Here is a 72,089-nt window from a genome sequence, read left to right as displayed (position 1 = left end):
AGACATATTTTCACCCCAGGGATGCCTTTGAGTGTGTTGTGCGTTTTATCATATTTCGAAATGATCGAGGATGGGAAACAAGACATATTTGGAAACGAAACTGCAACTTTTTATTGGAAAGACAAATGCTTAACAGACTCGAAGGAAAGATTCCTAGGACACACCCTAGGTCATCGCGGGACAAACGACTCAACTTCAAGAAAAGAAAGTCCTAGACTCGACTCGACTAAGAAAAGAAAACAAATCCCGACTCATAATTTTTCAAATCTGGTCTTGAGCCTTCCCTTTTTCAGCTGTCAGCTTAGATGCTCGGTTCTAGTCCTTGATCCCTTTGATGGTCTGCCTCCATCCTGAGGTAGTCCTCTGAGGATCTACGCGATGATGAAAGTTGGTGAATCGAATTGTCTTTTATTAACCGTTAACGAGAGGAGCACATTCTAGAGCAAGACTCGACTTGAATTTCATTCTTCGGGTTTGGCAAGAATTTGAGCAATCCAAAAATATTTTCGATAAACACCCCTTTCAAGTGACATGGGTGGATAAGATGGGAATAATCGACATTGTCTTCGACAAAAACAAAGTTGGCGTGATCGGCAAATGGATTGGTGATGTTATTGGGTTTAACAGTTGGGATCGGGAGTGTTCCACTCTCAATCATGTCTTGAATTTCGTGCTTCAGTCGATAACACCTTTCAGTATCATGGCCTTTCCCTTGATGAAAGGCATAGTAGGCATTTGGTTTATACCATTTACCTTGTTGATCAGCGGGAGGGTCCGGAGTTGGACCAATAGGCTTCAGCTTTCCTTGGGCTATGAGCCTTTGGAGAGCGTATGTATAAGTGCATCCGATATCGGTGAATGCCCTAGGTGTTTGGCGTTGCGACTTCTGCGATTGCCCTTCTAAGAGATTGATGTCTTCACCAATATGGGTCGCTACTAGGGCCTTGCCCTTAGACGATGAGGCCCCTTGGTACCCTTTAGGCTTTTCAGCCTCTGCCCTTATGACATCATCTTCTACCTTTATCCCGATTCTTATCAATTCTTTGAAAGAGCCAAAATTCTGGTATTTCAGAGCATTGCGGTAAATAGGTCGTAGATTCTTTACGAACTTATCTACCATTTCAACTTCGTCAGGCTTCTTGGCTAATTTCACGCTTTCAGTAGCGCCATCTTGCAAGGAATTGATAAAGCCTTCTTTGTCTTTCTGTGTCATCACCTCCAATGTTCTTATGTTGGTTTGAATCTCGACATTATCAAAGCATAGTGCTTAGAACTCCACCGTAATATCTTGAAAATGGGGAAGTTCTTAAGGTCAAGATTATAGAACCACGCCTTCGGGTGTTCATCCAGAGACTGGGCAAAAATTTGGAGAGCATGTCGCGGTACTCCTTTAGTGCTAAGTACCCTTTATAGGCCTTAACATGGTGGATGGATCTTTGTGCCCTTGAACTTTGGGATGTCGGTGAGTACCATGTTCGTGGGCAACTTATCCTGAATTGGGGCATAGGCCCTAGCATTTTCATAGTGGATGTTCTTCCCCAGGGAGAGTTTCAAACGGTCTTCGATGAACTTGAACCGTTTCTCGGATCGTCGAGAGGTGGGGTAGATGGAGGGGAATCTTCACTCGGCTTAGATTCGATTGCATCCATTCGGGTCATCATGAGGTTCACGACCTCGGTGAGCTTGTTAACAACATCTTCCATTGCTTGACGTCGGGTTTTTGGCGGCCTTTCTACAAGAAAACCCCCGTCTTGAGTCAATATTTAAAGTAAGAGCCCCCTGCACACTTAAGGACACGACCCCAACTTGACTCAAACAAAGACTCGACTTGAGATCGACTAACCAAAGGTTCGACTCACGGTTGGATTTAGACCTTGGTTCATTTTAGACTCGACAAAACGACATGACTCAAACTGTCGTAGCACGATTCTAAACTGGACTCGGTGTGACTAAACCCGTGATTGGACTAACATAGCCCATAGGTTCGGGTGAAACGCCCTAAATGGCTTAGCTTGGGCGTTTTTGTGGACTATCCTAGACCAAATGGTCGACCAACATGACTCAAGGCCCAAGAGGTGAGCTTGGGTGACCCAACAAGGTCGTGTTCTAGACTCATAGAACGAAACAGACCCGGCCTAACACGGCCATGACCCGGACATGACTTGACGCATTTCATGCTTGGTTGACGTTCGAGAGGCATTTTGGATTGATTTTTGAAAAACGAAAGATTGATTCGAAAATGAGATTTGAAATGGGCAGCATGCCGGCTATAAAAGCTCATTTTGGGCCGAAAATTCTAGTCCTATTTGGGCAGCATTCCGCGTTTTTAAAACCATGCTATTTTGAAACTAAGTTGTTCAAAAGTTCGGTTTCGAAAAGGACATGGAAAATTTCGAAAAGACTCGGGAAAACAATTTGCACATTGTCATTCTCATGTTATAAGGATGTATGCTCCTAGACATCTCTAAGTCTCGGCAAGTCTTCTACAAGAAGGTATATGCCCTCCATCCTTTTGCGGTCTTATAGAGCAAGGTGTCTTAAGGTAGAGTACCTAGAAGATCGTCCCCACCATCAAGAACCACGCGAGGTGAAGTGGAAGCGAGCAATGTGCAGCTTCCTAGCATAGTGGGACGTCGCCCCTCACGCATCACGAAGAAACGCTGGGACGGCCCGGGCAAGTCCTTAAGGGTTTATGCATGAATCGTAGCACTATGAGTAATGTTTTACTTTCCGACACTTTCTTTTCAAGTTTCACCTCGAAGGAAAAGACCCTAGAAACAAAGTGTAACTAGTCCTCTTTTCCTCAGCGGAGTCGCCAAACTGTGGACAAGGCCCTCGGGAACTGTGTCCGCGGGATCCACACTAGGCATAATCGACTCGAGGTTCTTTTGAATCGAATTAAGACAAATTAGAGTCGCCACCAAGTTTTTGGGAACTTGGAACCGTTCAAGTCCACTTTACACCTTTCATCGAAAAGCATAAAGCCAATCGACTACGAGTGATTAAAGATAAAGACTTGTACCCTATATCACTCGATTTGAATGACTCTCGTAATCCAATGGTATTTAGACGGATCCACAAACCATAGATCTTGAGTAAGGGGTGAGGGTACGTGTTGGGAAGCCCATAAGGACACCCAACCCCGCCCGTCAATAACGGCCTCTACTAAGTCAAGTATGGATTTCAAACAAGGTCATAGCTACTATGATATATGATATGCAAACATCGTTTTAAACCCTAACATGTGACAACAATTTCTATGTCGTTTTAGATGCAACTAAACTAACTTTGTCAAAGTTGTAATTTAGCATGTGGGTTGATTGATCTAACAACATACAAAACAAAGCAAACAAGGCTTAAGGGGGAATGGGGGAGCCGTTGGGATCTACCTATTACAAACCAGGCATTTCATGCCGACACAACAATAAATTAAAGATACAACTCGATCTAAATACAATTGCTACATACAACACTATACACGACAACACACACGGCCAATCGGCCTAGAAAAGCGTGCACAAGAGGGGTGACCCACGGCTTACATGACTCACGGCCTTGGGTCAGTCCTCGTGATGTGTGCTTTCGCTCAATCTCATCGAATTAGACATAGGGCCGCACACCAAAGCATGCATTAGCATAAATCGGGCCATGTTGCTTTAAACAACATGCGATTTACTACGCTCTTACAAGCATTGGGGCACAACCATCTAACCAAACAAGACTAAGGTTTTTTTAAAGAGGTTTTGACTCGATAAAAGAAAACTAACTTGAAAATTACAACCAAACTAACAAACACGACTCGATAAACAAATTAATTACAAGATACGAAATAACGAGATAAAGATGAGAAAAAACGAGAAAAGGTACTACAAGGACACGGCCAAACACAGCCCACACGATCTAGCATACCCTAATTCTTAGGTCAGATTCATTAGGTTAGATCGATGATTGCGAAACGGGTTAGGAACGAATTAGAAAACAAGTTAGAAATGACGTTGATCGATTGAAAAGAGGTCTTGCAATTGTGTATTCTACACGGCTCAAAAGGGGTCAAATTAGGTCAAGTTCACTAATTAATTTAACTCATCGAGTGTTAATAAGAAGGTGCTAATCACGCACTCTTATACTAGCAAGAAATTAGGTGAAAGAGAGAGATGCATTCATTAAGTTACAGAATTGTTAGATGATTTTGAAAGCTATGTCGATGTACCCTAAAGTGTCTAATTAGGTTATTAAATTGATCTAATGTCATCTAAATGAGTTATATGTTAACAATCAGAGGTCATACTAACATGCAACGGGTCCTAAGGTGGGTCGAATTGGCCGAGACAAACAAAGGGTCAAAAGCGAGGACCGGAAGTTAGAAATTCGTTTTATTTATGCCCTACCTTGAACTCGAGGATATGTAAATGAGACGGGGGTGTACGACCGACTGATGTAGCGGTTTCTTTTCCCATCTCAAGTCAACGCGGGTGTTCATGGTGGTACTTTAACTCATACTCGGACTAAACTAGTTTCATAGTTAATTTAAACGATAAATAAAAAGCGATAAACAACAAAACAAACTATAAGAAAAACAAACATAAAAACGAAATAAAAAAGGAGAAAGAGGAGGATTTGAGGAACCCTCAACCTACATTTATCGTTGACACCGTCTTGGGTCGTAATCGATGGTATATTTTATCTCGAGAGGCCGTCGTCGACGAAGAAACAAAGCCAACACGCGTTTTTATCGAATCTGGACAGCAACTTTCAAACAGCGATTTCTCCCTCGTTTCACGATGAAAATTCGATTTAAAAGATTTTGTGAAAACTAGAAAGAGAGGAGAACAGAGATCTTAAAGCAACCCCTGCTCGTTTTGAGTTATTGGGCACGAAAACGGGCACAAACAGAACTGGACAGACAGGAACAAACCGCGAAAACAGAGTGTTATACACTCTGTTTTTTGAGGGATTTCGTGTACTCTCAAGGGAAATTTGTCTCGTAAATCTTTGTCTAATGTGTAGATGGATGTTATATATTTAATTATGAACAAGAAACTCGAGTTTTGATGGAGATTTGAAGGAGGAACGAATTGTTTTTCGAAGAGGACACACAAACTGTTTCAGTTTGGATGTCGGTTTTGTGGAGGGTTTTTGAGAGGCAATTAGGGTTTGTTTCTGAGGTTTAAAGCTTGTGAGTGAAGGTAGGATGTATCAAGAACTTAGAGGAATGAATGTATGGTGAAGGGTGGGTATTTATAAGGAGTTAAAGTAGGGTAAAAGGGAGGAGAGGCAGACGGGCTCGGCTGAACATAGCTGCTGTCCAGCAGCTTTTGGGGGGTTTTCTAGGGTTCGTTTGGGGGTTTTTCTTGGTGATTAAGGTAAGGTAATATGGGTAGGATATTAGGGTATGGGTTAGGGTTAATGGGCACGGGTTTTGGTGGTATTTGGAGCGGGTTTTGGGCTCGGGATTCATCACGCAAAACAGGGGGTAGGCTGTTTGTATGCGGGCTGTTGGGGGTGATTTGGGATGGGATTTGGGCCGTGGTTAAGGGGGTTCGAACTGGGTTGGATGGGTAGAGGCTTAGGTTGGTTAGTGTACTCGAGATTCGTGCCAACTCGTAAAGAAAACGGGCTCAAAAACCGAGCTAAAATCGAGCTCAAAAACACATGTTCAAAACGAGTTCTTTTCGATTTTCAAATCGATTTTTCAAATCAATTAACACATTAAAATAAATGATTTTTCAAACCAAATATACTCATAAAATGATTTTTCAAATCAAATATTTATTTTATTTTCAATAAAATAAACTTGGGAAAATAAATTCAAAATAAAATAAAATAAATTGAATTTACCTTAAAAAAGCTTTAATTTAAATATTATTTAAATTAATAAAATGAACTCACTTAGAAAAACATTAATTTAAATATCATTTAAATTAATAAAATACTTCAACGACGACGCCCATTGTACATCGTAAAACGAGCTCCAAATAATGACAATGACAACTAAAGAATACATGTGTCCTATCATCATCGGGTGTTTGTCGGGTTCTCTATAAATCCCAATATCGACGGATACGGGTATCTCTGAGCCCCCACTTTGGCGAGGCTTGGGCAAGGCGAAAGTCAAAGTATACCCCAGTCCCTTTCGACACGAGGATTCTTGGTCGTTTATAGTCCATTAGACTTGCGTATATAAGCTCTTGACCATAAGAAGAGATCATACCGAAACTTCGTTGGGATTGACTCTTGCTTACATTTGTATCATAAATTGCATATATGGTGGATTGAGCCTTATCCTTAGGCGCCTACGTATCCGTTTCCGACGGAATCAAACCCGCGTCGTAGTTAAACAGCTGTGCGACACATGCCCAAAGTTTATCATCGGCTGGCGTATGTCCAAAACTCATCATCTGCTGACATTTGCCCAAAGCTTATCATCTGCTGGCAGGTGTCCAAATGGGACGGGACTTTCCGAGGAGGTTGCCGCCGCTTTCATCATTTGCTTTCAGCTACGGAATTCTTTCATTTCATACTCTTGTATTGAATTGAATTCTGAGTGGATGTCATCCTTTACATCTTGATAATGGTCTCGAAGCCAAGCGGCTTGAGCCCCCGATTTGCAATGGCTCTAAAGTCGAAGACTTTAGAGCTCCCAGTTGAAGCATATCCTGCTATATTTGAAACACAAAAACGTACAAGCAATAATCATCACATATGCAAATTTGGATCATCGATCATAAAATTGGATCATTTGAAAGATTGGGTCATCGACCCGAAAATTGAATTTGAAAATTTTGAATAATTAGGTCATCGACCCGAATTTTGAATTTGACATCACTTGGAATGTTGGGTCATCGACCCGAATTTTGAATTTGACATCACTTGGAATGTTGGGTCATCGACCCGAAATTTGAGTTTGAAAGACTGGGTCATCGACCCGAAATTTGAACATGTTGAAAATTTTGAATAATTGGGCTATCGACCCAAATTTTGAATTTGAAATGAATCACTTGGATGTTGGGTCGTCGACCCAAAATTTGATTTTGAACTTTGAGATTTGAACCTTGACTTGAAATGTACCACTACTTGGATCATCTATCCCATAATTCGCAAAAAGTTTTTGAAATTTCGGAATTCTGAAATCTTTGGCATTTTGAAATTGAACCTTGACGGGTGAGCAGGAAATACGACTCAGACACTCTGTATGACTCGTAAACCACGTGGGCGTAGCCCGCTACCGTAAAACAAAAAAGGAAAATAAAACCATAAGTGTGCACGGGTTTTAATTCAATTATTGACTTGTTGGGGGTAGAAAGGTAAATTGGCCGTTCTGGCGCCAAAAGATGGCAAATGGGAATCACAAGGTCGTCGACTTGGGATGTAGATATCGTATGTCATGGGCGTGCTCCCGAGGGCACACGGGAATCAAGATCACTTGGCATTGACAAGGTGGATTAAACTCACGGAGCAACAACGTTGGCTTCGCCCAGACACTAAACACGGACTCATTTTATGAGAACAGTTGGACATCACACATCACTCTTGTTTGGAACATTCTGTCACTCTTTTCCTCGCCTCCTTTCTTTTCAGCGAGTTTTCATCATTTCTTGCCACCGCCTTCTTTCTTTTCAGCGGGCTTTTACTATTTTTCTTCCACGCCTTCTTTCTTTTTTCGGGTTTTCATATTTTCTGTTCCCAACACAAACCCATATCTATGTGACTCAACATCTTTGCCTAAACCGTTAGATAAAGCTCATTCCGAGACTTGACACTACTCATCTGAACCTATATCCTTATCCTAGCTTACATCGAGTGCTAAGACCGACTCAAACAAAGGTGGCTTCATTTGGACTTGGTTAAGACCCGTAATAAACCGACAAGATGACAACTTGGTTGATGAGTGGATTGAATCCCTTATTCTGAAGGACTGCCTACGTATTCGCGTGGAGCGAAATCAAATCCGACGTAGTTCGATCAAGGTGCATAAACTTGGCATTTTAATTGTGTGTACACACTCGAAGGTTTCACCTACGGTATCATGTCGTATCCCATTCTAGCCTGTAAGGTACTGTTAAATCCCGCGTCTAGGGTTGGTACAAAAGGTTGTGGTTCTTTGGGATGTGGAGCTTGGTAATAACAAGTTTGAATGGTTAACCATCATTCTGAAGGTTTGTTTTGTGGTGCTAAGGCCAAGGGCTATGGCTGCTGATGTGGTTGGAATGGGTGTCTCGGGTTTGATGAACCACGAGTGCAAATGGGTTGAAAAATGATGCGGGTTCAAATTTCCATGTCTGGACCCTAAAGGCTGGGTGTAACAACACAAGCGGAATAATTCTCAAAATCCCTAACTATTCCCTCATAAATGCGTCGGGAAGGACTTAGGGGTATGGATGACTGCTGATGGCACTACCTGACCATTTTGGCTTCGCCTTTGAAATTCGATCAACATTCAGACATTTCTTTTTCTTTTCTTCTTCTTTTTTCCTTTTTTTTTTATCGTTTTTCTTCTTTTTCATCTCTTCTCCTTTTTCATTTTTCATTCTTTTTCATCTTTTTTCTCGCTTTGAAAATGATCTTCTATTCATTCTCTTAGTCACAAATGGATACACCTTGAAAACTGGGCTTCGCCAACTAATTTGGGTAGGAACTAACAATTCCTTGTTAGAACGGGTTGATATCTTCTCTCTTCGAGATGGGATGATTTTGTGGGGATGGGCTTACCTTCCATCATTGATAGGGAAACCAGAAGCTAGTCCGGGTTCATCATAGAATCATCTAAAGGCCTGTGTTAAGCATTAGTTTTGATGGAGGTTTTCTACCGCCAGACATGGAATAGGTAAAGGAATCAAACACAGGATCCTAGTGTACCTTTCATTTTGAAACGAGACATATTTTCACCCCAGGGATGCCTTTGAGTGTGTTGTGCGTTTTATCATATTTCGAAATGATCGAGGATGGGAAACAAGACATATTTGGAAACGAAACTGCAACTTTTTATTGGAAAGACAAATGCTTAACAGACTCGAAGGAAAGATTCCTAGGACACACCCTAGGTCATCGCGGGACAAACGACTCAACTTCAAGAAAAGAAAGTCCTAGACTCGACTCGACTAAGAAAAGAAAACAAATCCCGACTCATAATTTTTCAAATCTGGTCTTGAGCCTTCCCTTTTTCAGCTGTCAGCTTAGATGCTCGGTTCTAGTCCTTGATCCCTTTGATGGTCTGCCTCCATCCTGAGGTAGTCCTCTGAGGATCTACGCCAGTGATGAAAGTTGGTGAATCGAATTGTCTTTTATTAACTTCGTTAACGAGAGGAGCACATTCTAGAGCAAGACTCCCGACTTGAATTTCATTCTTCGGGTTTGGCAAGAATTCAGAGCAATCCAAAAATATTTTCCCGATAAACACCCCTTTCAAGTGACATGGGTGGATAAGATGGGAATAATCGACATTGTCTTCGACAAAAACAAAGTTGGCGTGATCGGCAAATGGATTGGTGATGTTATTGGGTTTAACAGTTGGGATCGGGAGTGTTCCACTCTCAATCATGTCTTAAATTTCGTGCTTCAGTCGATAACACCTTTCAGTATCATGGCCTTTCCCTTGATGAAAGGCATAGTAGGCATTTGGTTTATACCATTTACCTTGTTGATCAGCGGGAGGGTCCGGAGTTGGACCAATAGGCTTCAGCTTTCCTTGGGCTATGAGCCTTTGGAGAGCGTATGTATAAGTGCATCCGATATCGGTGAATGCCCTAGGTGTTTGGCGTTGCGACTTCTTCGATTGCCCTTCTAAGAGATTGATGTCTTCACCAATATGGGTCGCTACTAGGGCCTTGCCCTTAGACGATGAGGCCCCTTGGTTCCCTTTAGGCTTTTCAGCCTCTGCCCTTATGACATCATCTTCTACCTTTATCCCGATTCTTATCAATTCTTTGAAAGAGCCAAAATTCTGGTATTTCAGAGCATTGCGGTAAATAGGTCGTAGATTCTTTACGAACTTATCTACCATTTCAACTTCGTCAGGCTTCTTGGCTAATTTCACGCTTTCAGCGCGCCATCTTGCAAGGAATTCAGTAAAGCCTTCTTTGTCTTTCTGTGTCATCACCTCCAATGTTCTTATGTTGGTTTGAATCTCGACATTATCAGCATAGTGCTTACAGAACTCCACCGTAATATCTTCGAAAATGGGGAAGTTCTTAAGGTCAAGATTATAGAACCACGCCTTCGGGTGTTCATCCAGAGACTGGGCAAAAATTTCAGAGAGCATGTCAGCAGGTACTCCCTTTAGTGCTAAGTACCCTTTATAGGCCTTAACATGGTGGACTGGATCTTCGGTGCCCTTGAACTTTGGGATGTCAGTGAGTACCATGTTCGTGGGCAACTTATCCTGAATTGGGGCATAGGCCCTAGAATTTTTATAGTGGATGTTCTTCCCCTGGGAGAGTTTCAAACGGTCTTCGATGAACTTGAACCGTTTCTCCAGATCAGTCAGAGGTGGGGTAGATGGAGGGGAATCTTCACTCAGCTTAGATTCGATTGCATCCATTCGGGTCATCATGAGGTTCACGACCTCAGTGAGCTTGTTAACAGCATCTTCCATTGCTTGACGTCGGGTTTTTGGCGGCCTTTCTACAAGAAAACCCCGTACTGAGTCAATATTTAAAGTAAGAGCCCCTGCACACTTAAGGACACGACCCCAACTTGACTCAAACAAAGACTCGACTTGAGACTGACTAACCAAAGGTTCGACTCACGGTTGGATTTAGACCTTGGTTCATTTTAGACTCGGCAAAACGACATGACTCAAACTGTCGTAGCACGATTCTAAACTGAACTCGGTGTGACTAAACCCGTGATTGGACTAACATAGCCCATAGGTTCGGGTGAAACGCCCTAAATGGCTTAGCTTGGGCGTTTTTGTGGACTATCCTAGACCAAATGGTCGACCAACATGACTCAAGGCCCAAGAGGTGAGCTTGGGTGACCCAACAAGGTCGTGTTCTAGACTCTTAGAACGAAACACACCCGGCCTAACACGGCCATGACCCGGACATGACTTGACGCATTTCATGCTTGGTTGACGTTCGAGAGGCATTTTGGATTGATTTTTGAAAAACGAAAGATTGATTCGAAAATGAGATTTGAAATGGGCACATGCGGCTATAAAAGCTCATTTTGGGCCGAAAATTCTAGTCCTATTTGGGCAGCATTCCGCGTTTTTAAAACCATGCTATTTTGAAACTAAGTTGTTCAAAAGTTCGGTTTCGAAAAGGACATGGAAAATTTCGAAAAGACTCGGGAAAACAATTTGCACATTGTCATTCTCATGTTATAAGGATGTATGCTCCTAGACATCTCTAAGTCTCGGCAAGTCTTCTACAAGAAGGTCTATGCCCTCCATCCTTTTGCGGTCTTATAGAGCAAGGTGTCTTAAGGTAGAGTACCTAGAAGATCGTCCCCACCATCAAGAACCACGCGAGGTGAAGTGGAAGCGAGCAATGTGCAGCTTCCTAGCATAGTGGGACGTCGCCCCTCACGCATCACGAAGAAACGCTGGGACGGCCCGGGCAAGTCCTTAAGGGTTTATGCATGAATCGTAGCACTATGAGTAATGTTTTACTTTCCGATACTTTCTTTTCAAGTTTCACCTCGAAGGAAAAGACCCTAGAAACAAAGTGTAACTAGTCCTCTTTTCCTCGGTGAGTCGCCAAAGCGTGGACAAGGCCCTCGGGAACTGTGTCCGCGGGATCCACACTAGGCATAATCGACTCGAGGTTCTTTTGAATCGAATTAAGACAAATTAGAGTCGCCACCAAGTTTTTGGGAACTTGGAACCGTTCAAGTCCACTTTACACCTTTCATCGAAAAGCATAAAGCCAATCGACTACGAGTGATTAAAGATAAAGACTTGTACCCTATATCACTCGATTTGAATGACTCTCGTAATCCAATGGTATTTAGACGGATCCACAAACCATAGATTTTGAGTAAGGGGTGAGGGTACGTGTTGGGAAGCCCATAAGGACACCCAACCCCGCCCGTCAATAACGGCCTCTACTAAGTCAAGTATGGATTTCAAACAAGGTCATAGCTACTACGATATATGATATGCAAACATCGTTTTAAACCCTAACATGTGACAACAATTTCTATGTCGTTTTAGATGCAACTAAACTAACTTTGTCAAAGTTGTAATTTAGCATGTGGGTTGATTGATCTAACAACATACAAAACAAAGCAAACAAGGCTTAAGGGGGAATGGGGAGCCGTTGGGATCTACCTATTACAAACCAGGCATTTCATGCCGACACAACAATAAATTAAAGATACAACTCGATCTAAATACAATTGCTACATACAACACTATACACGACAACACACACGGCCAATCGGCCTAGAAAAGCGTGCACAAGAGGGGTGACCCACGGCTTACATGACTCACGGCCTTGGGTCACTCCTCGTGATGTGTGCTTTCGCTCAATCTCATCGAATTAGACATAGGGCCACACACCAAAGCATGCATTAGCATAAATCGGGCCATGTTGCTTTAAACAACATGCGATTTACTACGCTCTTACAAGCATTGGGGCACAACCATCTAACCAAACAAGACTAAGGTTTTTTTAAAGAGGTTTTGACTCGATAAAAGAAAACTAACTTGAAAATTACAACCAAACTAACAAACACGACTCGATAAACAAATTAATTACAAGATACGAAATAACGAGATAAAGATGAGAAAAAACGAGAAAAGGTACTACAAGGACACGGCCAAACACAGCCCACACGATCTAGCATACCCTAATTCTTAGGTCAGATTCATTAGGTTAGATCGATGATTGCGAAACGGGTTAGGAACGAATTAGAAAACAAGTTAGAAATGACGTTGATCGATTGAAAAGAGGTCTTGCAATTGTGTATTCTACACGGCTCAAAAGGGGTCAAATTAGGTCAAGTTCACTAATTAATTTAACTCATCGAGTGTTAATAAGAAGGTGCTAATCACGCACTCTTATACTAGCAAGAAATTAGGTGAAAGAGAGAGATGCATTCATTAAGTTACAGAATTGTTAGATGATTTTGAAAGCTATGTCGATGTACCCTAAAGTGTCTAATTAGGTTATTAAATTGATCTAATGTCATCTAAATGAGTTATATGTTAACAATCAGAGGTCATACTAACATGCAACGGGTCCTAAGGTGGGTCGAATTGGCCGAGACAAACAAAGGGTCAAAAGCGAGGACCGGAAGTTAGAAATTCGTTTTATTTATGCCCTACCTTGAACTCGAGGATATGTAAATGAGACGGGGGTGTACGACCGACTGATGTAGCGGTTTCTTTTCCCATCTCAAGTCAACGCGGGTGTTCATGGTGGTACTTTAACTCATACTCGGACTAAACTAGTTTCATAGTTAATTTAAACGATAAATAAAAAGCGATAAACAACAAAACAAACTATAATAAAAACAAACATAAAAACGAAATAAAAAAGGAGAAAGAGGAGGATTTGAGGCACCCTCAACCTACATTTATCGTTGACACCGTCTTGGGTCGTAATCGATGGTAGATTTTATATCGAGAGGCCGTCGTCGACGAAGAAACAAAGCCAACACGCGTTTTTATCGAATCTGGACAGCAACTTTCAAACAGCGATTTCTCCCTCGTTTCACGATGAAAATTCGATTTAAAAGATTTTGTGAAAACTAGAAAGAGAGGAGAACAGAGATCTTAAAGCAACCCCTGCTCGTTTTGAGTTATTGGGCACGAAAACGAGCACAAGCAAGCTGAATGACAGACAGGAACAAACCGCTGAAAAAACAGAGTGTATAACACTCTGTTTTTCGAGGGATTTCGTGTACTCTCAAGGGCAATTTGGCTCGTAAATCTTTGTCTAATGTGTAGATGGATGTTATATGGTTAATTATGAACAAGAAACTCGAGTTTTGATGGAGATTTGAAGGAGGAACGAATTGTTTTTCGAAGAGGACACACAAACTATTTCAGTTTGGATGTCGGTTTTGTGGAGGGTTTTTGAGAGGCAATTAGGGTTTGTTTCTGAGGTTTAAAGCTTGTGAGTGAAGGTAGGATGTATCAAGAACTTAGAGGAATGAATGTATGGTGAAGGGTGGGTATTTATAAGGAGTTAAAGTAGGGTAAAAGGGAGGAGAGGCAGACGGGCTCGGCTGAGCATAGCTGCTGTCCAGCAGCTTTTGGGGGGTTTTCTAGGGTTCGTTTGGGGGTTTTTCTTGGTGATTAAGGTAAGGTAATATGGGTAGGATATTAGGGTATGGGTTAGGGTTAATGGGCACGGGTTTTGGTGGTATTTGGAGCGGGTTTTGGGCTCGGGATTCATCACGCAAAACAGGGGGTAGGCTGTTTGTATGCGGGCTGTTGGGGGTGATTTGGGATGGGATTTGGGCCGTGGTTAAGGGGGTTCGAACTGGGTTGGATGGGTAGAGGCTTAGGTTGGTTAGTGTACTCGAGATTCGTGCCAACTCGTAAAGAAAACGGGCTCAAAAACCGAGCTAAAATCGAGCTCAAAAACACATGTTCAAAACGAGTTCTTTTCGATTTTCAAATCGATTTTTCAAATCAATTAACACATTAAAATAAATGATTTTTCAAACCAAATATACTCATAAAATGATTTTTCAAATCAAATATTTATTTTATTTTCAATAAAATAAACTTGGGAAAATAAATTCAAAATAAAATAAAATAAATTGAATTTACCTTAAAAAAGCTTTAATTTAAATATCATTTAAATTAATAAAATGAACTCACTTAGAAAAACATTAATTTAAATATCATTTAAATTAATAAAATACTTCAACGACGACGCCCATTGTACATCGTAAAACGAGCTCCAAATAATGACAATGACAACTAAAGAATACATGTGTCCTATCATCATCGGGTGTTTGTCGGGTTCTCTATAAATCCCAATATCGACGGATACGGGTATCTCTGAGCCCCCACTTTGACCGAGGCTTGGACAAGGCGAAAGTCAAAGTATACCCCAGGTCCCTTTCGACCGAGGATTCTTGGTCGTTTATAGTCCATTAGACTTGCGTATATAAGCTACTTGACCATAAGAAGATATCATACCGAAACTTCGTTGGGGATTGACTCTTGCTTTGTTGTATCATAAATTGCATATATGGTGGATTGAGCCTTATCCTTAGGCGCCTACGTATCCGTTTCTGACGGAATCAAACCCGCGTCGTAGTTCGGCAAATCGCGACACATGCCCAAAGTTTATCATCGGTGGCGTATGTCCAAAACTCATCATCTCTTGACATTTGCCCAAAGCTTATCATCTGGCGGTGTCCAAATGGGACGGGACTTTCCGAGGAGGTTGCCGCCGCTTTCATCATTTGCTTTCAGCTACGGAATTCTTTCATTTCATACTCTTGTATTGAATTGAATTCTGAGTGGATGTCATCCTTTACATCTTGATAATGGTCTCTGAAGCCAACGGCTTCAGAGCCCCCAGTTTGCAATGGCTCTAAAGTCGAAGACTTTAGAGCTCCCAGTTGAAGCATATCCTGCTATATTTGAAACACAAAAACGTACAAGCAATAATCATCACATATGCACATTTGGATCATTGATCATAAAATTGGATCATTTGAAAGATTGGGTCATCGACCCGAAAATTGAATTTGAAAATTTTGAATAATTGGGTCATCGACCCGAATTTTGAATTTGACATCACTTGGAATGTTGGGTCATCGACCCGAATTTTGAGTTTGAAAGACTGGGTCATCGACCCAAAATTTGAACATGTTGAAAATTTTGAATAATTGGGCTATCGACCCAAATTTTGAATTTGAAATGAATCACTTGGATGTTGGGTCGTCGACCCAAAATTTGATTTTGAACTTTGAGATTTGAACCTTGACTTGAAATGTACCACTACTTGGATCATCTATCCCATAATTCGCAAAAAGTTTTTGAAATTTCGGAATTCTGAAATCTTTGGCATTTTGAAATCGAACCTTGACGGGTGAGCAGGAAATACGACTCAGATACTCTGTATGACTCGTAAACCACGTGGGCGTAGCCCGCTACCGTAAAACAAAAAAGGAAAATAAAACCGTAAGTGTGCACGGGTTTTAATTCAATTATTGACTTGTTGGGGGTAGAAAGGTAAATTGGCCGTTCTGGCGCCAAAAGATGGCAAATGGGAATCACAAGGTCGTCGACTTGGGATGTAGATATCGTATGTCATGGGCGTGCTCCCGAGGGCACACGGGAATCAAGATCACTTGGCATTGACAAGGTGGATTAAACTCACGGAGCAACAACGTTGGCTTCGCCCAGACACTAAACACGGACTCATTTTATGAGAACAGTTGGACATCACACATCACTCTTGTTTGGAACATTCTGTCACTCTTCTCCTCGCCTCCTTTCTTGTCAGCGAGTTTTCATCATTTCTTGCCACCGCCTTCTTTCTTTTCAGCGGGCTTTTACTATTTTTCTTCCACGCCTTCTTTCTTTTCAGCGGGTTTTTCATATTTTCTGTTCCCAACACAAACCCATATCTATGTGACTCAACATCTTTGCCTAAACCGTTAGATAAAGCTCATTCCGAGACTTGACACTACTCATCTGAACCTATATCCTTATCCTAGCTTACATCGAGTGCTAAGACCGACTCAAACAAAGGTGGCTTCATTTGGACTTGGTTAAGACCCGTAATAAACCGACAAGATGACAACTTGGTTGATGAGTGGATTGAATCCCTTATTCTGAAGGACTGCCTACGTATTCGCGTGGAGCGAAATCAAATCCGACGTAGTTCGATCAAGGTGCATAAACTTGGCATTTTAATTGTGTGTACACACTCGAAGGTTTCACCTACGGTATCATGTCGTATCCCATTCTAGTCTGTAAGGTACTGTTAAATCCCGCGTCTAGGGTTGGTACAAAAGGTTGTGGTTCTTTGGGATGTGGAGCTTGGTAATAACAAGTTTGAATGGTTAACCATCATTCTGAAGGTTTGTTTTGTGGTGCTAAAGCCAAGGGCTATGGCTGCTGATGTGGTTGGAATGGGTGTCTTGGGTTTGATGAACCACGAGTGCAAATGGGTTGAAAAATGATGCGGGTTCAAATTTCCATGTCTGGACCCTAAAGGCTGGGTGTAACAACACAAGCGGAATAATTCTCAAAATCCCTAACTATTCCCTCATAAATGCCCCGGGAAGGACTTAGGGGTATGGATGACTGCTGATGGCACTACCTGACCATTTTGGCTTCGCCTTTGAAATTCGATCAACATTCAGACATTTCTTTTTCTTTTCTTCTTCTTTTTTCCTTTTTTTTTGTCGTTTTTCTTCTTCTTTTTCATCTCTTCTCTTTTTTCATTTTTCATTCTTTTTCATCTTTTTTCTCGCTTTGAAAATGATCTTCTATTCATTCTCTTAGTCACAAATGGATACACCTTGAAAACTGGGCTTCGCCAAGTAATTTGGGTAGGAACTAACAATTCCTTGTTAGAACGGGTTGATATCTTCTCTCTTCGAGATGGGATGATTTTGTGGGGATGGGCTTGCCTTCCATCATCGATAGGGAAACCAGGAGCTAGTCTGGGTTCATCATAGAATCATCTAAAGGCCTGTGTTAAGCATTAGTTTTGATGGAGGTTTTCTACCGCCAGACATGGAATAGGTAAAGGAATCAAACACAGGATCCTAGTGTACCTTTCATTTTGAAACGAGACATATTTTCACCCCAGGGATGCCTTTGAGTGTGTTGTGCGTTTTATCATATTTCGAAATGATCGAGGATGGGAAACAAGACATATTTGGAAACGAAACTGCAACTTTTTATTGGAAAGACAAATGCTTAACAGACTCGAAGGAAAGATTCCTAGGACATACCCTAGGTCATCGCGGGACAAACGACTCAACTTCAAGAAAAGAAAGTCCTAGACTCGACTCGACTAAGAAAAGAAAACAGATCCCGACTCATAATTTTTCAAATCTGGTCTTGAGCCTTCCCTTTTTCAGCTGTCAGCTTAGATGCTCGGTTCTAGTCCTTGATCCCTTTGATGGTCTGCCTCCATCCTGAGGTAGTCCTCTGAGGATCTACGCCAGTGATGAAAGTTGGTGAATCGAATTGTCTTTTATTAACTTCGTTAACGAGAGGAGCACATTCTAGAGCAAGACTCCCGACTTGAATTTCATTCTTCGGGTTTGGCAAGAATTCAGAGCAATCCAAAAATATTTTCCCGATAAACACCCCTTTCAAGTGACATGGGCGGATAAGATGGGAATAATCGACATTGTCTTCGACAAAAACAAAGTTGGCGTGATCGGCAAATGGATTGGTGATGTTATTGGGTTTAACAGTTGGGATCGGGAGTGTTCCACTCTCAATCATGTCTTGAATTTCGTGCTTCAGTCGATAACACCTTTCAGTATCATGGCCTTTCCCTTGATGAAAGGCATAGTAGGCATTTGGTTTATACCATTTACCTTGTTGATCAGCGGGAGGGTCCGGAGTTGGACCAATAGGCTTCAGCTTTCCTTGGGCTATGAGCCTTTGGAGAGCGTATGTATAAGTGCATCCGATATCGGTGAATGCCCAAGGTGTTTGGCGTTGCGACTTCTTCGATTGCCCTTCTAAGAGATTGATGTCTTCACCAATATGGGTCGCTACTAGGGCCTTGCCCTTAGACGATGAGGCCCCTTGGTACCCTTTCGGCTTTTCAGCCTCTGCCCTTATGACATCATCTTCTACCTTTATCCCGATTCTTATGAATTCTTTGAAAGAGCCAAAATTCTGGTATTTCAGAGCATTGCGGTAAATAGGTCGTAGATTCTTTACGAACTTATCTACTATTTCAATTTCGTCAGGCTGCTTGGCTAATTTCACGCTTTCAGCGCGCCATCTTGCAAGGAATTCAGTAAAGCCTTCTTTGTCTTTCTGTGTCATCACCTCCAATGTTCTTATGTTGGTTTGAATCTCAACATTATCAGCATAGTGCTTACAGAACTCCACCGTAATATCTTCAAAAATGGGGAAGTTCTTAAGGTCAAGATTATAGAACCACGCCTTCGGGTGTTCATCCAGACTCGGGCAAAAATTTGAGAGAGCATGTCAGCAGGTACTCCCTTTAGTGCTAAGTACCCTTTATAGGCCTTAACATGGTGGACTGGATCTTCGGTGCCCTTGAACTTTGGGATGTCAGTGAGTACCATGTTCGTGGGCAACTTATCCTGAATTGGGGCATAGGCCCTAGCATTTTCATAGTGGATGTTCTTCCCCTGGGAGAGTTTCAAACGGTCTTCGATGAACTTGAACCGTTTCTCCAGATCAGTCAGAGGTGGGGTAGATGGAGAAGAATCTTCACTCAGATTAGATTCGATTGCATCCATTCGGGTCATCATGAGGTTCACGGCCTCAGTGAGCTTGTTAACAGCATCTTCCATTGCTTGACGTCGGGTTTTTGGCGGCCTTTCTACAAGAAAACCCCGTCTTCGAGTCAATATTTAAAGTAAGAGCCCCTGCACACTTAAGGACACGACCCCAACTTGACTCAAACAAAGACTCGACTTGAGACTGACTAACCAAAGGTTCGACTCACGGTTGGATTTAGACCTTGGTTCATTTTAGACTCGGCAAAACGACATGACTCAAACTGTCATAGCACGATTCTAAACTGGACTCGGTGTGACTAAACCCGTGATTGGACTAACATAGCCCATAGGTTCGGGTGAAACGCCCTAAATGGCTTAGCTTGAGCGTTTTTGTGGACTATCCTAGACCAAATGGTCGACCAACATGACTCAAGGCCCAAGAGGTGAGCTTGGGTGACCCAACAAGGTCGTGTTCTAGACTCTTAGAACGAAACACACCCGGCCTAACACGGCCATGACCCGGACACGACTTGACGAATTTCATGCTTGGTTGAGGTTCGAGAGGCATTTTGGATTGATTTTTGAAAAACGAAAGATTGATTCGAAAATGAGATTTGAAATGGACAGCATGCCGGCTATAAAAGCTCATTTTGGGCCGAAAATTCTAGTCCTATTTGGGCAGCATTCCGCGTTTTTAAAACCATGCTATTTTGAAAGTAAGTTGTTCAAAAGTTCGGTTTCAAAAAGGACATGGAAAATTTCGAAAAGACTCGGGAAAACAATTTGCACATTGTCATTCTCATGTTATAAGGATGTATGCTCCTAGACATCTCTAAGTATCGGCAAGTCTTCTACAAGAAGGTCTATGCCCTCCATCCTTTTGAGGTCTTATAGAGCAAGGTGTCTTTAGGTAAAGTACCTAGAAGATCGTCCCCACCATCAAGAACCACGCGAGGTGAAGTGGAAGCGAGCAATGTGCAGCTTCCTAGCATAGTGGGACGTCGCCCCTCACGCATCACGAAGAAACGCTGGGACGGCCTGGGCAAGTCCTTAAGGGTTTATGCATGAATCGTAGCACTATGAGTAATGTTTTACTTTCCGACACTTTCTTTTCAAGTTTCACCTCGAAGGAAAAGACCCTAGAAACAAAGTGTAACTAGTTCTCTTTTCCCAGTGAGTCGCCAAAGCGTGGACAAGGCCCTCGGGAGGCTGCGTCCGCGGGATCCACACTAGGCATAATCGACTCGAGGTTCTTTCGAATCGAATTAAGACAAATTAGAGTCGCCACCAAGTTTTTTGGGAACTTGGAACCGTTCAAGTCAACTTTACACCTTTCATCGAAAAGCATAAAGCCAATCGACTACGAGTGATTAAAGATAAAGACTTGTACCCTATATCACTCGATTTGAATGACTCTCGTAATCCAATGGTATTTAGACGGATCCACAAACCATAGATCTTGAGTAAGGGGTGAGGGTACGTGTTGGGAAGCCCATAAGGACACCCAACCCCGCCCGTCAATAACGGCCTCAACTAAGTCAAGTATGGATTTCAAACAAGGTCATAGCTACTACGATATATGATATGCAAACATCGTTTTAAACCCTAACATGTGACAACAATTTCTATGTCGTTTTAGATGCAACTAAACTAACTTTGTCAAAGTTGTAATTCAGCATGTGGGTTGATTGATCTAACAACATACAAAACAAAGTAAACAAGGCTTAAGGGGGAATGGGGGAGCCGTTGGGATCTACCTATTACAAACTAGGCATTTCATGCCGACACAACAATAAATTAAAGATACAACTCGATCTAAATACAATTGCTACATACAACACTATACACGACAACACACACGGCCAATCGGCCTAGAAAAGCGTGCACAAGAGGGGTGACCCACGGCTTACATGACTCACGGCCTTGGGTCACTCCTCGTGATGTGTGCTTTCGCTCAATCTCATCGAATTAGACATAGGGCCGCACACCAAAGCAAGCATTAGCATAAATCGGGCCATGTTGCTTTAAACAACATGCGATTTACCACGCTCTTACAAGCATTGGGGCACAACCATCTAACCAAACAAGACTAAGGTTTTTTGAAAGAGGTTTTGAATCGATAAATGAAAACTAACTTGAAAATTACAACCAAACTAACAAACACGACTCGATAAACAAATTAATTACAAGATACGAAATAACGAGATAAAGATGAGAAAAAACGAGAAAAGGGACTACAAGGACACGGCCAAACACGGCCCACACGATCTAGCATACCCTAATTCTTACGTCATATTCATTAGGTTAGATCGATGATTGCGAAACGGGTTAGGAACAAATTAGAAAACAAGTTAGAAACGACGTTGATCGATTGAAAAGAGGTCTTGAAATTGTGTATTCTACACGGCTCAAAAGGGGTCAAATTAGGTCAAGTTCGCTAATTAATTTAACTCATCGAGTGTTAATAAGAAGGTGCTAATCACGCACTCTTATACTAGCGAGAAATTAGGTGAAAGAGAGAGATGCATTCATTAAGTTACAGAATTGTTAGTTGATTTTGAAAGCTATGTCGATGTACCCTTAAGTGTCTAATTAGGTTATTAAATTGATCTAATGTCATCTAAATGAGTTATATGTTAACAATCAGAGGTCATACTAACATGCAACGGGTCCTAAGGTGGGTCGAATTGGCCGAGACAAACAAAGGGTCAAAAGCGAGGAACGGAAGTTAGAAATTTGTTTTATTTATGCCCTACCTTGAACACGAGGATATGTAAATGAGACGGGGGTGTACGACCGACTGATGTAGCGGTTTCTTTTCCCATCTCAAGTCAACGCGGGTGTTCATGGTGGTACTTTAACTCATACTCGGACTAAACTAGTTTCATAGTTAATTTAAACGATAAATAAAAAGCGATAAACAACAAAACAAACTATAAGTAAAACAAACATAAAAACGAAATAAAAAAGGAGAAAGAGGAGGATTTGATGCACCCTCAACCTACATGTATCGTTGACACCGTCTTGGGTCGTAATAGATGGTAGATTTTATCTCGAGAGGCCGTCGTCGACGAAGAAACAAAGCAAACACGCGTTTTTATCGAATCTGGACAGCAACTTTCAAACAGCGATTTCTCCCTCGTTTCACGATGAAAATTCGATTTAAAAGATGTTTTGAAAACTAGAAAGAGAGGAGAACAGAGATCTTAAAGCAACCCCTGCTCGTTTTGAGTTATTGGGCACGAAAAACGAGCACAAACAGAACTGGACAGACAGGAACAAATCACAAAACAGAGTGTATAACACTCTGTTTTTCGAGGGATTTCGTGTACTCTCAAAGGCAATTTGGCTCGTAAATCTTTGTCTAATGTGTAGATGGATGTTATATGGTTAATTAGGAACAAGAAACTCGAGTTTTGATAGAGATTTGAAGGAGGAACGAATTGTTTTTCGAAGAGGACACACAAACTGTTTCAGTTTGGATGTCGGTTTTGTGGAGGGTTTTTGAGAGGCAATTAGGGTTTGTTTCTGAGGTTTAAAGCTTGTGAGTGAAGGTAGGATGTATCAAGAACTTAGAGGAATGAATGTATGGTGAAGGGTGGGTATTTATAAGGAGTTAAAGTAGGATAAAAGGGAGGAGAGGCAGACGGGCTCGGCTGAACATAGCTGCTGTCCAGCAGCTTTTGGGGGGTTTTCTAGGGTTCGTTTGGGGGTTTTTCTTGGTGATTAAGGTAAGGTAATATAGGTAGGATATTAGGGTATGGGTTAGGGTTAATGGGTACGGGTTTTGGTGGTATTTGGAGCGGGTTTTGGGCTCGGGATTCATCACGCAAAACAGGGGGTAGGTTGTTTGTATGCGGGCTGTTGGGGGTGATTTGGGATGGGATTTGGGCCGTGGTTAAGGGGGTTCGAACTGGGTTGGATGGGTAGAGGCTTAGGTTGGTTAGTGTACTCGAGATTCGTGCCAACTCGTAAAGAAAACGGACTCAAAAACCGAGCTAAAATCTAGCTCAAAAACACATGTTCAAAACGAGTTCTTTTCGATTTTCAAATCGATTTTTCAAATCAATTAACACATTAAAATAAATGATTTTTCAAACCAAATATACTCATAAAATGATTTTTCAAATCAAATATTTATTTTATTTTCAATAAAATAAACTTGGGAAAATAAATTCAAAATAAAATAAAATAAATTGAATTTACCTTAAAAAAGCTTTAATTTAAATATCATTTAAATTAATAAAATGAACTCACTTAGAAAAACATTAATTTAAATACCATTTAAATTAATAAAATACTTCAACGACGACGCCCATTCTACATCGTAAAACGAGCTCCAAATAATGACAATGACAACTAAAGAATACATGTGTCCTATCATCATCGGGTGTTTGTCGGGTTCTCTATAAATCCCAATATCGACGGATACGGGTATCTACACAATGTTTGGATGATTATGCCGAAAACTGAGCCCTTAGTCCCTTTGACTGAATCGATGTCAGTCAATTGTGTGATTGGTCAGCCGCGATTGAACCCGTACCTGTCGCAGGGCTGGGGTTGCGGGTAAAAATTCGGTTGGATGAAATTTTTGTGTGAAATGGATAATTGGCCTTATTCTTGTTTTAGGCCATTTATTATGTTTTTATTTCACATGTGTTGTTGGTTGAGTTGAATGGTTTCTTATATTGTAGAAACGGCCCTAGATTCCCTGAAACCTTTAATATTGTTAATAATGCTTGAAATGGAATTGGTATTGAATACTTCTTGCAGGTTGTTGTGTTTGTCATAGATAGGCCTTTATAGTCTTTGACGAGTGTATGTTCACTGCTCAATAGCCTTTGTGTTCCTGACTTGGTGGGTTTATATCCAAGTTGGGGCATGACCTCGTTACTTATTTTGAGGGTAAGTGGTCAGCTTAAGTACTAGCCAACCCTTTGGTGGACTCCTTAGGGTACTCACATGGTTTTATAAAAATTGTGGGTCTTGGGTGCGGTGGTGTGTATCCGCATGTCTAGGTCTGCGCAGATTTAGTACTAGGGTTGTGTTGTGTCTTGGCCATGTTTTGATAGAACCTCTGAGCCAAGATACCGGTTCGATTACCTTCCCTACCTCGTGGTATAGACTCGAGTTACAGAGTGACTATTGACCGTGCTAAGAACTTATGCCTGTCTTTGATATATTGTCCTTTCTTGTTTGATGATTCTATGAATCATAGAAGGTGAGATGCAAGCCGGCTATGGTTGATAGAGTTTGGATTCCTGGATGTTATGTGATTCACATGATAGTGTAGTATGAGTCGGTCTAGTATTCACATGCTAGGACTCTGTGTTGTTATATTGTTGTTCACATGATAAGCACGATTGTCTAGCATCTATATGCTAAGGCTATGTGTGATTCGTATTCATATTCTTATGTTTACATGTTATATTAATTATGACATTTCGTGGCTGGGAGAACTCGAAGTTACTCCCCACTGAATTGTGGCTTTCGTGTTTGTATAAAATGCGATTGACAGGTTGATGATGTTTAGATGGGGTACATGGACGAGCTAGCGAGGAAAAGAACCTTGGACCTAGTTTGGTTATATTTTGTAGTAAACTTTTAAACATGTGGTTGTGTTTATATTTTGGAGGGACATATGTCTCCCTCTTTTACTTTGGTTTGTATCACTTTATTCACGCGACTTTAGTAATGTTATGTAAATTAGTTTGTTGTTATACTTTATAATTTAGTGAATTCTAAGACGGTTATAGAGAGAGAAAGCGAGTAGAGAGAGAAAGCTTACATTTTCGCAGATTCTTCAGCAATGGCGAGAAATCGTCGAAATGTAAATAATACTAATACTCCACAAAAACACAAAAATACTAGTACATCAACTAATAAACACAAAAATAGTAGTAATACGATACATATTACAGAGTTACGAGAGATTGTTGCTACTGCGAGTGCAGCTGAAAGTTCTAAGACTGCGGAACTTCGTTCGTTCAATCTGAGCAAGGAGGTGAGCGCGGTTCCTGAAATCACTGTTACGCCTGAAACGGAGTGGGAAACAGTTGGCGCGAAAACAGGAGCACCATTGGAACAACCTCGCGTTATAATTGAAACAGGGGACGTCCAAGGTGAGCTTGAGTTTTGGTCTTCGTCTGTATTCTGCTTTGTTTTGGGTGCTAATCCTCCTAATCATGTTATGGATGGCTATGTGAGAAGAGTATGGAAGGATTTATCGATTGATAAAGTCGCTTTTCAATACAATGGTGTATGTATTGTTCGGTTTTCTAAACAAGAAGATAAGGATACGGTACTTCAATCTGAACAGTTGTTTTTTTGATAATAAACCTTTTATTATTAGAGATTGGCAACCGGATGTGAAGTGTGTGAAGGATAAGCCTGATTTGGTGCGAATTTGGGTGAGATTGTATAATTTGGATCTTAAATTTTGGGGGAAAGCTTTACCTAAGATTGTTAGCATGATAGGTACTCCTATCAATCCTGATCGTGCTACTGAGAAGAAGGAATACTTGGAATATGCTAGATTCATGGTGGAAGTGAAAATGGGACATAATTTACCTGGTATGATAGAATTCATTGATGATAAAGATGTGATACAGAAGCAGGCGGTTTCTTATGAATGGAAGCCCCTTGTGTGCTCTCAATGTACTAGCATTGGACATGATGCAGCTATGTGTAGGAAGCGTGCAGATGAGGTTCGTAAGAAGCCTGCTCAGAAAGTTTGGAGGCCTAAAGTTCAGGTTCCTGTGAAACCAGCTGTGAAACCAGTTGTGCAACCAGTTGTTGTTCCTGTGCAGGTTGTTGAGTCTGTGCAGGAGACAGTGGTTATGCCAAAGGTTACTCCTCCTGAGATGATTACCCCCATCCCTTTCAAAAGCAAGAAAATGGCCTCACCAGCTAGTTTGGTCCATCGTCTGTCTAGATTTGGGAGGGGGAACAGTCAGGGGGGGGCCTACAGTGTTAGAAGTTGTACAACAATCCCTGAGGCAAAGTTTACTAAATAGTATGGGGAAGGGGAGAACACCAATTATTCAAAATGGTTAATATAGGATTTTGGAATGTTCGAGGTATTAATAAATGGAATAAGCAAGGTGATATTAGGAGATTCTTGCATATTAATAAAATTGGCCTGTTTGGTCTGGTTGAAACCAGGGTCAAAATAAAGAATAAAGCTAGAATTCAGGATGGGTTTGGTAGGCCCTGGCAAATAATTGATAATAGTGAGATTAAGGATAGTGGGAGAATTTGGTTGTTGTGGGACTCTTCTCAAATTTTGGTTCAGTGCATTAAGAAGGAATTGCAGGTCATACATGCTCAGGTTACTAATTTGGTGACTGGGTTTGTATGGACCTGCTCGTTGGTGTATGGGTGTAATGCAGACTCTGATAGAGCTACTCTTTGGGAATCTCTGATAAATATGAAAAGTAATACTATTGGACCTTGGCTGGTAATGGGAGACTTCAATAATGTTTTGTTTATGGATGAAAGAATTGGGTCTCAGGTGACTGATGCTGAGGTCAAGGGCTTTCAGAATTGTGTGGATGTGTGTGGTTTGTATGATTTAGTCTCTACTGGTGCCTACTTCACCTGGAACAATAAGCAAAAGGGTGATGCTAGGGTATTCAGTAGGATTGATAGGGTTTTGGCCAATGATGAGTGAATCCTAATTGGTCCTACTGGGTCTGTTACTTTTTTGCCTGAGGGCCTTTATGATCATAGTCCTTGCTTGATTGAGCTAGGAGCTGATATTGAAAGAAGGAAGGGTAACTTCAAGTATTTTAATATGTGGGGGAAGCATGCTGAGTTTGAGAGTGTAGTCAATGATGTTTGGAGACAATCTATTTCTGGTTGTTGTATGTTTCAGGTGGTCAAAAAACCTAAGTATCTGAAGCATCCTTTGAAAAAATTGAATAATGGTAGGTATAGGGACATTGAGAACTCTGCCTTGGTTGCTAAAATGTTGCTGGAAAGTATTCAAAAGCAGTTGCATAATGATCCTAGGAATGTGCAACTTCAAAATGAGGAGAGAATAGCAGCTGACTCTTATAAAGAGCTTGATGATGCCAGGCTTCTTTTCTTAGCTCAAAAAGCCAAAACTCAGTGGGTCAATTATGCTGATGATAACACTAGGTACTTTCATAGTACTATTAAAGCTAGACGTGCCCAAAATAAGGTCCTTAGGATTAATGATATGAATGGGGTGCACTGTACTGAGGTTAATGCCATTGAACATGCTTTTGTTGAATACTATCAGGCTTTGCTAGGTAGTTCTACAAAGGTTACTCCTGTTTGTAGAGCTGTTGTTAAAACTGGCAAGGTTGTGAGTTCTGAGCATGCCAGAGGGATGGTTAAGCAGGTCACTGCTGATGAGATTAGGGAAGCTCTCTTCTCTATTCCAGTGGAGAAAGCTCCTGGTCCAGATGGGTATTCTGCTGGGTTTTTCAGAGATGCTTATGACATTATTGGAGGTGATGTGATTAATGCTGTTAAGGAATTTTTTACCACTGGTAGATTTATTCTGACAAGTTAATGCCACTTTGTGCTCACTCTTATTCCAAAAATGGATTGTCCTTCCTCAGTCCATGACTTTCGTCCCATTGCTTGTTGTAATGTCATGTACAAATGCATTTCCAAAATCATTTGTAGCAGGCTTTCTGGAGTTCTGATGGATATTGTTAGCATGAATCAAAGTGCCTTTATTAAAGATAGAGAGATTGTTGGCAATATTCTTATTTGTCAAGATTTAGTGAGGCTTTATGGGAGGAAAACTTGCACTCCTAGGGCAATGCTTAAAATTGATCTCAAAAAAGCCTATGACTCTATTGAATGGGCTTTTCTTAGAGATATGTTGGTTGCCTTAGAGTTTCCTGAGCAGATGATCCAATGGATTATGGTGTGTGTATCCACACCTTCATTCACCATTTCTTTGAATGGGTCCCAGTTTGGGTATTTTAAGGGTAAACGGGGGCTGAGGCAAGGGGATCCTATGTCTCCCTTGCTCTTCACTCTTTGCCTGGAGTATTTTTCTAGGATTCTCAGAGTTGTCACTGAGAAGCCTGAGTTCAGATATCATTCTCTTTGTAGGGGGTTGAAGCTTAGTCACCTAGCCTTTGCAGATGATCTCTTATTATTCTGCAGAGCTGATATTCCATCTGTCACTATTTTGCTGAGAGCTTTTAGGACCTTCTCTGAAGCTTCTGGTTTATGCATGAATAAGAACAAGTCTGATGTTTATTTGAATGGTGTTAATGACATTCTAGCTACCAATCTTGTCAGGCTTGCAGGGTTTAAGTTGGGGCAATTCCCTTTTCGATATTTGGGTGTGCCAATTTCTTATAAAAGACTGAGTATAGCAGACTGTAGTAGGGTGGTGGATAAGATTGTAGCAAGGATTCGAGGATGGGGAGCTAAACATCTAAGCTATGCTGGGAGGCTAGTGTTGGTTAAAGCTGTCCTTACTCAGATGCATGTGTATTGGGCTAGGATCTTCCTGTTACCAAAAGGAGTGCTTCATAAGGTGGAGAGTATCTGCAGAAATTATTTATGGGCAGGGACTGCAGAGTATAAGCATTCTCCTCCTGTGGCTTGGGAGACCTGCTGCTTACCCAAGGAGCATGGTGGATTGGGTATAGTTAATTGTCATCTGTGGAATGCTGCTCTTATTGGCAAATATGCGTGGTGGATTCATAGTAAAAAGGAGAGTCTCTGGGTTCAGTGGGTTCATCACATCTATATAAAGCAATGTGATTGGTGGTTATATGAGCCTTCTCAGAATTCCAGCTGGGCGTGGAGACAAATCTGTAAGATTAAGGAGTTACTTAAGCCTGGTTTTTTGAATGGTGCGTGGGATGGCAACTACACTATTCAGAAGGGTTATACCTGGCTTCTTGGTCCATATCAGAAGAAGGATTGGGCTCCTATAGTTTGGAATAGAGTTTGTGTGCCCAAGCATAATTTCAGTACTTAGATTTTTGTTCAGCAGAGGTTCTTAACTCAAGATAGGATGAATAAGTTTGGTATTTGTACTGCTGGACTGTGCTACTTATGTGGGATGCAAATGGAAACTCACAGGCACCTGTTTTTTGAATGCCCATTTAGCTTGCAGTGCATGCTGCTACTGCAGGCATGGTTACAGATCCAGTGGCAGGGAGATGTGGTGGCTTGGCTTATTCGGTGGAGATGCTGTTCTTTGCTGAAAAAGCAGGTGGTTATGGCAGCAATATCAGGTCTCATTTACCACATTTGGGAATGTAGGAACAAGTGTAGAGTGGAGCTGTACATTTTGCAACCAACTTGTGTTGTTAAGAATGTTCAGAAGCTGGTCACTTGTAGAGTGACAAGAGGAGATTTTGGTAAGGGGAAGTTGAAATGTATGGCTTGGTTACAAAAAATCAATGTAATAGATTAAGAAGCTTAGCTTGATTGTAGGTTGGAATGATGTATGGTGGATTATGATTGATTTTAATGATATTCACATTTTCACCAAAAAAAAAAAAAAAATTAGTTTGTTAGTATTTGCAGGTTTTGGCACTCTTCATTTGGAAATGTTTGTGAATGGTTTAGAAAAGTTTTTAAAATTACAGGTATTATCTAGTTGAACCAATTACAAACATATCCTGTCAGTTTTTCTGTAGAATTTACGTGTTTATTTAACGCTAAAAATGAGGGTGTCACAGTTGGTATCAGAGCATATTTGCTCCCGACGCACGTTTGTGCACCCCAATATAAATAACTTGACCTTAAAATAACAAACTTGAGAGATGGGTAGGATGGGTAGACTTAGGACCTTATGTTGTAGTCTCTTTGTGATTGCTCTTTGTTAAGTACTAACATGTTTGTTGATTGTCATTTTATAATTGTTGTGCCCTTGGATCAATAACTGTGAACTTATTAACGTGAAGATCAAGACATGGTGCCTATTGCCAGAAATTAAAGAGTTGTTCAACTTAGAAGAATGCTTCTACTTCCTCGAAGATGTTTCTCATTCTTTGTGTACCTTGCCCTGTTCTTTATTTCTTAAAGCTTATCCCTTCTTCTAAATCCTCTTTTCTTTCTCCTTGTGAGACACTCTTGTATTTCCTAACTTGTCCTTTGTTCCTTGCTTATCCTTACTTAACGCCTTTTCATAGCACTATTTCTTTTGAGAAATGTTGACCTTGGTTGGAAATTATGACCTTTGAGGAGATAGTTTGTGTTTGACCCTTAATCCTGGTTTTGAGAGGATGTGATGTTAGAAAGACTTAGGTAAGGTGATGAGACATACTTAGTGATTCTTATACCTAGTTCCTTGACAAAGTGAGTATAATTGATTGGTGGATTCTTTGTGTTAGGAATGAGTTGCCTATGTGATTAAAGTTATAGAACTTGGCTTTGTTTTTTATGTTTGGGATTTGAAAGCTTAGTGGGTTGAGCGTCGTCGCCTTAGGAGTAAACATGAGTTAAGTTTAGGATATGAATTTGGAAGAAAACCCATTTTTAGATGTTAACAATCCCGTATAGATTGGTGATGTGATTTGATGTTAGTTGTTCCTTGAGAACTTTGTTGAGAAATCATTGTCAATTCATTCTTTGGTGTTTAAAACATTGAGGTTGTGTCGAGTGCTTGAGATAAAGAGATGCTTTTATACTTGAGTGGTAGATTTGCTTTAGGGAAATCCAAATATGTGATAAGATAGGTGGAAGAAGTATCTAACCGATTTATCACCCCTTAAGCGAGCGTTTATTTTACCTTGACCCTTGTTTTGGGATTTTGTCGCTTTGTTATGAAGGTACAATACCCTAATAGACGTGACCTTGTTAGAGAGAACCTTAAGTTTTAGGAAGCGTATGGATTAAGCCTTAAAATCCTCTTTCATACCATTAATCGTTTTCCTCCCTTTCGTTCATACCTTGGTTGGATTTGATTCTAAGTATAAAAGTTTACTCGTTATTTCCTTGTCTTGAATACCTCCCTAATTCTAATATCTCTTACTGGTTGTTAACTAGTTATCTTTATTATTCGACTCTTTTAGTCTCACACCCTGACATGTTGCTTAAGTTTCCTCGTTGTCTAAATTCCCTTTTTCCTCGATCATAAGCGTTACCGTTCATACCTCCTTTCCTCGCTTCATCTTGCTCCTCCCTTAAGTTTGATGCTAGTGACCTATAAAAACTCTATCTTTGACATCCTTGCTGACCTTACTTCAATTCTTAACCTATGAAATTCATCGTGGCTCTTTTGATTAGTTAAGTTTGAATCCTTTTAGCATACTTGTATCTATGATGTCTAATAAGTCACTTTTCTATTCGTACAATTTCTAAACAATTTAAACTATCATTTTTGTTTCTGTGTTAAAAGTTTATGTTACTTTTGTAAAACCTTATCTATTATAAGAATTTGGAAAATGAAAATTTGATTTAATTCTATAATTGTTCCTTTAGTATAAACTCATTTATCATGATTTTAATTGCTAAACCCGATATTTCTTTAAATTTTATCCAATTTCTATTAACCTTGAACTATTTATGATTTCTTTGTCAAAGTTTAAGATTACATTTTCAGAAATTTGATTCCCTTTCGAGTTTACAAGTGGAACCTTTATTTCTATTTTGACTTTCTGCAAAAGAAAAATTTGAGTAGATTACCTTTCTCTTATTTTGATTTTAACGTTGATCGGATGTTAGAACTAGTTATTAGAGACGTTTGATAACTTGTTCTATGCTTGTCGGCGAATAGTTTTTGTTTTAAATTTGTCTCTGACTTGGAAAGTTAGCATTCTTGTGTGCACGACAAGAGCAATTCCGTTCCATGAATGAGACTTCTATTTCCATGTATTTTGTGATGGCTTTACCCAGGACTTCCACTGGGAAGAATGCTGTTTAGGTGGTTGTGGACCGATTGACTAAGTGTGCTCGGTTTATTCCCATAAAAGAGACCTGAAGATTAGAAGTTCTAGCTCGTGTCTATGTGGATGAGGTAGTGCGCTATCATGGGGTTCCTAAAGATATAGTTTCAGATCGGGACCCTCGATTTTGTTCTCGTTTCTGGATTGCATTACAGGAGGCCTTGGGTAGTAAACTATTGATGAGCACTGCTTTTCACGCCGCCACTGATGGTCAAACTGAGAGAACAATTCAAACTTTAGAGGATCTTCTTCGTGCATGTGCCTTAGATTTCCAAACTTCCTAGGAGAAATGTTTACCACTGGTTGAGTTCTCTTACAACAACAGCTATCAAGCCTCCATTAAAATGGCACCATATGAAGCTCTGTACGGTAGAAAATGCCGTACTCCAGTCTGTTGGGATCAAACCCAAAATGTTCCAATGTTAGGACCTGATTTGGTGACCGAGTCCATTGAACAAGTTAAAATCATTCGGGAGCGGATGAAAGCCGCTCAGGACCGTCAAAAATCATATGGTGATGTCCGTCGTCGACCACTTTCTTTTGAGGTTGATGATCAAGTATTCCTTAAGGTGTCACCTATGAAAGGGGTGAAACGGTTTGGCGTAAAAGGGAAGCTGAGCCCTAAATATATTGGACCTTTCGGGTGATTGAAAAGATTGGTCCCTCGCTTACCGTTTAGAATTGCCCTCAAATCTGAGCAAGGTTCACAATGTCTTCCATGTTTCTCAGTTGAGGAAGTACATTAGTGACCCTAGCCATATCATCCAAGAAGAGATTCCTGAATTGGAGCCTAACTTGGCGGTTGAAGAAAGGCCAATCCGGATTCTCGAAAAAGCCACCAAGCAACTTAGGAGCAAAGTTGTACCTCTAGTCCGTGTTCTTTGGCGTTGTGGAAATGTCGAAGAAGAGACTTGGGAGACTGAAGCTCTATGTTAGCTAAATATCCTGAATTATTCTCGTAAGGCATTCCTTTTTCTTGCTCTTTTTCCGCGCTACTAGGCCGTATTTAATCATAATTAGTAAAGATATTATTCTTATTATAGAACTTTGAACTAAAATTTTGAAAAATGCTTTTATGATTTTTAATGATTTTAACATTAATGAGTGTTAAATCTCGTTATTGGAGACGTCTCGATAATGGGTTTTCTCATTTATTGGTGTAGAAATATTTTTATATTTTGATATGAAATGTGGATGTTCTTGTCTGATCAACAAGAGTATCACCGTTTCATTGAAAAGATACCTATATTTTTCTTATGATTATATTATTAAGATGTTGTTTACTATAATTTCTCCTTCTAAGTTTCGAGGACGAAACTTTTTAAAAGGAGGGGTGATTGTAACACCCCGTAATTTCGGACCGTTATTATATTGCGGAAGTAATTTATTAATCAAGTTGAATTTAATATTAATGTATTTGAAGTAATAATAATTCAATGAAGTATAATTCTATTATATTTTGAAGTAAAGTATTTATTTTGATAGTTTCGAAATGTTTAGAAATAGTTTAAACCACGTAAAAACCTTTTATTTCGAAATAAGGGTATATCGGGGAAAATGGCAATTCTTGTGAAAATTGGGCAAACGATTTTGGAAATGGGTCATATGAGTACTCAATCTTCTTGTAAGCTCGTGTTTAAGCACTTTGGCATTGTCGGAATTTGCATTTGACAAACGGTTCTAATTATCGTCGAAACGAGCCAAAACCGACTAATGAAATTCCGCCAAATACCCGTCTCCTCTTCTTCTTGGGTGGCACACCTTTTTCCCCCTCCTTCCCATTTCTTCCAAGGGTTTCCTTTGTTCTTGTTTTGTTCCTCTTGACCACCGAAAATCCACAAAAAAATCAAATAAACTTACAATCGTAATTTCATCATAACTTCTTCGTTTCTAGTCCGATTTTCGCAAAATTTATATTTTCGGAATCCTCTCTTCAAGATCTACATCCTAGTATGTTTTAATTTCAGTTTTCATTATGTCGATTTAAGATGATTTTGGGCATAATTTCGGTTTTAATAGTTATTATTGTGTTTTTGTTGTTTTTAATAGGTGAAGATTATGAGGATGATATAGGGGACTCCTATATAGTAGAGGATGATGGGTAGCTACTGTTTTTAGGGTTTTCTCAAGGGTTATTTTGCCTTTTTCTAGCTTCAGGTAACATATTTCGAGTTACTCGACGAATAAATGTCACATTCTTTGTTTTCTTGTATGATTTTGTGAATGTTATTTGAGTGGTTTATTTCACATGAATATATGAGTTAAGTTCATGTCTTTTGTAAGTATAAGTTCACATATTAGTATGGAAATGATTTGGGAATGATTAATTGATGCTTAAAACGATGTTAAAATGAACAAAAATGGAGAAACGGAGGGTTTGGGGTGGCGGCCCATTGGCCGGCAGAGCCCGTGCGCAGCCCACGGCAGCCACTGGGTTGGCCCGGGTCGGCCCGTTGCTTGTTTTCGCGATTTTTCATGCGTTGTTCGTCGTTTCGGGTTCATTAATGTTATATTTAGTATAAGTAACATATGGGTAATCTTTTGAAATGAATAATGTCAGTAGTAAATATAATGTTGATGGTAAAATTATGCTTATATTGGTACTTTGCACATGTTAGGATAGGTTATGATATGAAATTGTAATGAATATGCTTGAAATGAATTTTATAGCGATAATTGCAATGTTTGGATGATTATGCCGAAAACTGAGCCCTTAGTCCCTTTGGATCGAATCGATGTCATCAATTGTGTGATTGGTCACCGTGATTGAACCCGCACTGCCGCAGGTCGGGGTTGCGGGTAAAAATTCGGTTGGATGAAATTTTTGTGTGAAATGGATAATTGGCCTTATTCTTGTTTTAGGCCATTTATTATGTTTTTATTTCACATGTGTTGTTGGTTGATTTGAATGGTTTCTTATATTGTAGAAACGGCCCTAGATTCCCTGAAACCTTTAATATTGTTAATATTGCTTGAAATGGAATTGGTATTGAATACTTCTTGCAGGTTGCTGTGTTTGTCATAGATAGGCCTTTATAGTCTTTGACGAGTGTATGTTCACTGCTCAATAGCCTTTGTGTTCCTGACTTGGTGGGTTTATATCCCCCCTCGTTACTTATTTTGAGGGTAAGTGGTCAGCTTAAGTACTAGCCAACCCTTTGGTGGACTCCTTAGGGTACTCACATGGTTTTATAAAAATTGTGGGTCTTGGGTGCGGTGGTGTGTATCCGCATGTCTAGGTCTGCGCAGATTTAGTACTAGGGTTGTGTTGTGTCTTGGCCATGTTTTGATAGAACCTCTGAGCCAGGATACCGGTTCGATTACCTTCCCTACCTCGTGGCATAGACTCGAGTTACAGAGTGACTATTGACCGTGCTAAGAACTTATGCCTGTCTTTGATATATTGTCCTTTCTTGTTTGATGATTCTATGAATCATAGAAGGTGAGATGCAAGCCGGCTATGGTTGATAGAGTTTGGATTCCTGGATGTTATGTGATTCACATGATAGTGTAGTATGAGTCGGTCTAGTATTCGCATGCTAGGACTATGTGTTGTTATATTGTTGTTCACATGATAAGCACGATTGTCTAGCATCTATATGCTAAGGCTATGTGTGATTCGTATTCATATTCTTATGTTTACATGTTATATTAATTATGACATTTCGTGGCTGGGAGAACTCGAAGTTACTCCCCACTGAATTGTGGCTTTCGTGTTTGTATAAAATGTGATTGACAGGTTGATGATGTTTAGATGGGGTACATGGACGAGCTAGCGAGCAAAAGAACCTTGGACCTAGTTTGGTTATATTTTGTAGTAAACTTTTAAACATGTGGTTGTGTTTATATTTTGGAGGGACATATGTCTCCCTCTTTTACTTTGGTTTGTATCACTTTATTCACGCGACTTTAGTAATGTTATGTAAATTAGTTTGTTAGTATTTGCAGGTTTTGGCACTCTTCATTTGGAAATGTTTGTGAATGGTTTAGAAAAGTTTTTAAAATTACAGGTATTATCTAGTTGAACCAATTACAAACATATCCTGTCAGTTTTTCTGTAGAATTTACGTGTTTATTTAACGCTAAAAATGAGGGTGTCACAAAAAATCTGAACCACTCAGTAAACGAACAAAATCCTGCACACTCAAAGACTCTACTTAAAAAAAAACTGGCTCAACGAGGTCTTGGACTTTATCTGACCGAAGGTTAAACTCGTGGTTTGATTCAAACATCGATTCGACTCAGACTCGGGATTCTAACGGGACTGACAACGTTACGACTCGATTCCAAACCGGACTGGGTATCACTAATCCCTTGATTGGACCGTGCTTGGCCCATGAGTTTTCTGAACACGCCTAATGTGGCCAAGCTAAGACCTTTCTCATGATTTGAATTGGACAAACATGATTCGAAACCAAAACGTGAGCTTTGGTTACCCGAATGGATCGTGTCCAGGACTCTTGTGGTGTGACAACGGTTGACCTTACGTAGCCAAGATACTACTCAAGACTAGATACATCTCATGCTCGGTTATGGTCCGCGAATAGAATTGGATTGATTTGAAAATGGATATTTGAAAAGCATGTCACATTAAAAGTACATCATTTTGGGCCAAAATTCTAAACTTATTTTGACAGAGCTTCGCTTCGGAAATGTTCTTTTTTTCAAAAGATAGCAAGTTCAAAAGTTCGGGATTGGAGATGGAGTTGTGAATTTTTGAAAATATCGGCTAAAATCGGACAAAAAATTCGAAATAGACGGGTTTGAAAACGACTTTAATTTTTTCAAAAAAAAACAACCGTTTTGACTAAAATTTTTCGAAATGGTTTAAAGCAAAAACCGACTCAGAAAACACAATTAGTCATTCGCATACTATGGATGCTATGCATGAGCCTAGACTCTTCTAAGTCGAGGTCGGTCTTCTAAAATGGGTCATTGCCAATGATCCCACTCCGTTAGGGAACGGCAAACCCACCATACACACTGTGTAATATGGCAAGTAAGCATTTGCTAACCTCTTCAGAACCACCTTGAACTTTAAGTCGGGCATAGTGGGCGTCAATTTTCTACCTTAAGATCGACCCAAGAGAGAAAATAGTCCTCCTAAAGTCTCGTTGGTTTATGCATGCCAAACGAAAAAAAACATGTGCTAGATAATCCTAATAGCCATAATTTTCCTTTTCGAGTTTCACAGTTCCCAGCGGAGTCGCCAAATTATGGACAAGGAAAATTAATCCACGCAATTTTTCTTTTAAACAAAAACATTTTTACATTTTGAAAGAGTCGGCACTGAATTTTTAGATGGAATTTAAAAACCAATTTTAGAGATTCCGTATTCATGTGAGATTACGTGTTAGGAAGTTTTAATAATTTTATTAGAAAAACACCCAACCCCGCCCGTTGCAATAATGGCCTCTACTAATGGAAAATGATGGCTATTTTGGTTATGAGCACATGTGAGAAAATGCAACCGTTGTGTTAATTCATAACATGTAAATTGAGTTTCTAGGTCGTTTTAATGCATATAACTCGTCGAGTGATTTAGTATGTGAGTTCATTCAAAAATAGAGAACGCAAACAAAGAGAGGGATAGAAAGACTTACGCTTAGCATAAGATAGATGACCAAATGTTAGTGATTAACGCTTAAAAACAAGTAGAAAATAACCTACGACACAAGACGTGGTACACGGCCTTAGGCCACGGAAAACGTGCATTTTGGAGGACGGCTCACAGCCTAACTCGACCCTAGGTCGTTCCTCGTATTACTTGCACAACGCTCAATTTTATAGAATTAGACGTTATCCAAGTCTAACTAAATAAAATCAAGGTTTTATTAAAAACATCTGACTCGAGAAATAAATAAGTTAAAACTAACTAAATCTAAGTTAGCCAAATTGACTTATAAAATGAGTTAGACAAAACAGCAAATTAAATACAATCTATTAATTAAATCGAATTCAAAATGTTAACAAATTAATGATGACCGCTATTTACGAAAATAGGATCGTCAAAATTTGAGGTTTAAAGGAGAAAAAAACAAAAAAAAACAAAAAAAAAAGACTAGAAGACTCGTGTTGCTCAACATGGTTTTCGAGGCCCACTCGGGTCAAAAATTATCAATTTCTTGTCATCGAGTGTAAACGGAAGAATGATAAGTATGCACTTCTTTACTAACGAGATATTAGTGGAAGAATTATAGAAGTTGTAAATTTCATTTACATGTTACTTAGTTCATTTTATGTCTTAAAATGTCTAATGGATTGGAGATTTAACAAATTGAAATCAATCGTTGATTTAAACATATTATTTAGCAAGTATTGCCTCGAAAATCGTGTCATGACTGTTGTTAAAAGAAAACGAAAAAAAGAGGAAAATGGCCAAGCAAAAAAAATGTGACACACAGATAGTATAAAAGACCGTTTCACAAATCGAAATAAACTCATTTTAATTAATTGCCCTCTTCCAATACGAGGATATGTAAACGAGCGAGGCATATCGACCACTTCAGATGAATTAAGCCTTTTAAACTCGATTCAACACCGTTGTTTGAACGGTACTTTAACTCATACCCATACTACACTAAATTTCATTTAGTTAAGTTAGACGATAAAATACAAGCGAAAAACAGCATAAAAAAATGCAAACAATCGAAATAAAATAGAGAAAAGAGGGATTATTATGCATCCTCAACCTACATGTATCATTTACAAAGTCTTGTGTCGTAATAGATAGTAGATATTGTCTCGAGGGGCCGTCGTCGACGAATACAAACTGCTTTGCAATCAGGTTTTTCTTCGAAATAAAGGTTGTTTTTCAAACTTGATTTGTGAATTCGTTTCTCAACGAAAATTTGATTTGAAAGATGTTTTGGAATTGTGAAAGAGTGTATATTTAATATATGAAAAAAAATAGTGGTCGTTTTGGGTGTAAGGGCACGAAAAATGAGGTAGACAGGGGGCTGATCACGCTAAAAAAACTACGAAAACAGAGTGCTCAAACACTCTGTTTTTCAAGGGGATTCGAGCAAGGTTTGAGATAGTGTTTTTGAGTGTGGTTCAATTATGGGTGTGACGGTGTTCTTGGTGAGGGCTTAGGTTGTCATTAGGGTTGTCTAAGGGTTTTTAAATAAGGTAGAATGAGAGGTATATATAGGGAGAGGGGTAAGGTTTAGTCCAGTGACTTGGAGAAGGAGTTAGGGTTTCTTGGCTGAAATGTGAGGTGTTTGGAAGGCTCTAGAAGGTTGATTGGGGAAGGAGTCATGGATGAATTTATATGGGTCTTGGCTTGAGAGAAGAGAGTTTGAGACGGATTTGGTGCAAGAAATGGGACGGTTCATGGCTTAGGGAAGGGGTTGCTGAAACGGTTTTGGGGAAGGGTTTTTGTGAGATATTTTGAGTGGTTTCTTAGTGGGAAAGCTAGGGGGCTAGGTTGGAGTTTTGGCCATGGGTGGGAGTTTGAATGGGCACGGGTTTCGAGGCATAGGGACCTTGATTGAGCTTGGGAGGAGCACGGGTTGAGGCTCGGTGTTGGGCTATTTATGGGAGTTATTTAGGGCTGGAAAAATAGAGGGCTTGGAATATGGGTTATGGAGTTCGGACCTAGGATTGGGTGGTGATGGTATTGGGTGAAAGTTTCCCTCGAAATTTGAGCCAAAACAGAGTTTAAATCGAGCTAAAAACCATCGTAAAAACCGAATTTTTCAAATACGATTTATAAAGTGCTTAAAATTCAAAATGATTTATCAAATCAAAGGAAATAAATCCACATTAAATGTTTAATTCATTTCAATAAAATAAGTTTGAAAAATAAACTCAAATTAAAACAATAATGTGAATTTATTTAAAAAAACAAACATTAATTTAAATTTCATTTAAATTAAAAATATCCATCGACGACCTCCATTCTACATCGTAAAACGAGCTACAAATAGTGACAATGCCTACTGAAGAATAAATGTCGTCCTACCATCATCGGGTGTTTGTCGGGATTTCTATAAATGTTAATATCGACTGATACGGGTATCTACAGAATTGCATACGTCTTTTCTAGCAACTGTGATTTCAAGTTATATTATTTCCGTTTTATACAAGTATGGTTACTTTACATCAATTTCGTGCATAATCATAATTGTTAGAAGAGGTGATGATTGCTTTAGTTAATTGTTGTGCTCAAACATGTTGGGAGTGAACTTCAAGGACGAAGTTCCTTTTAGAGGGGTAGATAACATCGCGGCAAAGAACTTGCAAAACTTCGCAAAAACTTCTTTAAAAGGGTTGCTTTTAATTCTTTAAACCGTTGTTCTAATAACTTTTAACCATTGCTATTTGAACTATTTTAACTTCAGCAGCCTTGTTTTCTAAACGATCTAGTGGAAGGGTATGGTAGTAATGTAGTGTTTGGGTAAACGCTGATTTTACTTATGGCAATCATTGGTTTTCTGGTCGTTATAATCATGTTACGGTAACCTTGTGGTGTTAGCCATGTAATGATAATAACTTTATAGTTTATATTTTGGCGTTACTTGATGATTGCATGAGTACTATGTGATCTTTCATGTTGCCTTGTTGCGCTACGATTGGAGTGTGGGCTGAACTTCGGGGACGAAGTTCTTTTTAAGTGAGGAAGACTGTAATACTCGTCCTGTTAGGGACCCGTTGACAGACCTATTGACCATGAGATGCCTTAGTAAGGGAGACTAAGTTGTCATCGTAACGTGATACTCGACCCAGTAGAAGCCACTCGGCCGAGTAACTGGGGTACTTGACCCAGTGCGGCGTACTTGGCAGAGTATGTCTATACTCGATTGATGTGACCATAATTAGCGCACATTTAGTCCCCTAATTGAGCCTATTTTGCATACTATTATAGCATTTTATGGCCATTTTATCCGTCAAAACCTTCCTATTTGCTTTTCTATCGCATTTCATATGTTTTGTAGAAAAGAAGATAGTAAGGCGGAAATTCCCGTCTTTCGTGCATATTTGGAAGCTAATTGATGATATTAGATGGACTAGTATGAAGAGGAGGCAAGAATGATGACCAAGTATGTAGGAATAAAATGTATATAGAAAGATCAAAGGGTTAGAAGTAAGGAGGAAAAGCAAGGAAGGCATTGCATGAAGAAATTGCTCGGAACCCAAACCAAGAGATGCTCTTTTGGCTCTGAAAATATGCTAGATGGAACGGCGTCGAAAAAACAAGCGATCTAGGCTTTTGAATCACTCCAATAGGAGTCCGGATGAGAAAATGACGTCCGTTTTACAATCCGAGCTCAAACAAAGAAGCTGTACAGCAATCCGCGCGTCTTACGCTGAAGACGCTCGTCCCCTATAATCCGCTCGGATTGCTCCAAATCCGCTCGGATTCCCTTGGTACAATCCGAGCGTCTTGCTCCAAATCCGCTCGGATTCCCCTCAACAATCCGAGCGTCCCTCTCCCGAATCCGCTCGGATTGCACCGCCCAAATCCGGCCGTCCCGACCCTAATCCGCCCGGATTCCGCACCAAGACGGATTTCATTCTTCAAGCTACGAAAAGAGAAGCCCTTCTCTCAGAAAATACCGGGTCCTCCTTGCTCAACTTAAAAAGTGTAATTACTAGTTTAGCCCTTAGTTAACCCTAATGCATCCTCCCTAATTTCCACTATAAATACCCCATCTTTGTAATTAATCAAGCATGTTGTTTTTGGGTAGAAAATCCTTCTTTAGATTAGATTAGGAGTAGATTAGAATAGATTACTCTTTAATCTTTCCACAAATTACACATTAATCTCTCCTTAATTATTGTTCAAGTTTATCATTCAAGTTTATTACTGGGTAATTGAAGATTATTGGGTTATTATTGGGAGATTGACAACCTTCCATCAATCAATCAAGTTTCTTCTATTATTCTTTGCTTTATTATTTGGATCATCTAAAGTTGGTATAATTCTTTTACCCTTTTACTCTTTATTGTTCATTTCTTCATTCCATTATCATGTTTATACTTGTTATGATGATTGACACCATTAATGATATGTTTCCCATGATAATGAGTGAGTAGTTTCTTTAGCTAGGATTAATGGGTAATTAGGGGAAACCAACATGGGATTGATTCATGCTTAATCTAATATGTTCACATGATTAAATTGCTTGCTTGTTGTGATGTCAACTTTATGCACATGTTATGTTTGATGAAATGCTAAGCCTATGAATCCTTGCATTTACAACCATCTCTTATCTACTCAACTTGACTTGTAAGATATAACCCAACTCGAGTCTTGTTAGACCATGCATAGAAGTTGAATAGGAGGAAAGTAAGTCGACTTGTAGGTGTTGTACAATCTAATCGATTCGCCAGGGACCCAACTCTTCCTATGAACCGTAAGACATAACCCAACTCGGTTCCTCCACAACACTAATTGCTTGCATATAATTGTAAACATGTTTGTATGATCAACACCATGAATCCCCCATGACCCCATGATATCCTAGCACTTTTAATCATTTGTTTACATCTTTCCTTTTATTGCTCGTTTTACCTTATTGCTTGCATTAGCCTAGAACACAACTACAAACCCCATCAATTGTGACACTAGCATAAATTGAGATAGATAGACTTAGAACCCAAAGCACACCGTCCCATGGATCGACCTCGACTTACCGCTAACTAGTAGTTTGTTGAGTATTATAAATGTGTTTGATTGGATGAGTGACGACATCGTGCCACATCAAAATGGCGCCGTTGCCGGGGACGGTGCTATGTGATTAAGTTCTTACTTGTTTGTCTATTTTAATTGTGCTTTCACCTTGAGGAACTTGTTTCTCAAGGATTGTTCTTACCGTTTTTGTGTAGTTTCCATGCTTGTAGTTGTTTCCTTGTCTTAGTGATGATGACTCAAGACTTGACATATGGAGTATGTGGTGGATCTTTTGAGTATGACTATGGGTATGGGGAGTTTGAGGAGCAAGTCAACACAAACCTACCTTATTATTCGTACAATGAAAATCCTAACTACTACCCCAACTTTTCCCACCAAAATCACCACATCCAATACCAACAACAACCATCCACCCAATACCCACTTCACAATGAATTCCAAATGCCACAATACAACCACTTTCACACCTACCCACAACAAGAAGATGAACCCATTGAAAATGTGATTCTCCAAATGATGGGAGATCAACAAAACTTCATAAAACAAATGCTAGAGGAGAGCCAAAAGAGGGACAATGTTTTTCAAGGCATTGTTGCCCAATGTGAGGAGTTGGAGATTCAAATTGCCTAAGTGAAAGAATCCCAAGAAACCACCCTTCACCACTCCTTGGACATTGACCATGAATGTGAGTTTGAAGGAGTTACCTTTGATGAGAAGTGGGAAGAGCCAACCTCTTTGGGCTCTTGTGAGTATGAAAGTGTGGTATTTGATGATGAAGACATGAGGTTGAGTAAGCCAAATACTCTTAGCCTTTGTGAGTATGAGGGTGTGTCATTTGAAGTAGATGTTGAGGTGTTGGAGAATGAGTTGGTGAAGAAGAGTGAAGCCCCTATTTATGATTCATATGGAGAAAGTGATGATGATGCATCTATGGAAGAAGATGATGAGGGAAATATGGACTCAAATGATGAAGGGAGTTATGGGATTAGCTTTCTTGAGGAACCCATCCTTGAGAAGTTTGAAGATTGCTTCGATGAAGAGGAGGAATGCCTTCATGAGAACCTTTTCGCACCCACTATGGAGCCCATGATAGTTGGAGATGACATTATGGACCTTCTCACGAAGGTCAAATCGTCATACAAGAATTACTTAGTGGTGAAGCTCAAAGAAAAGGTTAAGAAGGAGTCTTTATGTGGAAATTTGGCATCCACTATCCCAACTCCTAAGACATCCCATCATCAACGCCATGAAAGTTCGCCTTCTACCCTTGGAGAATTGACTAGTCCAAGCATTTGTGTCATCAAATTTGGAAGAAATAGGAGCTACCGGAAAAGCCCCCATGACAAGAATCTCAAGTTTGCTAGTTTTAAGAGTCGGGAAGGCCATCATCACAAAGCAAAAGAGAAGGGGAAGGAGTTCAAAGGGAGGTCCCTCATGGATTGGCCCTACTCTATTTTGCAATGGTTCAAGACTTATTCATGCTTACTTGAGGACCATTTACAAGCTTTTGACCAACTATTGAGAGCATTGAGCTCCATGGATAATGGAACTTGAATGAGTTTGGTGGAGTCCTATCTCAAACCACCATTTGTAAGATATCCTTTCCTTTAACTTTGCATTACATTTACACTTACATTTAGTTATTTACATATATCTTGCATTTGTATTATATATCATATTGCATTTACATTAGTTAGTTCATATAATATAGTTGCATTGTAATATAATTCATGTAGATAGTTGCATATAGACTAGAATTCATGCATAGTCACTAATGACCAATCCTATTCTTTTCTACACTAGAAATAGTGCTTAAATCGGTTTGGGGAGGTTTGATCATAAGTGACTTAAGCATTTATCATGCATCATATAGTATAGTTTAGATTGCATTCATTTGTGATATATGTCATATAGAATTGCATTTAGTTAGAGCATTCATTCATTCACACCATATCATTGCATTTGTACTTTATTTCAAAAAAAAAAAAAAAAAATCAAAAATCCAAAAACATGTATTTCTTTTTCATTCCTACTCCTACATGTACATTGAGGACAATGTCCAAAATAAAGTGGGGGATGGGAATTTATATTCCAAAAATGCATAAAAATTGAAAAATTTGAAAAATCACAAAAATATGTCTTTTAATTTCATAAAAACAAAAACCATAAAAATTTGAAAATTTGAAAAATCCAAAAACAAGTTCATTTCCTTTGTAGTGTAGACTTGTATATATTTTTTTGTATATATTGTGTTTGTTCATCCTTTTTCACATTGATTGACTACGCCACATCCGAGACATGAGGATATTGAAGACCGCATGGTATGATCTTTCCAATCTCCTTTTTCCTCTTTATGTTAATGACTATGTGGCTTTATTTTGATTGATGCGGTATAAATAATGTGAATTTAGGACTTGTATTTAGATTATTTGGCATACTAGTTGGTTGAAGCATATGCATTAGGATGTTTATATGCTAGTTGCATCATGGCATGTAGTTTGCATGGTTAGAAAAATTTTGCGAAACCGTCTACTTGGGAAGCTTGACAAGTGTATATAGGCCCTAGTAGATGCTTTTTCTTCTTAAGACTTTGCTTGTTAGAATGCTTGTAAAACACCCTAGGATGTGTCATGCTAGTATCCTTTGACCCATGGATTAAGGCCTAGTCAAGAGTACCTTATGGTGTGATAACTCCTTGGCTACCGTTTATTCCAAGGTGACCCTTGAAACCATGCATCCATCCATCCATCATCCATGTTCTACCATATTTTTGTCATCAAAGGGAATGGGCACAAAAAGAAAATCAATTTGAGTTCAATGAAAAGTGAAAGAAAAAGTTTGCAAAATGCATCAAAAGAAAAGAGGAGCAAAAATAGACTCCTAAAACTTCAAATATAAGCCACCCTCACTACATATGGGGTGACTTTGAAAATGTTCAAAAGAAAATGCAAAAAGTTGTCAAGTGTTGAAATTGCCAAAAATCAAAAAAGAAATGGCAAGAAAGTGTTCTCAAATGTCAAATGCCAAATGAAATTGGGGGAAAAACAAAAATGAAAGCAAACTCCCAAATGAAACTCAAATTCTATCGGTCCCTTTATCCACCGTATCCATTTTTGTGCATGGTAGAGAGGGGACGACCCTTCTTCTTGTCTAGGCAAGAGGGGGAATTCCGCGATCCTCCAGTGTTTCTAACGCCATAGGGAGTCTACTCTTGACAAAAGCATTTAACGATTGAGGACAAAGGTACCCTAGCTTGACACATTTTGGAGGTGATTTATTGGTATCCTTCTAGGCTTAGTAGTTTGAACAAATTGCATCTATGAAGGATTGTGTACCCTTGAATTGCTTCCCTTGTAGGTAATTTCCGCCACTTAGATGAGGAAAGTGGCTATTCTTTTGTAGATGCATCCATTACTTGATTTTGTGTGCTTAATGATTGGATGTGTCGCCATTTTGGCAAGACCCACCTTGCCTTGCAAGAAGGCATCCTACCTCATGGTTGTCTTGTTGTGAGTTGAAGGGGCGGAGTGAGACCCGCTAATTGTCTCATATCGGCTATATTATTAGGTTAGTTTAAATAAAGGTCTAGTTTTAGTCACCTCTTTACTCGGGACGAGTAAAGGTTCGGTTTGGGGATATTTGATGTGACCATAATTAGCGCACATTTAGTCCCCTAATTGAGCCTATTTTGCATACTATTATAGCATTTTATGGCCATTTTATCCGTCAAAACCTTCCTATTTGCTTTTCTATCGCATTTCATATGTTTTGTAGAAAAGAAGATAATAAGGCGGAAATTCCCGTCTTTCGTGCATATTTGGAAGCTAATTGATGATATTAGATGGACTAGTATGAAGAGGAGGCAAGAATGATGACCAAGTATGTAGGAATAAAGTGTATATAGAAAGATCAAAGGGTTAGAAGCAAGGAGGAAAAGCAAGGAAGGCATTGCATGAAAAAATTGCTCGGAACCCAAACCAAGAGATGCTCTTTTGGCTCTGAAAATATGCTAGATGGAACGGCGTCGAAAAAACAAGCGATCTAGGCTTTTGAATCACTCCAATAGGAGTCCGGATGAGAAAATGACGTCCGTTTTACAATCCGAGCTCAAACAAAGAAGTTGTACAGCAATCTGCGCGTCTTACGCTGAAGACGCTCGTCCCCTGCTATAATCCGCTCAGATTGCTCCTAATCCGCTCGGATTCCCTTGGTACAATCCGAGCGTCTTGCTCCAAATCCGCTCGGATTCCCCTCAACAATCCGATCGTCCTCTCTCCGAATCCGCTCGGATTGCACCGCCCAAATCCGCCGTCCCGACTCTAATCCGCCCGGATTCCGCACAAAGACGGATTTCATTCTTCAAGCTACGAAAAGAGAAGCCCTTCTCTCAGAAAATACCGGGTCCTCCTTGCTCAACTTAAAAGTGTAATTACTAGTTTAGCCCTTAGTTAACCCTAATGCATCCTCCCTAATTTCCACTATAAATACCCCATCTTTGTAATTAATCAAGCATGTTGTTTTTGGGTAGAAAATCCTTCTTTAGATTAGATTAGGAGTAGATTAGAATAGATTACTCTTTAATCTTTCCACAAATTACACATTAATCTCTCCTTAATTATTGTTCAAGTTTATCATTCAAGTTTATTATTGGGTAATTGAAGATTATTGGGTTATTATTGGGAGATTGACAACCTTCCATCAATCAATCAAGTTTCTTCTATTATTCTTTGCTTTATTATTTGGATCATCTAAAGTTGGTATAATTCTTTTACCCTTTTACTCTTTATTGTTCATTTCTTCATTCCATTATCATGTTTATACTTGTTATGATGATTGACACCATTAATGACATGTTTCCCATGATAATGAGTGAGTAGTTTCTTTAGCTAGGATTAATGGGTAATTAGGGGAAACCAACATGGGATTGATTCATGCTTAATCGAATATGTTCACATGATTAAATTGCTTGCTTGTTGTGATGTCAACTTTATGCACATGTTATGTTTGATGAAATGCTAAGCCTATGAATCCTTGCATTTACAACCATCTCTTATCTACTCAACTTGACTTGTAAGATATAACCCAACTCGAGTCTTGTTAGACCATGCATAGAAGTTGAATAGGAGGAAAGTAAGTCGACTTGTAGGTGTTGTACAATCTAATCGATTCGGCTCCGGGACCCAACTCTTCCTACGAACCGTAAGACATAACCCAACTCGGTTCCTCCACAACACTAATTGCTTGCATATAATTGTAAACATGTTTGTATGATCAACACCATGAATCCCCCATGACCCCATGATATCCTAGCACTTTTAATCATTTGTTTACATCTTTCTTTTTATTGCTCGTTTTACCTTATTGCTTGCATTAGCCTAGAACACAACTACAAACCCCATCAATTGTGACACTAGCATAAATTGAGATAGATAGACTTAGAACCCAAAGCACACCGTCCCATGGATCGACCTCGACTTACCGCTAACTAGTAGTTTGTTGAGTATTATAAATGTGTTTGATTGGATGAGTGACGACATCGTGCCACATCATCGATCGAGTACCTCGTCTGACAGCATGTTATTATAAAACGCGATGACTAAAACATAATTCATTTCAACGTTTCAACTTATCATTCTGAACCTAATCTCTCTACCTCTCCCAATTCTCTCATCTCACTTTACACATCTTGGGTGGCCTTGAACATTAATCCAGGTAGGGAGAAATTCTATGCATGAGGTCATCGAGTCGGGTTGTCGCGGCCATCGGCATCGATTGTTCTTCAAGTTGAGTTTGTGGTTTTTTTTATAGTAGATCTTGGATAGCTTAGTGATAAAGTATGGTTGTTATTTGTAGCATACGATGTGGAATCTTTCTTGACGTGTGGTGATTGATACGTTATATGGATTTGCGGAAAGGTACGGTTTCCCTACTCATTTGATTACATAATTGGTTATAAGATGGCATTTGTATTGATTGATTGGTATTATTATTGTGATTATGGTTGATTGTGATATGTCTGGTTATTGGTTACTGTTGGTGAAGCTATTTTCAGGAGATGGTCTTCACAACCAAGTTCGCCCCTTGTGGCTCCCGTCACAAGGAGGATGTGCACATTAATGATCTGTGTTCTCTCTTTGCGATGAGCGGGGTTTAGGTGTTGGAATATGTGTCCTCCGACAATAATGCGATCACAACTGTTGATCATGATGATCACATGTTTAAGTCTCATTTTAAAGAATACAATTGGGAAGTATTTTACTGTCAACTGGTCAACATATATCGGTAATGATTGGCTAACTAGAGTTTGACATTACTGTCGTGCGACGGTGGTGATCAGTTGATCCCCTAGGTCATACCTAAAAGATAATACTCTTAATTGATCATTTAATTATTCGTATAACGTTACGAGTTAATTAAAAATAATTGACGGATATTTTGGAAGAAAATTTACGTATCTCACTATAATCTGATTAAATAAGATACGGTCTAGGAAAGAACAAAGGGGCTTTTGCTTAAACTTTGATCATTTCACTACATGCTTTAGTGTATGATTTATAATATTCATTCTATCATCCAATATTATTTTTAGAGAGATAAAAATAATTTTTCTTCCTTCTTCTTCCTCTTGACCGAAATCCAAGAGGACCAAAATATTTTTGGGTCTTTTATTTAAGATTAATATTATTCTAGTTTTGATAATACTAATTTTATGAAGGGTATTTCTTGGGTATTAATCCTTGGGAGAGATCCTACACTTGGGTCTTTGTTCATCCATTGAGGAAAGCACATGAACAAGAGAGAAGGAGATCTCTCTTGTGCCCTTATAAACCGAAAATCACAATGTAAGATGAACATTTCTTCTTTATATTGTTTATTAGTTTGCATCCATAAGATCATTTATTAATTTTATGATAAATTAAATTGGAACATATATGAATATATTAGTATATAGATCTACTTTTCCTTCAATTGGTATCAGAGCCATGGTTGTTTGCATGCAAATCGGTTAAAAGTTTTTCCGAGTTATAAAGATTAACATATAAAACTTGTATAATTTGTGTTATTATGATATATCACGAAATTAATTTATGCATGTTAAAATTTCTGGTCCTAAAATGTTTTTAGGATATTTTGGTTATTTTATGGATTTTTGTTGTTCGTATTACATAATAATGGCATTAAAATATGATTTTATGAGTATAAATGTCATTTTCGGACTAAAAATAGCTAAACTTCTAATTTTCCAGTGATTTTTGGATATGTTGTCACATAAATTATTTTGAGATAACCTGTGAAGTTTCATAATTTTTGGACTTCTTATGCTCAAAAAATGGGATTTTCATTATTAAAATCGATTTTAGGTGGAAAATAGGTTAATATGAGATAAATTTCGAATCTGGTCATAGAAATTTAGTATGTTGTCACATGCAATTTTACAAGATGTGTGTAAAATAATAGGCTATATTGAAGTCTTTTTGCATGATTTATGGATTTTTGAAGAAAAATGGCATGAATAGTGACTTAATTAGTGAAAAATTAATAAAACATACTCCATGACTAAGGAAAAATGTCCAATGTTGCATTTTATTACCTTTTTCAGATCTAAAATTGAAAAATTGGTGTATATAATTTTTCTCATGTTTTTGTGTTTTTAATTAAAACCGATAAACCGCAACATTGTTTTTCCGGAAAAATTTCGAAATTTTTAACCTAGGTTTTTGAACATTATGAGTGTCATGGTATTTTTGCAGAATGTTCATGAGTTTAAATTTTTAATTTTGAATTTATTTGAAATTTTGTGATTTATTTGAAGTTTATAGCTTATTTTGTATTTTTGGTCCATTAATGAACAATTTTTAGAAATATGAGTTAATTATGGTCAAATAATTAGTGAAGACTAAATTTTGAGTCCTAAGAGGTTAGGGTAATTAACTTATGCGTAAATATGAATTTATGTAATTTTTGTGATTATAAAATGTTGAAATCACGCAAATCCGTAAAAACCGAGTAATATACGATATTGGCTATTTAAAGGCGATTTAGCATAAAATTGGACATGTTCATACACATTATGATGCTGCATTTTTTTTTTATGATTGTCATAATTTAATTTACGTAAATTTTGAATTATGTAATTTTTACTTAGTATGGCCTTAGATTTTAATTGGTATTTCCCGAAATGTATGGGAATATCGATTCGGTTGTAATTTATTGTGATCTCGTGTCATCGTTTTGTAATTTAATAGATTTATTTTATTTTAGTTACAAATTTATAATAGGAAATTATGTAATTTGCTATGTAATTTAATTTATCTCGGAGTTCCCCAAGACGGATTTCTTCAAGATGGCGATACATAAAGACGGTGTTACCTCGAGATGCGTGCCACAACCAAAGTTCAAGGGACCAATGGAGTTGGTTTCCGAATATGTAATAGTTAATTAGAGTTTCTTTTTTAGGAAGGCCATACTAGGATTTATTTACTTTTATGCTTTGCATTTTATTTATATGTCACATGCATCACTAAATCGCCATAACTAAAACATGCATCATCTTTTTATTGAGTCCATCCACCGTGTCAATTAAAATTATCGTAGTTCACCGCTTTAGTTCACTTAAAACGTGATAGATAATAAATTGACATGATCTCTCGCTAAAACAATTAATTGAGATATAGCCTTACCAAATTGTAGAAACCATGAAAACCTATTTCGCGAGGGAGTGCACTCGGCCATCCCGGGGTACAAACCTTGTTACGTAGGGGAAGTGGGTGATGAATGTCTATCCACCGAATTCGTGTTGATGAGGGTTTCATCGGCCATCCCGTGCCCAAATTAATGTGAATTTGGATCATGGACACATTTATTCGAAATTTGGGTTGACCTCAACGGAAGTATTCGTGACCGTAGTCGCATGTGTTCCGAGCTATAGATAAACATTAGAGTAATTTTATCGACCAAGAGTTCTAAAAGTAGAATCGATTAAACGTTAATCCACCGAGTTATATTAATAAGGGTTCCATCGGCTATCCCGTGCCTAAGTTGATACGAATTTGGGTCTTGGAATCATTTATAATAGTTAGGTAGAGGTCACTATTTAAATGTTCATATCTTGTCAATTTTTACAAGTATGATTTAAAAAGACAAATGTTAATATTTCCTTTTCCTCCATACTTGTAGTTCATTACAATGAATCCATGAAATTCTACCGCATCGATAACTATTGAGTCTTACCACAATGTTTTTGACGACGTTTGCTCCAACAATGATTTCGACACTACTAGAGAACTTCATTTTGGGATAGGTTCGGATGGAAACCTTAACTTCATCACTTCTTCTAAACCACCTACTACTACTAGATCTCGTGTGAGCCCGTCTCAGGAAGACTACCTCATACAATCTATAGGGTCTTTGTCTCTGGAAGATAAAGATGCAAAAACTAGTGGGAGCTCAAGCAATCAAGCTCTTGCTTCAAAGGGCAAAAACTTCAAGAAGAAGGGAAAGATAATCAAAAACTTCAAGCAAGTTAATGATGAGTGCCATTATTTCTATGGCATGGGACATTGGCTTAGGAATTGTCCCGTGTATTTGCGAAATATAAGGGAAGGAATCATCACTCCAAAAGGTAAAATTCCTAAGGAAATTTATGTTATTGATATAAATTATACTTCCACTACGACATGGGTACTAGATACCGGTTGTGGTTCTCACCTTTGCAATCATTTACAGGGTTTAAGAGATGTGAAGAGGCTTAGCAAGGGAGATGTGGATCGATGCATTGGAAATGGAGCTCGAGTAGCGGCCGAATCCAAAGGAACTTATGTTCTAGGTTTGCCTAATGGATTTGAGTTGTATTTACATAATTGTTTTTATGTGCCTACACTCTCTAAAAACATTATTTCAATCGCCATGCTAGACATGGACGGTTTTTGTTTTGTCATTAAGAACAATCGTTGTACTATTTCATGGAATGATTTGGTTATAGGCCAAGCTTCTTCCATCAATGGCATTTACATTTTAGAGACCTCAAATCCGACTAATGATATTTATAACATTCAATCAAAGAAACTCAAATCAAGTGACCCAAGTGAAGCGTTCATTTGGCATTGTCGATTAGGTCACATAAACGAGAATCGCATCAAAAGATTAATTTTGACTAATGTGATTACACCATTTGATTATCAATCATATGGTACATGCGAATATTGCCTACTTGGCAAAATGACTCGTAATCCTTTTAGTGGTAAAGGGACACGAGCTAGTGAACTATTGGGACTCATACACACCGATGTATGTGGACCAATGAGTATCACCGCTCGTGGAAATTATGACTACTTTATAACCTTCACCGACGACTTGAGTAGACATGGGTATGTATATTTAATGAAACATATGAGTAAAGCGTTTGAGAAATTCAAGGAATTTCAAAACAAAGTAGAGAACCAATTGGACAATAAGATAAAATCACTACGTTCCGATCGTGGTGGAGAATATCTTAGCCTTGAATTCGATTCAGACTTGAAAAGTTGTGGTATTATATCACAACTTTCTCCACCCGGAACACCACAACTCAATGGTGTTGCCGAAAGGAGAAATCAAACCCTAGAGTCAAACCGATTTACCAAACTCGTTTTGGGGATTTGCGATTCAAACCGCAATTATATCTTTGAATAATAGTCCCACTAAGGCCACCGGAAAAACTCCATATAAAATGTGGAAAGGAAGAGTTCCTAATCTATCCTACATGAAAATTTGGGGATGTGATGCTTACGTCAAGACCAAGAATGACAACAAGTTTGCCCCAAGATCCGAAAAATGCACCTTTGTAGGTTACCCCTCGAATTCTCGAGGATACTACTTCTACAAACCTCAAGATAACAAAGTGTTTGTGTCTTGCGAGGCTGTCTTCTTAGAAAGAGACTTTATTTCTAAGAGACAGAGTGGGAGAAATTTTGAACTTGACGAAGTTCAAAAGCCACAAACCGAGGTAGAGACACAAGAAGATGTTCCTTCGTCGTCTAACGCGGTTATACCTCCTCCACTAAGAAGAACAAGTCGAGTAATTCGCCATCTCGATCGATATGTGGGACTTATCGAGGAAGATGGAACACTTGATGTGTTTCTTATGGAAAGTGACGAGCCCGCTACCTACAAGGCCGCAATCTCTAGTCCTAATTCTTCCTTATTCTTGAAGCCATGAAGTCCGAAATGGATTCTATGCTTGAAAACCAAGTTTGGGACTTGGTAGATTTGCCTAAAGGGGAAAGACCTCTTCAATGCAAATGGATATTCAAAGTCAAGAACGGCATAGAAGGACATGATGATGTCTACAAAGCTAGGCTAGTGGCAAAAGGATTTACCCAAGTCCAAGGTCTCCATTATGATGAGACCTTCGCCCCCGTAGCCATGCTAAGATCCATACGGATTTTGTTAAAGATCGCCGCATTTCATGATTATGAAATATGGCAAATGGATGTCAAAACCGCTTTTCTAAATGGGCATTTAGAAGAGGAGGTGTACATGATACAACCCGAAGGTTTTGTTGATTCTAAAAATCCTAACAAAGTGTGAAAACTTAAGAGATCCATTTATGGTCTTAAGCAAGCATCTAGAAGTTGGAATCATCGATTTAATCATGTTATAAAGGAGAATGGTTTCACTCAAAATGTTGAGGAACCATGTTTATACATGAAATTTAGTGGGAGCAATGTTGTGTTCGTAATCTTGTATGTCGATGACATACTACTCATTGGAAATGACATTCCAATGTTGTCTTCTGTTAAGAAATGGTTAGGTAACCACTTCCAAATGAAGGATTTAGGAGAAGCACAACGCATATTAGGTATCCGGATCCATAGAGATAGATCCAAGAGGATATTGGCACTAAGTCAAGAGTCTTATGTTGATAAGATTCTTCGACGATTCAATCCAAAAAGGGTTTGGTACCTATCGTAACCGGGACGATATTGAGCAAGACTCAATCTCCCTCCGAACCCCATGATGTTGAACGCATGAAGACGATCCCTTATGCTTCCGCTGTCGGATCAATCATGTACGCCATGATATTCACACGTCCTGATGTCTCGTATGCCTTGAGCATGACGAGTAGATATCAAGGAAATCCAGGTGAGAGTCACTCGGATTCTTTGTCAAGAACATCCTTAAGTACTTGAGAAGAACTAAGGATTCTATCTTGGTGTTTGGAGGAGACACTGAGCTGCGTGTTAATGGATACACGGACTCGAGTTTTCAAACAGATAGAGATGACATGAAATCACAAGCTGGTTTCGTTTTCATGCTCAATGGTGGTGCCGTTAGCTGGAGAAGCTTTAAGGAAGCTGTGGCCGTGGATTCAACAACGGAGGCTGAGTACATTGCAGCATCAGAAGCTGCCAAGGAAGCTGTGTGGATCAGGCAATTCACGGAAGGTCTAAGAGTAGTACCTACCGCCAATGATCCCATCACTCTCTATTGTGATAATAGTGGGACAATCTTCCAAGCTAAGGAGCCAAAGTCTAGTAATAGATCTAGACATGTACTTAGAAAATATCATGTAATAAGAGATTTCATTGAGAGAAAGGAAATTGCGATTTGTAAGGTTGGGACGGATGACAACATAGCCGATCCACTCACTAAGCCTTTATCGCAGGCTAAGCATGATGGACATGTTGCGTCCATGGGACTTAAACGTGTACCAAGTTTTTGCTAGATTTTGAAATGAAATAAAAGTGTTGTTTTTGTTCATGTTCACAATCACATTTGTCTTTTATCTTTAATTTATACATTATTACATCCAAACGGGTTGTAGTGACAATTGAACCTCGTTAAAGTGAACACGGATTAACATAGTATTTGCCCATAGTCACTTGTATGAGGTGACGTCTCGAAGTGACTAGAGTGTGATACGATTGATGGCAAGTTCAAGTGCCATAGAGTCATGTGAGATGACTAGTTGGTCACATAGGCAGACTGTTAGGAACATTTTGTCAGGCCTTATGACCGCTTATAGAGTTCTGGCAAATTTATATAGCCTGGTCGTGGCGAGAGCTGCTATAGTATTCAAATGAGTCGATTCTTTTGACAAAAGACTATTCGCCTAAGATGGCACAGTTTCAGATTAACTTTGATTTGTGTTACTACGACCTTCGTAAATGGGGTCAAATGGGCATATTTTGGGTTATGATGGCTGTGGCTAGTTGAAGGGAATGAGTGCGATAGGAATTGTCCACCCCTAGTCAGGGTTATAACAATATCTCAGGGCCACTCGAGGAGTAATGAACTGGAAATGCGTGGCCACGCTCGGAAAGTATCTATGATAGATAAGTCCGGTCAATCAGTTATTCTCCAGATCGAGGAAACCACTCTCGATATGATCACTTGCAAGTACGACCTGAAAGACACCTTGCATTGAGTGGGAGATAGTAATAGGACAAGAGAATTGGTGACGCACACTTGTCGAGGACAAGTGGGAGATTGTTGGAATATGTGTCCTCCGACAATAATACGATCACAACTGTTGATCATGATGATCACATGTTTAAGTCTCATTTTAAAGAATACAATTGGGAAGTATTTTACTCTCAACTGGTCAACATATATCGGTAATGATTGGCTGACTAGAGTTTGACATTATTGTCGTGCGACGGTGGTGATCAGTTGATCCCCTAGGTCATACCTAAAAGATAATACTCTTAATTGATCATTTAATTAATCGTATAACGTTACGAGTTAATTAAAAATAATTGACGGATATTTTGGAAGAAAATTTACGTATCTCATTATAATCTGATTAAATAAGATACGGTCTAGGTAATTGAATTGTTTCACTACTTAGATGAAATAATTGTTTAAGGAAACAATTAAATTTGAATGAATTATTATAAATACAAGTTATTGTGATTTATAATTGGTAAAATATTTTGGTACAAGTAATTATGAATTACGAAGTCGATTTTTGTATATGACGTATTTTTAATAATACGTTGATTTTTAATATGTTAAAAATACATAACAATTTTATGTAACATGTGACATGTGACATATTGATAAATTGACAAAGATAAAATGGAATCCATTTTATCCTCAAATGGACCGAAATATTGGGTGTGATTAACAATTTATATAATGTTCATTAAGACTAGTGGAATACATGATTATTTCTCTATAATAGGCATGCATACCGAGTGTCTTTTGTGGAAGAGCACCAAGCCCATGCATTGGCCATCCCACACCCTCCTACCCGGTTTCCCCTAGGAAAGAACAAAGGGGCTTTTGCTTAAACTTTGATCATTTCACTACATGCTTTAGTGTATGATTTATAATATTCATTCTATCATCCAATATTATTTTTAGAGAGATAAAAATAATTTTTCTTCCTTCTTCTTCCTCTTGACCGAAATCCAAGAGGACCAAAATATTTTTGGGTCTTTTATTTAAGATTAATATTATTCTAGTTTTGATAATACTAATTTTATTAAGGGTATTTCTTGGGTATTAATCCTTGGGAGAGATCCTACACTTGGGTCTTTGTTCATCCATTGAGGAAATCACAAGTACAAGAGAGAAGCAGATCTCTCTTGTGCCCTTATCAACCGAAAATCACAATGGAAGCCAATCCATGGAATCCCCTTACTTCAGTGATAGTTTTAGGGACTGGCCATGACTGAATTGCTGAAATTTTCTCTTGATCCACTAAGATACCCCTCCCAGACATAATGTAACCTAGAAATGTCACTTCCTCAACCATGAAAGTTCACTTCTCCAGTTTGCTAAACAACTTCTGCTCCCTGAGAATTTTAAACACCACTTTAAGGTGCCTGAGATGCTCTTATTTGGTGCTGCTATAAACCAGTATGTCATCAAATTATACAACAGCAAACTGGCCAATCATGGGCTTAGCACTTCAGTCATGTAATGCCACGATTTTCTTGTGAGTAGGTTGTCGAGTTACTGTCCAGGAGCACTCGGCCGAGTAGTGAGATACTCGGTCGAGTAGGTCGTACTCGGCCGAGTACCCCAGGTACTTGACCGAGTACCCGGTTCAGGTACCCCAGGTACTCAACCGAGTACCCGGTCTGACGAGTTTATTTCCGCGGTTTTGATTAAGGTGATTAGAGATTATAAATTTCGCATTATCAATTTTCATGTCACTTTTTACAAAACCTAACGACGCCTATAACCTCTTCACCCTAATCATTTCCAAGGCCATTTGTTTGATCTTGAGTCTTCATCCGTCTTCTCTATATCGATTTTGTTGGTAAGTCACTAGTACTTGTTAATTGGTTATGTTTGTCCTTTAGGGTTTTGCCCTAATTGTTAGTTTGGGAAAAGGGGTTAATTGGTATGATTGTGACATAGAGTATGGTTGTGATTAGTGCTAGGTGACGAGTTCGTAGTGGAACACTTCTAGCTTCCATTGTTGCTTGTGATTGCAAATTCGTTAATAAGGTAGGGTTTTCCCTACTCAGTTGCGTGATTAATTGAATATAAGATGATGATGGTTGGTTTATTAGCATGATTAATATGATTATTGTGATTGTGATATATTGGATGATTGGGTTTGGTTGTTTTGTTTATTTATGGTTCTCGAGGCGCGTCCTCGGCTGAGTGGAGTCAACATCGGGAATGGCTTCACGCCCTTCATTCCCCCTTGTGGTTCCCATCACAACGGGGATGTGCACATTAATGGACATGGGTTATTCGCTCTTGAAATTGAGCGGGGCTTAGGTGGTAAGGCTGCGGTCCCCACTAGCGGTGTGGATTACCAGTTGCGATGGGTAATCTGGCAGGGCTACACACTTTAGTGTGTAGTCAGTGATTGGAGATTATTTTAGTTGGAGGAATGTGTAATGAGTTGCTTGGATGTTGCTTTTGTTGTATTTCTACTGACCCCGTTGTTGTTTTACAAAACTGGGGTGATCCATTCGAGGATGGTGAGCAATTGATTAGCAGGTACTTCTATGGATAGCTCGCGGGTTCTAGCTGGGATGGAGTCATCACTTATTTTGGTGTCTTTAGTCTTCTGCTGACAGTTGTTATAGTTTTGGATATTTTGGTTTTGCTAGTTGAAGTAATTTTGGTTTCGGTTTTTTGGTTGTATACATTTAAACAATTGAACCTTTAATTATGTTTCTTTATGGTCACTTTTGATATACTTTACCTCGGGCAACAGAGATGGTAGCACATTGATATGCTAGGGTGGTCTTGGTAAGGCATTTGGTGTGTGGGGGTGTTACAATTCATCAATCTCATGAAAGTGCAAGGTACATTTGAAAGACCAAATGGCATTACAAGCCACTCATACAGACCATGCTTTTTCTTAAAAGCAGTTTTCCACTCATCTCCATCCCTAATTCTCACCTGATGGTACCCTTGACTGAGATCAATCTTAGTAAAAATTATGGCACCACTCAGTTCATCAAGCTTGTCATCTAGCCTTAGAATTGAGAACCTGTACTTGACAGTGATGTTATTAATGGCTCTACTATACTACACATTCTCCATGTTCCATCCTTATTAGGAACAAGCAGTGAAGAGTCTACACAAGGACTCAAAGACTCTCTGACAAAGCCATTTCTCATTAGTTCTTCAATTTGATGCTGCAGCTCCTTGGTGGCTGCTTGATCACTTCTGTAAGCAAGCTTATTAGGCAGCATAGAACTTGGTACAAGATCAATATGGTGTTCAATTCCCCTCAAGGGTGGCAGTCCACTAGGTAATTCTCTTGGAAACACGTACCTAAACCTCTAAATCAAAGGTTCGACCTCTGCAGGCACCTCTGAACTTTCCTTCTCAGTCACTTCCTTGGATAGTAAGATCATTATAGGCTGCTCTTGTTTCATTTCATTGATCTTATCTGCCTCAGATAGGAACAACACCCCATTAATCTCTTCGGGTATATGCTAGGACTCTAATAGTTTCTCTGGTTAGGGGGAGAGGGGGTCAGTGTGACCTTCTTGCCTTCATGCTTGAAACTATAAGTGTTCTCCTTGCCCTGGCGTGTGGTATTCCTGTCAAACTTCCATGGCCTCCCTAGAAGTATATGGAAAGCATCCATGGGGACTACATCAGATAGAACCTCATCCTTGTAAACCTTTCCAATGGAAAATGGAATCAGACATTGTTTATCCACTTTGACCTTTTCACCCTTGTTCAACCATCTCAGCTTGTATGGATTTGGGTGATCTTGAGTCACCAGACTCAGCTTTTGGACCATGGTGATGGAAGCTACATTGGTATAGCTCCCTCCATCTATGAACAGATTACATACCCTTCCCTGAACTGTACATCTGCTTCTGAAGATTAGAGATCTTTGGTCAGCTTCCAATGATGCTTGCTGTGAATGCATGACCCGCCATAAGACCAAGTTGTGCCCTGTGTCAGGGTGAGCTACAACTCGATCTTGGTTTGACCCCTCCTCATCGTCCACTTCTTCTAATACCAGAGTTTCTACTTCCTCATATTCAACCAGACCCTCTCTTTCCCATTATTCCACTTCCATTGCTGTCAAAGTTCTGTGAGAAGGACAGTCCTTCTTGAAATTACCAAAGCCCTGGCACTTAAAGCACTTAATCTTGTCTCTGGGTAGAGATGGGTTATTTTTAGGGTACATGGGTGTCTTTCCTTTTTCTCCTCCTGGTTGGGTCAACTGTTTAGGTGCCTCACCAATCCTGACAACAGTTAAAGGTTTGTAAACAGGTTTAGGTTTTGACAACGCAGGTTTAGTCTTTCCCATATTTTTCACCCTGAGAGCTAGGTTTACTACATCATCATATGACCACAGTGGTTGCATCCTAACCTTACTGGCAATGTTTTTGTCCAAGCCCTCCAAGAACATAGCAATCATTTGCTTAGGCTTCTCAGTTATCTCACATTGTAGAGTTAGCTGCACAAACTCTCTTAGATAGGACTCAACAGACTTCTCATCTTGTCTAAGATTTGACAGCTTAATAAACAAATCCTAGGTATAAACCTTGGTGACAAATTTACTCAGCAATTTTTTCTTTAGTTTAGACCAAGATCTAAGTGATTCCTTCTTTTCTCTAAGCCTTTGTTGTTTTAAATTGTCAAACCACAGAGAAGCATAACCCTTCAATTTCAAGACAACAACTTTAAAGTCTTTTACAATAGTATATCCTTTATGCTCAAAGATTTTCTCAATAACCCTAATCCATTCTAACAAATCATCAGGATTAAGGCTAGCAGAAAAATCAGGAATTTCTACCTTTAGATGCTTGTATGTGTGCTCAAGAACCTCCTCCCGAGTTCTGTTGCTATCTTTAGAATCTGACCACTCTTCATGCTCATATGGTGGTTGTCCTCTCCCTGCTCCCCCAAAGAAGCCGTTGGCTCTACCTCTGCCTCTACCCGGTGGTGGCCTTCTCCTAGGATCAGGATTTGGGATCCTTTCCATGACAGCATTCATGGCATTAACCATCACATTGACAGTTCCTGTTAATTGCTTAGTTCTTGTTTCAATAACAACAAGTCTCTCTTCACTCATGGTTGTTTTTTTGTGTTTTTGATGTGGCTAGGGATAATGAACTCACACGTCTCTCAACCCAAGAATAACATAAAGTGGAATTGTGTTATAACCTGGCTTGGGTTACTACTTTACAGTGTAAACTCAGACAGTTCTCAAGAAATGACAAACTGCAAGCTTTCATGATTTCAGTGAACTTTACAATTTGAGAAAAATTAGAAAATTACCTTCTAAAATCATGAAATTTGGTGACAGTAAAATATGATATTTTAACTGAAACCTGGTAAAATTTGGGGAATTTTAATTGAATAGAAGTATTTTTAAAAATTCCTACAAGACATACTATCAGAAGTGAATGCTGATAGACTATGGAGGTTGTCTCTGGTATTCTGTGATTGGAATGGGGATATAATTATCAACCTGACTTCTAAGCAAGCACAAGAAGATAATGTTAACAATTTAAAGAACTTAAACCGAAACTTAATCAAGCAAGCACAGATTAAACCCAGTTAAGTTGAACAACAAGACTCAGACAAACCAAGCAAGCATAGGTTTGTTTAAGGCTTGCCAACATGTCCTTAATCAACACCCAAGTAAGCATAGGATGTCACTAAGCCTGACTTATAACTACAGCAACTTGCATAAGTTAATAAGATTTAAATTGAGAGAAATCTCAGGTTTTTAATTCCAAAATAAGCTGCTTTGAACAGATGGGGAAGAGGTCCTTATATAGCCTCTTCTCATTGTTGCAGTACAAGTAATCCCTAGAAATCTCATCTAAGGACCGGGATTATCTTTAGGAAGTAAAAAACGCAATGAAAAATATATTACAAACGGCTACAAACTGAATTAAGGCAAGTTAAAATAAGAACAAAAGAGTTGCAGTCTTGACAGTGACAAGTTGCTCCTTGATTGCTGTTGTTCTTTGGCTGGGAGTGTAAGGTTAAATGGCTCTGGTCCAGGTCTTGACTATGGATCAAGGTGTTATCTGAAATGTGTTGAAACAAAGCCAAAAGATCCTTGCTAGCAGTTTCTTCCATGTTTAGCCAGAAATGGCAATTTACTTTAAGCAATTTTGTCATTGTTGTAACTTGTTTTCAACTTATTTTTCTATGAAATGCATTGGTATTCTGGCTTGGCTCCTTAGGATTAGTTTGGACCTAGTTAAAAAATGATTCACCGCGGTCTAGACATACCTTTAGGCCTGCTATCAGGGCTTCATATTCTGGTTCATTATTGGTGGCTTTGAACTCACAACTTACAGCATGGGCTATCATGTCCCCTGTGGTGATTTTAGCACTAGTCCTAACCCTGTCCCCCTAGCATTAGATGTTCCATCTATTAACAAAGTCCAATCTTGGTCTAGGGTTTTATTTTCTAACTGATTAACTTCTTTTTTCAGGTCAGATTATAGGTTAGGGCTGAAATCAGCCACAAAGTTTGCTAAGGCCTGCGATTTATTCGCTGTCATGGGTTCAAAGGTAATATCATATGTACTGAGCTGGACTGACTACTTGGCCATTTTACCCGACAATTCAGGCTTGCGCATAACAGATTTTATGGATAAGTTGGTCCTGACTATGATAGGGTGACACTCGAAATAAGGACGCAACTTAGTACATGACATAACTAAAGCTAAAACATATCTTTTATGTAAACGATACCTCATTTCAGCATCTAACAGGCTTTTACTTACATAATAGACAGGATGTTGCTAGCCTTCTTGTTCCTTTACCAGGACTGCACTTACTGCTGTGTCAGTGACAGATAGATATACTGACAGGGGTTCTTCCTTTTCTGGTTTAGCCAGTGAAGGTGGAGATGACAGGTATAACTTTAAGTCCTGAAAGGTTGCTTCGTGCTCAGGTGTCCAATGGAACTGTTTATTTTTTCTGAGCAAGTTGTAAAATGTTTTACATCTTTCAGAGGATCTTGATATGAACTGGTTCAGGGCAACTACCCGGCCTGTCAATTTCTGAATGTCCTTGACAGACTTAGTTGACTGAAGTTCCAGGATGGCTTTTATCTATTCAGGGCTGGCTTCTATACCTCTTTTTGTAATGAATGCAGTACTCTCCTGGTCAGCAGGGTGCATCTTTATTTGATTGAATCCACTGGAGGCATCCATGAATGTCAGCATCTCGTGCCCTGTCGTGGCATCTACCATGGCACCAATATGTGGCAGGGGAAACGGATCCTTTGGACATGCTTTGTTCACGTCAGTGTAATCTACACAGACTCTCCATTTACCATTCTTTTTCTGCACAACTCCCACATTAGCTAACCATTCAGGGTACATTACTTCCCTGATCATACCCATATCCAGAAGTTTCTTCACTTCCTCATTAATTATTGCATTTCTTTCAGGCGCAAATTTTCGTCTTTTCTGTTGCACAGGCTTAAAACATTGATCAATGTTAAGTTTATGTGTAATTACATCAGCACTAATTCCAGTCATATCAAAATGAGACCAAGCAAACCAAGATGATTTATTCTTAAGAAATTTTACCAGTTCTGGCCTGACACAATCTGGGGCATCAAACCCAACTTGACATACCTGTCAGGATACTCAGGTCTAGGATTACCTGATCTGTTTCCATCCTGGATGGTGCCACATAAGTGCTCCTGACAAGGTGCGGTAATTGCTATGCAAGGGACTTACCTGCCTTGGAAGGTTTCAAGGCTTCTGTATAGCATTATTGGGCAGCCTTGTGTTCTCCTTTGATTGTTCTTATGCCTCAGTCTGCTGGTACCTTGATACACTGATGATATTTTGATGGTACAGTCTTGATATTATGGATACATGGCCTGCTCAGGATTGCATTGTAGGATGACAAGCAATCCAGGGCTCCAAATTTCTCATAGGATGAGACACCGTCAGAATAAGTAGGGAGATGGATTTCTCCCAATGTGCTTCTGGTTTCTCCACTGAACCCTACCAAAATACTGGACTTCTTTTTGATTTATTCTTCACCAATATTCATGGCTTTTAGTACATCAAGCATGATCAGATTCACTGAGCTGCCTCCATCTACCAGGATCCTCCTCACTATAGTAGTTTCAATCTACATTGAAATTACCAGGCCATTATGATGAACATTAGGAATCCCTATCAGGTCACAATCACTGAAAGTGATTGATGAGACATGATCTGGTTTGTGGGGTGATGTAGTCCTTGGCGTCCTTGCTATCTTCTTTGCTGCTGATCAGGTTAGGCAACAGATTTCCGATCCACCTAATATGAATTTTACTTCATAAATTGGGGGTTGGGAAGGAAGGTTGCGGTCCTGCTTTTGCTCCTGGTTCTCCTTCCTCTGATCTCCATTTCTGCCCTTTGTTCTGATCAGGTCCTTTAGGTATCCGGATTTCAATAGGTAGGCCACTTCTTTGCTCAGGATGAAGCAATCATCCGTTGTATGTCCAATGTCCATGTTAAATTCACACCACTTGGAGTTATCTCTCCTAGGGTTGAGATTTTCCACCTTCATAAGCCATCTGACTGTTGGTCCCATGTTGTCAAGTCGCTGGATCAGGCCTGCAATATCAACACTGAAGTTATGTTCGGAAATAGGTGGGAAAACTTTAGCCTTACCTTGATACTCATATGCTAGGTTGACTTCGGAATGGTCTGGCCTGGAATATGGAGTAGGTCTGTAATTGTTTCCTTTGTTATTCTTTCTATTGCTCTTTTCATAGTCCTTTGATCCACTGGATGATCCAACTTTGTAACTTTTGTCTTCTTCCAGCCTGATATATGTGAGAGCCTTGGCCTGGACATCTTCGAAGGTATGACAGGGATACTTAGTGAGTTCATTGTATAAATCACTATGAGGTAGTAGCCCCTGTCTTAATGCCTCCACTGCTTTTCCAACGTCACATCTGGGAATGGACACTTTCTCCTTCTTGAACCTAGCGAGGAATACCCTGAGAGTCTCCTCTGGCTTCTGTGTAATCCTATAAAGATCACTGGACCGCTTCTCCAACTTCTTGCTGCTTGCAAACTGCTGGTTGAAGTTGTTGATCAGGTTGGGAAAAGAAGGGATGCTCCCAGTTGGCAGGTTGATGTACCATTGCAGAGCAGGTCCGATCAGTGTTGTTTTAAACCCTTTGCACATGCAAACTTGCCTGAACTCACTAGGGATAGATGCAGCTAACATTTTCTATTTATAGAGAGCTACATGATTATGTGGATCTGTGGTCCCATCATAAATTTTCATAGACGGAATCACATTTTTTTAGGCAGATCCACTTTTCCTATTTCGTCTATAAATGGCGAATCAGCATAACTGTCAGGGCCAGCCTCCTCCAAGCTGGCAGGAACTCCGGGCATCTTTTCGAATTTTTCATTTTCTTGATCTCCTGGATTACTGCCATCATGATGGCTGCTGTAGATTCATCAGGTTTTTCATTGTTTTTTATTGTCTCACCATCACTATCAACACTGATAAATTTAGAGCCACTTGGACTCCCAAAGCTGGAAAAATCAATGTTTTTGATGATTGATGCAAATGGTGTTCCTGGCTGGAATCTCGGGCCTGCTCCTTGAGTTTTTTCCGATTTTTGTTTTAGAGCTGAATTAGATTCTCTTAACCGAAGGATTTCAGTCTCAGTTTGGGCTACCTTGTCTTTTAAACCTTCCAACTCAGCAAGTTGCTGGAGGGCTACGTTCAATTATTCTTCAACGGTAGGCTGGGCCATTTTTGTAGGTTATTGGATTTTTGTGAGATAAGCAAAAAAAATTTTAAAGAGCTAGATTCCCCACGGTGGGCGCCAATTATTTAGTATGGATTTTACGCAGGGTCAAATCGGATCAGGGTAAGTCTAGATAGGGTTAACTAGCTCGAACTTATCTGTGACTATGCAGGGCAGGGTATGGAATAAGAATAGTAAAGTAAGATAAACATGTAAAGATAAGACGAAGAATTTGTACGTGGAAAACCCTTAAATGGGAAAAAACCACGGGCACCACGCCAGGAGAGAATTTCACTATAATATTGAGTAATTAGCACAAATGAGTATAATGTAGCTTAAGTGTTGTATAAGAATGTAATATGCTTGATTTGATGTTGTTGTCCCTTCAAATGATCTTCAAGTGCTCCTTATATAGCCAAGCTGAACGGCTGACAAATCATGTACTTAATGCTGAATATTCATCCTTAATTGCTTGGATTAATGCTCCTTAATGCGTTTAATTACTCTCTTAATTGCATGACTTTTATTACCGAATCTTTCTCATTAATGATATAATTATTGGCCGAATATTGACAATAATAATATCTTTGAATTGGTTAAATATTGTCTTTATATTTTGACCGTTGTCCTCCCCTTGGCTGGCGCCTGTCTTCTGATACCCTGATGGCCTGACGTCCTGATGGTCAGGGCAGGGTCAAATGTTATCCTGAAATATGTGCGGATTTCCAGGCCTAACACCAGCCTACAACCAAACAACAATCAACCAGCTCCACCTCAATTGACCCAATAGTGAACCCAAAAATCAGCCACATTTGGTAGTCGCATCGAGCTACGCTGCTGCTCATTCAGAGCCATCAACATCGAGCCCCGCATCACCAATTCGTGCTTGTCATCAAAACCCAGCAACAACTCAACACAACCCATCATCTGATTCCGCCGTCCACAACCTCGCTACAACTCGGGCTACCCAGAACCGTCGTCCGAGCCAGCATCAATGATCACGGTTTGGTTGTGCTTTGTATTCATTGGTGCAATTGTGTGGTTTACTAGACGAGTATTGAAGAGAAGAAATGAGGCAGAAAAGACATTGATTACCCTTATACTCATTCATTTTGTGGAGTTTAAGTATGGGGCAGTCTGGTCTTTTAGCATTTGATATTGAAGGATTATAAAACCCCAAGCCTTCTTCGCTGACAGATAACACTCAACACTTTCGATGCACCAAACAGTAGAGTAGATTAAGAATAGAATAGAAAACTCATCTTATTTCCTTATATTATTTTTTCTCAACTTATTATTTTAGAGTAGATTTTAGTAATTAAATTACTCCAAGATTTCGTCTTTTGTAATCCATTTTCAAGATCCAATCTTTAATGTTCATTTCCTTACAAGTTTGGTATATTTCTCTTATCCATTCTCTTTTATGTCATTTATTTCACTCATTTTTATTTCAATTTTAATTGGTAATTATTCAAAGTTTTAATCTTTGTCAGTCTAGTTATGTTTATTTCATGTTTAATGTTACTGGGTAGATTAATTATTGTTAATTAAATTATGTTAGAGTAGTTTAATAGTTAGGGTTTGGGGGTTTGTGTAGAAAAGTTAGAGTCTTGAATTGGGTAATTGTTTAAATGGTGTTTGCTTTGATTATTGTGATTATTAGTCTTATGACACTAATGATAATTACTTTTCTTAATTAAGCTGACGAGAAATCCTTGGTTTGATTAGTGTAATTAATCGACTATGACTGTTAAGTTAATGTCATGAAAGTGAGTAAATGTATTGATCGAGAATTTAATTGGCGACTTGAAAGAACGCTAATTTCAGACCCTAATTATTAATCATCTTACTTAGGGGTCGTTTGGTTCAACAAGTCGGAATGGAATGGAATGGAGTTTGATAGTAGGGTGGTATGGGGTTCTAAATCCATACTTGTCTAATGTTGTTTGGTTCACCACAAATTATAAAGAGGAGGAATGGAGTTTGAATCCAAGGGGGAAGAGTAGGTATGGGATTCCAAGGGGTTGTGGTGGAGTTAGAATCCATTGGGTATCTAACTCCATTCCAAATCACCCCAACCAAACAATGGAATGGATCTAATCCATTCCATTCCATTCCAATATACCCAACCAAACACCCCCTTAATGTGCTAATTGGTTGTTTGAAGGAATGCTAATTAATGTTGTGTTTCCCTTTTCCTACACCAAGACTTGAATACATGACACCCCCACTACCCTTAAATCCTTTAATTAATCATTTACTTACATTCGAGTTATTTCTTTCTATTTCGATTAGTTTATTTAATTTTAGAATTTTCAAACATTAAATCATTTTGTTCGACTAAACTAGAACTAGACCAAGACTTGTAGCCTAACCCCACCATCCTTGTGGTTCGACCTCGATTACTACTTAATTGAGTTATAAATTTGTTTGATGGGTGTGACGACTTAACCCTCATCAAGTCTCTAGTCACAAACTTTTCCTTAAGCTTCTTTTTCAGTTTTAACTAAGACTTAATGGGTTCTTTACCATCCCTTCTTCTCTGATTTTTTAGGTTCTCATACCAAAGGGAAGCATAGCCTTTGAGTTTTAAGATTGTAACTTTAAAAGCGTTTTTATTAGAGTACCCTTTAAACTCAAAGACTCTTTCAATATGGTCCTAAACCAATCTAACAAATCCTCGGGGTTTAAGCTGCCATAAAAATCAGGAAGTTCTATCTTTAAGTCCTTGTTGTGCTCTCCTTGAAATTCCTCGGCCGTGGAGGCCTCCGAATCTGAGTAGGCCTTTTTTTTATGGACACCTTGACCTCTTCCTCATCCCATTAAAGCATGGTCCCTACCCATGCCACGGTGTGGCGGTCCTCCTCCTCCTGGTGGTATTAGAATGTTAGCCATGATGGCATTAAGGAAACCAACATCACGTCACATTTTTCAGAAAATTAGGTCACTTGTTGTTCAATTCCGGCTAGCCTCTCTTCACTCATGGTTGTTTTTTGTGTTTTTGTTGTAGTTAGGGTATAATGAACTCACGAGAAAGGCTTTTCCCAAGACTAACACAAGGTGGAATTGTGTTATAACCTGACTCTTGGTACCAATTTGGAATAAAACAAGATGGACTCGAATTTGGGACTCGAAATGACACGAAAACAGGTTGTAAAAGTGGCTGAAATGCAAGGAAAGATACAAGGATATGACTTAGATGAGATCACGAAGCAAGCCTCAGCCTAGGAATCTCGTCCAACATCACGACGCAAGGACTAAATTCCGCTCCAAAGCACTAAGCAAATGGAGGGTTTTCCACACTAAGCAAGAAGAATTAAGTAGAAAAACTCAGTTTTCAAACTCATGTTTATATTTCATTCATCAAATCTGAAAAATACATTAGGTTTGCTTGGTTTATATAGACCAAAGCAATCTAATCTCCACCATTCATTCTAATATAAGGGCCCTACATTGGTTTGCAAAATGAGACAAGAAAACGCCTAAAAAGCCTTACAAGACCTGAATACAAAGTTGAAATAAAGCCGAAAGTAATAAAGCATAACGTAGATGAGCTAATAAGACAACCCTCCTTGTTTGCTTGCTCTTACTTATTTATGAAAAGGGGAGACTTCTTATGCAGCATTTTTTGACCCCAACTGGTGTAGGAAGAATCTTAAGAGGCTCCACAAGAATCCCCTAGAGCTTGCTTGACCAAAAGAGGGAGGTTGAAAGCGATATTGTACTTGCTCCAAAAACCGTGCTAATCCGGATAGCTGAGAAGTGCTCTTAATCTCTTTCTTTATTCATTCGTTTTTAGGTTTAATAATCCTAGACAAAGTTGTTTAATACTCTTCAAAATGTCCATATTATCCATTGCTTTCATGACTTAGGCCAAGGAGGAGGCTTTGGACCTCAAATTTGACAATGGTCCAAAACCGGGTGAGGGGCTGCTTGTTGTTGCATTTTTTGTTCCAGGGATGATTTTGGAACCCAAATGAACCTACGTGAGTCTAAATAAAATGAACTCGGTAAAAGTACAATAGGAGGTTGGCTTTGGATGAGAAGGGCCCCTCACTCAAAATCTAAGCATATAGCCCTTCACAAGTAAACTACGCGGGTGGTTATAATGGGTGAATGTTATGTGAAACCGGATGTGAGTACGTGCATGTTGTTGATAGGTTTCTTGCATGGTGTAGTCTCTCATATGGTGTATGATAGTGTGTGTGATATTGGATGAAATTATTGAAGTGAATAACATGAATGAGAGTGATTATTACTTGCTATTGTGTGAGGGACCTTAGTTCCGTCCTTTGACATTTTAATGTCGCGAGTGGGCTTTAGCCTTGTTAGTATCATCATAGAATACGAGTTGGTGGTGGTTTCTAGTAGAGTAGTCACCAATGTGAAAGAAGTATATTGAAGACGATAAGTGTGATGATGCGTAAACTAACTCGGGACGAGTCACCGATAGCCGGTGGACTCCCGAACATTTTCTTACGATGCCCTTTTATCTTAGTCGGAAATCATTAGCCATAGTGAAGCACTTGACTTAGTGCGAGCCAAAACTAGGCCGAGTACAGTACACTCGACCAGGTGGTCCATCTTACTCGATCGAGTAGACGATTTTTTATCGGAATATGAAGTTTTCTGAAAAATGGGTCACTCGACCAAGTGGAAGAGGGCATTCGACCGAGTGGAAGAGTGCACTTGACCGAATGGGACTCGGTACTCGACCTAGTGCAAAATTTTGGGCTGAGAAATTCGAGTAAATCATGTATAAGCTATAACCTTATCTTCTTCATTCTTCATAGCCCAAAACACCAAAAACTCTCAAACAATCACTCTAAAACTCCATTGTTGTTCATTCTTGAAAGCATTCAAGTTTACTACTCCATTAGTCTTCTTTAATCCTCACTAATTAAGGGAAGTTTGGGGTTTTCTCTCTCTACTTGTTTTTCCCCAATTTGATTTTGTGTAGATCTACTTCAATTTCTTCAAGTTTTATCAATTGTTTGCATGTTTTTGTTTAATTCATGGTAGTAATCAACCTTCTACACCATTGTTGATGTCAAAAATAAAAATAAAAAATAAAATAAATTCATGTTCAATATTGCCATAAATTGAGGAATTTCGAAATTTAGGGTTCTTGAGACCAAAGACTTGATTTTGTGTTTATTAATAGGATTAATTGTTCAACAAAGTCTTAACCTTTGGTGTTAATACTAGATCATGTCTTAAATTTGAAATGTCGTCTTAAAACTTTACCTTAAAATTTCGAAACATAGAGTATTCATATCAAAATTTTGATTTTTTCATGAGAAAAACTTGGTTTAATTGCCTTGCATGAGTACTATCCACATTAATGATGCTATATTTTAACAAAAGCCGAAAATTTTTGTCCCCAAATGTTGTCAAATTTCGACATTCATCGCTCATATGCTTACATTCTGATGTTTTGCACTTAAATATGGTTTAAACATTTCATGATAATTCAATTTGATTGATAATGTCACTTATAGCTTTAAATTAGAAATGTGTCTTGAAATTTCCTTCAAATTGTCGAAAATGGGTAATATGAGTACCCGGATTTTTATTCTTAAGCTTAATCCTTGCCTTAATTCCCTCTTGGCACTAAAATTTGATAATAATGTATTGTACTACTTTAAATTAGACATTTTGGTCTCAAAACCATCCAAATTTTCAAAATATATGGTAGCATACCGAAAAATTTTGATTTTCCACACTTTGTTCTTGATTTAGTTGTGCCAAAAAGTTTGAAAAACCGCAAAATTTAATTTAAGATGCTTAAGTTGGGTTTTAATAGTTGTGCAATTTCGCGAACTTTTTATTTTTCAGGAAATGTGTGTCTTCAGTAAAATTTTGGTTGATTTAAATACAAGGGGAACCATGTCAAATTTTCTTCAAGTTATTGTTAATTAATTGAGAGAGTTGGGGCATTCCTATTCATTTTCAAGATCGTCATAATCTTTATCTTTTCTATTCGGTACCTTGGTTTGTGATATGGTTTTGTAGTATGACA

General features: G+C 39.1%; 1 protein-coding gene across 1 annotated transcript; it reads left to right on the top strand.

Moving 5' to 3' along the window:
- The first annotated feature begins 26,410 nt into the window (after positions 1-26,410).
- On the top strand, positions 26,411-27,034 carry LOC141631738 (uncharacterized). Its single transcript, XM_074444366.1, has one exon. The coding sequence runs from the start codon at positions 26,411-26,413 to the stop codon at positions 27,032-27,034; it is 624 nt and encodes a 207-aa protein (XP_074300467.1).
- The last annotated feature ends 45,055 nt before the right edge of the window (positions 27,035-72,089 follow it).

Source organism: Silene latifolia, chromosome Y (assembly GCF_048544455.1).
Source record: "Silene latifolia isolate original U9 population chromosome Y, ASM4854445v1, whole genome shotgun sequence".
NCBI classification, from domain to species: domain Eukaryota; kingdom Viridiplantae; phylum Streptophyta; class Magnoliopsida; order Caryophyllales; family Caryophyllaceae; genus Silene; species Silene latifolia.
This window is presented reverse-complemented; position numbering and strand designations above follow the sequence as displayed.

Excerpts from the sequence above, each read along its gene's own strand:
- LOC141631738 (XM_074444366.1), top strand. The coding sequence starts at position 26,411 with ATGGTTAATATAGGATTTTGGAATGTTCGAGGTATTAATAAATGGAAT.